The 72089-nt window shown below is 43.9% G+C and overlaps 1 protein-coding gene across 2 annotated transcripts; it reads left to right on the plus strand.

Annotated features, from left to right (window-relative positions):
• The first annotated feature begins 3090 nt into the window (after positions 1-3090).
• Positions 3091-31093, plus strand: GPAT3 (glycerol-3-phosphate acyltransferase 3). Of its 2 annotated transcripts, XM_075264885.1 has the most exons (13): positions 3091-3323; positions 3987-4053; positions 13294-13588; positions 15236-15310; positions 19174-19263; positions 20156-20249; positions 20372-20487; positions 21951-22006; positions 23912-23997; positions 25468-25596; positions 28291-28370; positions 29870-30019; positions 30121-31093. In XM_075264885.1, the coding sequence occupies exons 1-12, from the start codon at positions 3180-3182 to the stop codon at positions 29979-29981; spliced, it is 1344 nt and encodes a 447-aa protein (XP_075120986.1). In that variant the 5' UTR covers positions 3091-3179; the 3' UTR covers positions 29982-30019; positions 30121-31093. The 2 variants fall into 2 exon arrangements, with proteins under 2 accessions (XP_075120986.1, XP_075120978.1); XM_075264877.1 differs by having other exon boundaries at positions 29870-31093.
• Positions 31094-72089: the final 40996 nt, after the last annotated feature.

The following is a 72089-nucleotide window of genomic DNA, read 5'->3' on the forward strand; positions in this document are numbered from 1 at the left end:
GCACGGTCGTCTGCGGAATGAGTTTTTTTGTCTTTTTTTAGTGAATTTTGCGGTTGCGGATCCGCAAATTGTGGACCGCAAAAACACTACGGTCGTGCAAGACCAGTCTTAGCCCCCCCCCCCCCAGCATTATGATGTAAGTGTAGAGGAGGCAGTGGACGGCAGGCAAGACTGGAGAGTGGACAGGTAAGTCAGAATTATTGGCAGCTGCTTTTTCCAATAACACAATAGGTAGCTGTCGAATAAAAAAAAAAAAAAAAGTTTATTCCATGAGGCGGCACCTGTTACTTCATACACTTGAGTACTATATGGGTATGAAAAGGATGACAGATTTGCAGCTACAGTCCCCAGATCTCAACCCAAATGAATAGTTGTTGCTAGAATTCAAGAAGAAACTGTATTTATGCGTCAACCAGTATGTACATTGGGAATATTGGGAACATGTAGAAGAGACCTGGGATCAGATTTTGGTCAAGACATGGTTGTCTTGGACACGCGGAAAGATTCAGACAGTGTTGAAAGCAAAAGGTGGATTTACAAAATACTAAAAATACAAATTTAGATTTTTAGGAGCAAAACGGTAACAATGGAATTACATGAGAAGACTCTGCATAACTAATCATATGCTAAATAGCTGCAAGTCAAATTCATATAGTCAAGATCTATAAGTACCTGGATGTGCCAGGCTGGGCTGATAACATGGATGCACTGTACAGAAAGGGTCACAGGAGGCTCTACCTGCTCAGGAGTCTGACGACCTTTGGAGTGAGGGGGCCACTTCTAGGGCCTTTTTCAACTCTGTGGTAGAATCAGCCATCTTCTTTGGAGTGGCCATCTGGGGGAGTAGCATACCAGCCAGGGACAGAAATAGAAGTGACAGGCTGATCAGAAGGGTCAGCTCTGTCCTCGGGAGCCCCCTGGACAAAGTACAGGTGGTGAGTGACAGAAGGATACTGTCTGTGGTGAGCTCCATGCTGAAGAATAACTCCCACCCCATGTATGAGACCATGACAGCACTGGGCAGTACGGTCAGTCGACTGCTTCACCCTAAGTGTGAGAAGCAGCGCTATTAGAGATCCTTCCTCCCAACCGTGGTCAGGCTGTATAATTAACATCAGGCTAAGCGAAGATCACTCCGCACAGAGAACTAAATGATCTTGAAGTTTTTCTTTTTAGCTGTTACGATTCCTAGTATCTTTTCTATCTGCTATGAGCTTGTATGTATTTTTTTCTTGTTAAATTACTGTATTATCCAGGGGGGGTATTCCTTGGGTACTCCATTTGGGGAGTCCGCTTGGGGATCCCCCGAACAGAATACCGAACACATTAAAAAGTGCTGAGCAATGAAAGCACATGAACCCCTAGAATATAATGGGGTCTGTGTGTTTTCCGTGCGGTGTCCGCATGAGTCATGTGGACAGAAAAGCATTACTTTTCATTTTGCACGATTCATTGCTCACCGCTCTTTAACCCTTTCCTGACATCCACCATACTAGTACGGCGCATGCTGGGTGTGTAACTATGGCGACCATCCAGGATCCGGGCAGCCGCCATAGCCGCCGGGTGTCTACTGCTTTACGCAGTAGACAACCGATGCTAATGTCTCCCTTTCCTGACATCTGCCGTACTAGTAGGCGCATGCCGGGTGTGTAACTATGGCGACCGCCCGGGAGCTGGGTGGCTGCTATAGCCGCCAGGTGTCTACTGCTTTACGCAGTAGACAACCGGCGCTAATGTCTTCAATCTGTCCCCGGATCGATCGGAGGCATTAACTCGTCCGGCACCACGGTCAAAGCTGACCGAAGCGCCATTTTCCCGGCGGCGCGTGGGCACCGCCATTTTCCTGGTGATCGCCGGCACCCGGAGTAAGCGTCATGTTACTGTGAAGGCTCCCCGGCTTGTCATTACATTGCTTCTATAGCAGACTATGCTACATAGCCTGCAATAGAAGTGCCGATACTTTGTAATGCATTACATTCATGAGCAGACCCCCTGGGGTTCAAGACCCTTAGGGGTCTAATAAATGCAAAAAAATATTTAAAAAAAAGTAAAAAAAAAAATTAAAACATTTAAAAAGTATTAAAAATTCAAATCACCCCCCTTTCCCTAGAACACATATAAAAGTAGTTAAATACTGTGAAACACAGACATGTTAGATATCCCTGTGTACGAAATCGCCCGCTCTAAAAAATATTTTTCCTGTACGGTAAACGCCGTAGCGGGAAAAATAGTCAAAAGTGCCAAACCGCTGTTTTTTCACTGTTTTGATTCTGATAAAAATTTGAATAAATCACATCTGCGCCCGGCACTCCGTACTTCATGTTTCCGTTTCCTGCATAAAACAGAGCAGGAGACGGAAACCTGCAGGAGACTTTCTCACCCATTCATTTGAATGGGTGAGAAAGCTGTCCGTCCGTGAGCGGCGGTGAGCGTTTTATGCTCTCCGCCGCGAAACCGGGTTTTATAATCCAGACACAGAGTCGGACATGCAGTACTCTGTGTCCAGATTAAAAAAAACGGTTTCGCGGCGGAGAGCCTAAAACGCTCACGGCCGCTCACGGCCGGACCCGGTCTGTGGTTTCCGTCTTCTTGCATGCAGAAGACGGAAACCACAGAACGGACAGCTGAACGCAGGTGTGAACCTAGCGTCATATGGGTTTTAAAGCCGACCGCTCGCAAGCCGTCTCCTGTTCGGTTTCCCCTGACACTCCGGGGCGGACAACAGCGGCAGTGTGAACGCCACTTTATTGAAAAGCACCATTTTCTATGATTTTGCATGTCAGTGAAGCCAAAGTACTGTCAGTTAGTGATTTATGGTGGTTGTACAGTGATAAGACTGAAATCTTCCTTCCTGTGTGAACATACCCCGATAGTAGCCAGTAGTCCTCAGTGAAGCCTGACATACAGAGGCAGTGCATATCTATGTGGAGGATCTCAGCAGGAGCAGAATAGTTCACCTGGCGGTCAGGGCAAAGAGCAGCCCCGGCTTGTACTCTGTACAGGAGGGAGCAGAGGTCGGCAGCCAGGGCTGTGCCATAAAGGAGGGAGGAGGAGGAGCCGGCGGTGACTGGAGACTCGAGGAAGTCGGAGAGCTGCTCCACACAACATCGGAGTTTCCTGCCCTCAGCGGAGGAGGAGAGACAGATGACAGAGTGTGAGGCTGACAGCTCAGCTGAGCCATGGACGACTTCAGAAGCCTAGCAGGCAACATCTTCGCAGTATGGTTCAGCGTGGTTCTAGTCTTCATCATGTTACCCTCCATGTTTGGCATGTCGCTGGGCATATCCGAGGTCTATATGAAGATCCTGGTGAAAATGCTGGAGGTGAGCCGCGTTCAGACTGCTTGCACTCCCTGCGACTTTTGTTCCTCACACCTCAGTCATTGCAACATAGGCCATTGCTGCAAACTTAACACATGTGATGTGACTTGCAGAATTATCCTGAGTGTCTTCAGATCGTAGTCCAAGACTGTGACTAAAACGATCAGTTCTGACTAGTGGGACTTTAGTCTGAGTTGTAACAGGTGCAGGATTAAGCAGTGTCCATGTTTGTCCCGGGAGGAATTCCCTGATATCTCTCATCTACTTGTGGCTACCAGTTTTATATTTAGAAATGCATTCAGATCCTTGCAGAATTCTTAGGACCTATTCACACTGGGCAGTTGTCCTTTTGTGTTATCGGGAGCCACATGTAGTGACTGTGATTCAAGTGTCAACGTTGAGTATAGAGCAAGGTTGGTGCAAGTCTGCACAATGTTTAGCGCCATTCACCTGCTATTGTTACACTGAGATTCCAGCTAAAATCGGTGCAGGGAAAAGACCTGCAAGGAAGAATTTTCTCTGTCAGTTAGTTTCAGTATAAAACCATTGAGTTTTGATGGAATCTGCACGGTATTTCCTACAAAGACTGTAATGCAGATCCGGTCTCTTACCTGTTACATTGCTGACTAAATGACTGTATTTTTTTTTTATTTTTTTTACCTCCAGTGGGCAACTTTAAGAATTCAAAAAGGTTTTGAAGAACAAAAAAAACTTCGAATGGTTGCATCTAACGGTAAGACCTGAAACTGACTAGATTATCAATTCATTTTAGAATTGTGATGCCAAGTGTGAAGAGCTCATAAACCAATACTGAATGAATACAATGCATATATATGAAAATACCTCTCCATCCCAGGCTGCAGCATTTCTACTGTTGAAGGACTTTTCTGAGCAAAGAAATTGTATCTTCTGTCTACTGGATAGGAGATAAATATTTGATTGCTGGAGTCTGATTGCTAGAAACCTCAGAAATCACGATTCCAAGTGTCCTCTGTAAATAGAGTGTTGGTGCATTCTCAGACGCTTCTCCTTTTACTTCTATGAGCATGTGCAGCAGTGTTTCATTCATATTGGCCCTTGGAGGGGGTACCCCATTCTTCTGATTGGGTCCTAGAGATCAGATCCTTATCTGCTATCTTGTAGATGGGGAATAAGGGAATATTGGGGAAAAACTGATAGAGTTTCTTTCTCAAACTGGGAGATAACGCCCCCTTGTGGGCGATGAAGGCCTACAGGGGGGCATTAAAGGGCCCAGAGAAAAATGGGGGGGGGGTGTTGAAGTGGTTTAGGGTGCGATGGCTGATTTGTATTTTTCTAATATTTTAAACTGAAATCAAAACCTACCAATTACCCTACATCAATTATTTCGTTCTTATTCCTGCCCTGTTTGATTGTATAAAATAATTTGACAACGCTACTGACTAAAAAGATAAATCATTTGCATGTTACCGAACGTGGTGGCTTACGGCTGTTTTTGAGTAAATTCGAAACTTTTTAAATATCATCATATTCACCCTTCACATTGCAATAGATTTAAAATTAAAATTGAAAAGTTTGTTTTAATTTGAATAAAAGCTTTTCTAAATATTATTTATAAAGTTGCATTTTATTACTCTCATTAGAACAGTCTCATTTAAAATGTAAGTGTGAACTTGGAAACAGGATAAGACTCATATAGCTGCTATAATTAAAGTAATGATTGTGATTTTTTTTTTTTTTTTTTAAATGTAGATAGTGAGCCCCATATAGGGATCACAATGTACATTTTTTTTTTCTTTTTTCTATCAGTATGTCTTTGTAGAATGACTGACATACAATGAAATCCACACAAACACAGGGAGAACATACAAACTCCTTGCAGATGTTGTTCCTGGCGGGATTCGAACCCAGGACTCCAGCGCTGCAAGGCTGCAGTGCTAACCACTGAGCCACCGTGTTGCCCCATGATTGTGATTTTTAAGATGTGGAAAAGTTACAAAATTTAGAGGGCGCTAGAAAATAAGTGATTCTCAAAGTGGGCGGTAGGTGAAATAAGTTTGAGAACCTCTGCTCTACATTCTCTGGGTTAAGTACCTGTACCTGTGGTAATGTACTTAAATCTCATGAGGTGAAAGGGTAGGCACAAATTCTGTGAGGAATATTTGCTCTGTCTGTACACAGCAAATTATTAAAGCATTGGGTAGCATTGATTATTTGGGTAGAGGGTATTTGACTAAAAAATAAAATAAAAAAAACACTTAAAATCTCCCTGGCTGCAGCGCACTCCCCACTAATATCTTCAGTGCTGGACCGAACGTCACCTGAGCCGGGGCTTGCGTTGCGACGCATAAAGACGCAGGCCTTGGCCCATGTGACTTCAACAAGTGGGCGGAAAGCCTGCTGGAGCTAGGAGAGATAGGTAACACTTTGTTTGTTTTGTTCCCTCACCTCTCCTAGCCCTTCAATCACTGTTCTCGGGAAGTAGGGGACGGATCTGAAAATGCCCCCCTTCCCACAGTATAAGTATCCAATAGTGTCCTTTCAGTCACATAATAAAGTATATATAAAACATAACTTGGTTAAAATCCTCCAAATTGGAAGTGGTATTGTAAAGACGTCCAACCATCAACTAAAATCAGGCAAGGTGCTGTCACTAAGGTAAGTATTCCCCAGAGAGAGTAAAAGGATGACAACCTATCCTCCAGGTAAGTCCTCAGTTATAGCGTGTCCGACCACCCAATACTATTGACTATACATCAGCAATGATTTGGGGTTGATCCATGTACCCCAATATCAGACTGTCAAGTACATATATAAATGGGATACCGTCATATACTAAATAAGTCTCACTAGTATCCACAATATAATTTCACTTTGAGCTGAATAGTCAAATATTAAATGTCCCAATGCCACTATAGTAAATAAATAAATGAATTCCCCGTGGCTCGGTCAGTGCTAGATTATGTAGCAAGATCGTGTATCTGGATAGTGCAACAAATAATACGCTCAACCCCTTGTCATTAAATTGTTAGTGGAGCCCATTGGCCAATATATTAACCCCAGCTCCTCTCCTATCTCCTATGACAAGTTGCTGAACTGTTACAGCGATAAAACTAGCTGACTAATTGCTCTCTTTGCTATCTCAACGCGTTTCCCCTGAATTGACAGGTTCGTCACGAGCTAAGCACTGACTATCTTTTATGTTAGATAGTATCTTGTGTGGCAAAAATCTCAGAGACAAAATATCCGGCCGGTATCCGTCGATGTAAGACTCCGCAACTGAGTCTACACAGTCTTAAATAGACTCTTACTCCTGACACAAGTCTAGCCACGCCCCCTCACGTGATCGGGCCAGGAGCCAATCACGGTCACGCATAGCAGTCCGGCCTTCCATGCGTCATTACAGAGGCGTGTACTTGCTTCCGATACCAAAACAAAACAATGATCATGCCTGCTGCTCCGCTACATACAAGGCAAGTGTCATACCGGTGGGACAAAGTTACAGACATCAGTATATGTCATCTCTTTCTGTGTCACAACCGGGAGCCAGTCATTCCAATACTCAACTATATTGGCCTCTGTTAGGTGTAATCAATTTTAATTGAGAATTTTTCAGACAAGAAATAACAAACATAGAAATAAAAAGGTCAAACAAGTGATGAGGGTATAACAATCCCAAAAGGAAACAGGGAGGCCACACAGGGCCTCAATGTAAAGTAGGCACTAGGGGGAAACTTCTTTAGGCAAAACATAGTCCTCATGGAGACCACAAAAACCTAACAATTCAAATAAAGACCAAACAAGAAAAGGGAGTGGGAAAAAAAAAAGGGAAAGAGAGATAGACAAAGTAAGACCCACATACTAGGAACAATGGGGGGGGGGGAGAGACACTGGACACACAAGTAGGAAGGGGGAGAGACAAGGGTAACGTACAGTCACAGGCAGACAGACATCGGAGAGCAGGGAGCAGACATAAGGAGATCAGGCGAACAGGGCGGAGAAGTCGGAGGCCTCCTGGAACACCACCCATGGCCGCCAGAGGGTTTTGAACTTGGAGGAGTCGGGCAGATCCATCGCCACCAGATACTCCATTCTACGAATAAGGAGAAACTCCTGTAACCATTCCAACAGAGAGGGAGGGGTGCCAGTGGCGGGGGATAACCGTTCTGGTGGCCATGAGGAAGTGGCACAGGAGATCGCCCTTAACACTAGAACGTTTGCCAGGGATAAGGGAGAGGAGAGTGACTTGCGGGAAGGGGCTCAGAGAGCGGCCAGAGACCTTCTCCTACAGTAAGAACACGGACGTCCAAAAGGGCTGAATCTCTCCACAATCCCACCAAATATGTAAGAGAGTACCCTCCGCAGCGCCAACACCGGTCAGAGACCGCAGGGTAAATTTTATGGAGGAGAGTGGGGCAGTGATACCATCAGGTCAGCAATTTAAAATTTTTCTCCTGAGCGCTACAGGGTAAGGGCAGCTTGTGCGAGAGGAGAAAACAGCGATCCCAATCAGCGGCAGAGAGCCCTGTTCCTAAGTCAGACTCCCAGGCTATATTGGCCTCTGTTAATACATCAGAAGCAGAGCATGATATACCTAATTAAATGCATGACCATGATCATGTTTAGCTTTTAGAGTGGACAAAACGTGTTCTGGAGATATGTTTAATGCAGCAATTCCTGAATCCTCATCAGTCACAACAGCACATCTACCAAATGTGAACTGATGTATGTATTTATGTGATGTATCACAAGGGGAGGCTACTTGAAATTGACCATAGGTTGACTAAGTGTTCCCTATAGCCTATAGAACCCTATAGTTCCCTATATAAAAAAAAGTCCTCAGCGGTTGTTGCCAGGCCCCCTAATGTCCTGGGTCCTGCGACTGCTGCTACCCCGGTAGTTACATAGTAACACCCCTGAGGTCGCTCATCTTTTGGCAGAATGCTAGTCGTAATGAATCTGCCCTATTATCTATGGATTTGTGTCTTCCCTGCTAGCTGATGTTAATGAGATTATGGGACTGTCTTTTGTGTATAAGCGGCCTCTAGAGTCTACTGCAATGCCACAATAGCCAATCCTTTATTATGCAAGATATTAGCTGTGTGTGTGTGTGTGTGTGTGTGTGTGTACACTCACCGGCCACTTTATTAGGTACACCATGCTAGTAACGGGTTGGACCCCCTTTTGTCTTCAGAACTGCCTCAATTCTTCGTGGCATAGATTCAACAAGGTGCTGGAAGCATTCCTCCGAGATTTTGGTCCATATTGACATGATGGCATCACACAGTTGCCGCAGATTTGTCGGCTGCACATCCATGATGCGAATCTCCCGTTCCACCACATCCCAAAGATGCTCTATTGGATTGAGATCTGGTGACTGTGGAGGCCATTGGAGTACAGTGAACTCATTGTCATGTTCAAGAAACCAGTCTGAGATGATTCCAGCTTTATGACATGGCGCATTATCCTGCTGAAAGTAGCCATCAGATGTTGGGTACATTGTGGTCATAAAGGGATGGACATGGTCAGCAACAATACTCAGGTAGGCTTTGGCATTGCAACGATGCTCAATTGGTACCAAGGGGCCCAAAGAGTGCCAAGAAAATATTCCCCACACCATGACACCACCACCACCAGCCTGAACCGTTGATACAAGGCAGGATGGATCCATGCTTTCATGTTGTTGACGCCAAATTCTGACCCTACCATCCGAATGTCGCAGCAGAAATCGAGACTCATCAGACCAGGCAACGTTTTTCCAATCTTCAATTGTCCAATTTCGATGAGCTTGTGCAAATTGTAGCCTCAGTTTCCTGTTCTTAGCTGAAAGGAGTGGCACCCGGTGTGGTCTTCTGCTGCTGTAGCCCATCTGCCTCAAAGTTCGACGTACTGTGCGTTCAGAGATGCTCTTCTGGCTACCTTGGTTGTAACGGGTGGCTATTTGAGTCACTGTTGCCTTTCTATCAGCTCGAACCAGTCTGGCCATTCTCCTCTGACCTCTGGCATCAACAACGCATTTCCGCCCACAGAACTGCCGCTCACTGGATGTTTTTTCTTTTTCGGACCATTCTCTGTAAACCCTAGAGATGGTTGTGCGTGAAAATCCCAGTAGATCAGCAGTTTCTGAAATACTAAGACCAGCCCTTCTGGCACCAACAACCATGCCACGTTCAAAGGCACTCAAATCACCTTTCTTCCCCTTACTGATGCTCTGTTTGAACTGCAGGAGATTGTCTTGACCATGTCTACATGCCTAAATGCACTGAGTTGCCGCCATGTGATTGGCTGATTAGAAATTAAGTGTTAACAAGCAGTTGGACAGGTGTACCTAATAAAGTGGCCGGTGAGTGTATATGTATGTGTGTGTGTGTATGTATATGTATATATATATATATATATATATATATATATATATATATATATATATATATATATATATAATTATAATGAGACCATCTCCTCCAAAATGCCTCTCAAACTAATAATGTTCGCAGTACACTAGTGTTTGAGTCTCAGTATAAGTCTCCATCCCCCATTCCAAATTAAATGAGTGGACAGAAAAGTCCTACTGGTCCTATACTATAAATATACAAATTCATGCACTTTAAAAGTAACAATAAATAAAAAATTGCGATCATACATATTAATATGTACGATGTGCAACGTAATATAATGATAGGCTATATCACTGTTATGCCAACATAGCAATAATACAAAAAACAAACAAACTTGAAATCAACTTTGTAAGGAGTTATGGACAAAACAATAGACACTATAATACAAAAATGGTCCTATGTAAATCATGACCCAGGTAGTCAACAAAACGGACATAAACATAAACCTGTGTACTATAATGTATAATAACCAATATGCTATCAAATCAATTATAGCTCCTAGCCTTGGTTGGATGTAAACTTCTCATCCCACGCGTATCGCCCTAATAAGAACCTCCTCAGGGGATCATGACACGTGTGCTATGCCATGGACGCATTTGTATAGTACAACATGGTGTAATGCGCCAGGTCTTTCTGGGGGAAATGTTCTCTCCGGTTTGGTTTTTGTTACATTTACGCTATATTACCCATATTTGGTGAGGTCAGTACCATCACGAAGATACTAAATTTATATAGTTGTCATAATAGGGAAGGGTTCAGTGAGTGCCTGCTATTAACGTGCTTCATGTTAGGACAGGTTTCTTAATAGTTTGCAGTGACTGGTTTCTACTGTATCTTTTACACTGGTTTCTACTGTATCTTTTACTATTTCCTGCTTAGACTATGAACAAATCCCAGTTGTAAGATTTAAGAGCATTACTCCAAATTGTAGAACTATATTGTATTCTAGCAGGTAACAGACTGTAGATTATACAAGTGTTCTAGATGGTAACAGCAGGGCAGATTACTGTTTTGTGCTTTACACTAGTCTACACACAAGCAACTGTTTTTCTTTGTTCTGAACAAATGGGAATATGTGGGAGAGAAGTAAATTAAAGTGTCTGGCATAAATGCAAAAAACGGTCGCTGTAATCCCAGTCCCTGGTTTAGGGTGCAGCAGAGCATTGTACCATGACATAGTTGGCACATAAGAGCAAAAGCAGATATGTTGGACACTGAAGTCAGTATTGCTGCCATCATATGAGATTCTTGGACTCTGTCCAGTTCACACGTCTCAAGGGCATTTGTTGTGTTCTTATTAGAAATAAGGCAGCAATCCATAGTCTTTCTTTCATGTGCTAATAAAAATAGTGTGTAGTAGAGAAAAAAAAAAATCCCAATATGCTCGAGGAAGTTGCCTGTTAAACCAGTTATTGCCTGACATATACTGTTAATTTTTTGCTGCAGTTCTGAACAAATCCCACAGAACCCTGGCGGGAAAGGTGGCTATTGAGATACAGTATATAATATGCAGCCGTATAGAAATCAAATATACTGAATTATTCACAACAGAACACAACTATTAATAAAAGTGTGCTAGCAGTGTGGCATATTATGGCAGAAAATTGGCAAACGTGCTGTACAAGTACGTCTAAATAAATTAGAATATCTTTGAAAAGTTAATTTATTTCAGTCATTCTATTCAAAGAGTGAGACTCCTAAACTTTATAGATTTATTACTGTGGTCTATTCCAAGTGATTATTTCTTTCAATGTTAATGATTATGGCTTATACTAATGAAAACCCAAAAGTTTACCATCTCAGAAAATTAGAATATTGTGAAAAAAGGTCAATTTTGTAGATTTCTTTTTTTAAATTAATTACATTTTTTTTTTTTTTGGACACGAAGTAATTTATAAGGTGGGTCGGGGGTGTTTATCTTGGGGTATGTTCACACTGAATTTTTTGGCAGCGGAATTTGATGTGGAATCCGCCTCAAAATCCACTGCCAAAAACTTCAATGGGAGCCGATCGCTTCTTTTTTCTGTTAGCTAGTAGTGTAAAAAAGAAGCAACATTCCCTATCTTGACGTGGATTCTGCAGATGACTGAGCCGCGACATCCGCAGCACGAGACTCCCTCTCGATTAGGTCCATTCATTCGAGCCTAATCTGGAGAGGAATGCTGCAAAGGGATGCCAATGAACTGCATCGGCATTCCGTCGCGGCTAGCCACGCGGTATGTTCACACACAGAATCCATTTTCCGCCATGTGAACATACCCTTAGATCTGAGATATCCGGGACAACTCCTTTCAACATACATTTCCCACCTGACAGACTCTCTTTTAAAGGGGCCATGATACTCATTTAAGTCCTGCATCCTTTTCATAGTTTAGATGACACGTTATCAACATACAATAGTAGCGGATATATAAGGTAGTTCATCTATGGTAGAACTGAAAATTTATTTTTTTTGAGCAGTATTATTGGATTTTAAAGTGGCTTTATCAGCAAAATTTTGCTGTAGGAGTCCCACATTTACCTGAATAGCCTTTAAAAAGGCTATTCAGGCACCGGTAATCTTATTTTAAACCTCCCCCCGTTTTAAAATAAAACCATAAAAACATATATGTAAATCATAACTTAGCGTGCACGCTGGGCAGTCGAGCACTGTCCGACGTCCTCTTCTGGCACGCCTTCCTCTTTCTTCTTCCACCGACGTCCTCCTGTCCTGGCTCTACCCTGCCTTGATCTTCTGTTCTTCGGGCGGGTTGTGTTCAAATACTGCACACGCGCTGGCACCATTTTTGTTGTAGTTCTAAGCACCTCTTAGAACTACGCGAGTGTACTGCGCATGCTCAGTATGCTCACGAACTTCTTCATTCCGGAATAAAAGAAGATGAAGGCGTGGAAGAGCCAGGACTGGAGGACGTCGCTGTAAGAAGAAAGAAGAGGTAGGCGTGCCAGAAGATGACGTCGGACAGTGCATGACCGCCCAGCGTGCATGCTAAAGGATGACTTACATATATATATTTTTATGGTTTTATTTTAAAACGGGGGGGGGGGTTAAAATAAGATTACTGGTGCCTGGGTAGCCTTAAAGGCTATTCACGCATATGTGGGGCTCATACAGCATAATTTTGCTGATAGAGCCCTTTTAAATGTCTATTTAAACAATGCACATGTCCAGGATTTAGAGCAGCCCATGAGGTTGCCCAGGAAGGTGTAAGATTAAAAAATAAAAAAAAAATGTTTACATGTCTCCTGTGGTGCATTGTATGCCACCGGTGCCCTTGCAATTTTGTGCTGGTTCTGTGTTGCCGGAAGTTTTGGGGCTCATGTGGCTACTGAAGTTGCTGGTAAGGAACCAATGTTTTATGTTACCGATCCCTCTCCAGAAATAGCTGAGGTCACTGAGCCTCAGGACTTCTGTGGCCAATAAGCCAAGACCCAGCATAGGGTAGTAGTATCAACAGTCTTCCATATCCACAAAGTTCAATTTTGCTTCAACTTTTCTTTAGCAAAAACCAGGCTAAATGTGAAAAGGTTTTTCCATGTTTTGCGAGTTGACTTTAAAACAACCATCTATATAATTTTCTGTTTGTTTTTTCTTCAAAAAGTTATCATTCAGCGAGATGAGTTACCAATGGAGGAAGAGATTGTGGGCCTGAGGCAAAGCAGAAGCCAATGCTTACAGCGTGGCGATTTTGAGTTGTCGGATGTGTTCTACTTCTCCAAAAAGGGGTTTGAAGCTATTGTGGAAGATGAAGTTACTCAAAGATTCTCCTCAGAAGAGCTAATATCATGGAATCTTCTGACTAGGACAAACTACAACTTCCAGTATCTCAGTCTCCGTGTGACACTTATTTGGGTGCTTGGTGTTTTTGTACGTTACTGCATTCTGCTACCACTACGGTAAGAAATGGTTTGTTCTATCTTGCTTATCTTATTATCTTCTCCTTTTAGTCGAGTAAGGGTCAATTTTGAAATAATTAACCATCACTATTTTTGCGAGGGATCTTGTACCCCAACAAGCTAGATGAACTCTTGTTCCACTAGTGACTCTTATTTGCCTGTCACCTTTTTATTGTCATGTGTTCCAAAAGAGGGGGTTCATAGGAACCTTCTCAGACTCATTTCCCATAGTACAATAAAAAAGGGCTATAAATTTGTGAACTTCAAACATGCAATTAATTATCCTGTGCCTTTATAATATTTATACAGAATCTTTTTGAAGCGTAAGACTAGGGCTCCACGTGGCATAAACGCAGCGGTTTGCCCATGGCGAATCCCATCTCCCTCTGCGTTATAATAAACCCTTCAAACAGGCAGCGATTTCCAAAATTGTTGTGGTTTTGGAAATCGAAGTATGTCATTTATACCTACGTAAACGCCGGTGGTTTCCCTATAGGTGTAATTAAAGCTGAAAGTCCACAGAGGAAAACTCTGTGGATTTTGTTAAAAGCGCTGCGGGAAGAACCGCAATGTATTGCTGTCGTGATTTTTCCCAAAGTGCTTTTTTGCTGTGGAATACCACGTGGGGCCTTTAGTCTAAAGCAGACCTCTTGAAATTCAGAATATCATCTGCCACACAGCCCAGAAATACATTGCATGATCTGTTGCTACATGGTTTACTTTCCTACTTTCTACCCTTCCTTCTATCTTTGTGAAATTCAACATTATATTGCTGTTCTGAATTGTCAGATTTCTGGACTCAAATCTGTATAAAACTGTAATGAGTTTCTATGGTGGGGAAAATCAGAATCAAACTTGCCACAGTCTTGATACATCTGACAGGGCTAGACAAGATGTATCTAGAATGCTAATTTCTCCTGTAAAATATCACTGTTATATTCCTGCAACTCTATAAAGACTTGGCATTGGGCTTGGGTCAGGGCTCGTTCACATCTGCGTTGTGGTCTCCGTTCTGCAGGTTTCCGTTTCCTGCATAAAACAGAGCAGGAGACGGAAACCTGCAGGAGTCTCTCTCACCCATTCATTTGAATGGGTGAGAAAGCTGTCCAGCCGTGAGCGGCAGTGAGCGTTTTGCGCTCTCCGCCGCGAAACCGGGTTTTATAATCCGGACACAGTCGGACATGCAGTACTCTGTGTCCGGATTAAAAAATCCGATTTCGCGGCGGACAGCCTAAAACGCTCACCGCCGCTCACGGCCGGACCCGGTCTGTGCTTTCCGACTTCTGGCATGCAGAAGACGGAAAGCTCAGAACGGACAGATGAACGCAGGTGTGAACCTAGCGTCATATGTGAGGAAAAAATTTCAAATAATGACCAAAATGTACATCATTAGTGGGGGGCACAAGGGAATCCCCTCCAGGTATGTCCTGTATATATGCGTAAGGACCAGCCACAAGCTGACTTATTTGTTGTTATTGTTATGTAAAATATGGTTTCCTATGCGCTATTTGCTTAGCCTTTTTGTATGGAGCTGCATTCTTGTCTAACGCATTGCTATTGTAGCATTTGTTAACCAGAGAATGTGGTTTGTTTTGTTTTCCGAATATTTGCTATTTAAAAAAAAAGTCACCTGGTTTACTCTTTCAGGGTTACCTTGGCTACCATTGGGATCAGCTGGCTGGTCGTGGGAGCCACACTTGTTGGCCAGCTGCCAAATGGCAGGTAAACAACTCTTCCAAAGAGAGAACAGTCTGTATATGTAACAGTGTAATGTTAAAGGGGTGGTGACATTAACGACACTTATCCCCTATCTATTTACTGCTATGGGGCTGTGGGCACACTGGAGCGCCATTCACAAGGAACTTTAGGGGGACGTATGGTCCTCTTCTCCTGACCACTAGGGGATCTGGTAGCTGGACCCCAATATTCTGACACTTATTTCCTATCCTATGTCTAGGAGATAACTGTCCTTAACAGCACAACACCTTTAAGTCCAAAATGCCATTCTAAAATCGTTAGTAACACAAAATGAATATTTTCATGCATTTCAGAGGAATTAACTGTTATTATGTATACACATGGGAATGGCTCATGTATTTTTAGTTTTTCTCTTTTACGTACCTTGTTTGTAGAATTGCTATATTGCCTTGTCTATGCCCCCGAAAATACAATAGACTTGTCATTAAATGGCTGTTCCCATCTGGACCTTTATGGATAAATCAATAATGTGACAAAAATACCCAATAGATGAGTATGTTCTTTTATAATCTTTGTTTTTCCAATTTGCCTATAGAGTTATCCACCGGTGATTTTTGGATTACTTATACAATAAAATAAGGAAAAAAATGCTGGCAATCCTGCTTTTTTCCATGAGTTTTCTTAAATATATTGCTTTAGCAATGGTGATTTGTTTTCCACATATGTGAAAGCATTCCTTCCATTGTCTACACAGCGTTTCCATAGAGCTGGACCTGCGTGAATAGACAGGACAGATGAGCTAATTACAGTTTGCAGATAAAGCCTTGTCTGTTATCTCTCTACATAAATGCACAGATAACACTGAGTTCTTTAGAAGCATGTGTATATTATTTCATCTGCATTTATATAAGATTTCTAGTAACCATAATAAGTGGCTTTTAGAGATGAGCGAACAGTGTTCTATCGAACACATGTTCGATCGGATATCAGGGTGTTCGCCATGTTCGAATCGAATCGAACACCGCGTGGTAAAGTGCGCCAAAATTCGATTCCCCTCCCACCTTCCCTGGCGCCTTTTTTGCACCAATAACAGCGCAGGGGAGGTGGGACAGGAACTACGACACCGGGGGCATTGAAAAAAATTGGAAAAAGTTATTGGCTGCCGAAATCAGGTGACCTCCATTTTAGACGAATAGTGGATTTCAAATCCGGGTCATATGAGAATGTGAACTTTGTGACTAAGAGACAGGGATAGCTGTACAGGCAGGGATAGCTAGGGATAACCTTTATTTAGGGGGGAATGTTATTAAAAATAACTTTTTGGGGCTCTATCGGGTGTGTAATTGTGATTTTTGTGAGATAAACTTTTTCCCATAGGGATGCATTGGCCAGCGCTGATTGGCCGAATTCCGTACTCTGGCCAATCAGCGCTGGCCAATGCATTCTATTAGCTTGATGAAGCAGAGTGTGCACAAGGGTTCAAGCGCACCCTCGGCTCTGATGTAGCAGAGCCGAGGCTGCACAAGGGTTCAAGCGCACCCTCGGCTCTGATGTAGGAGAGCCGAGGGTGCACTTGAACCCTTGTGCACCCTCAGCTCTGCTACATCAGAGCCGAGGGTGCGCTTGAACCCTTGTGCACACTCTGCTTCATCAAGCTAATAGAATGCATTGGCCAGCGCTGATTGGCCAGAGTACGGAATTCGGCCAATCAGCGCTGGCTCTGCTGGAGGAGGCGGAGTCTAAGATCGCTCCACACCAGTCTCCATTCAGGTCCGACCTTAGACTCCGCCTCCTCCAGCAGAGCCAGCGCTGATTGGCCGAATTCCGTACTCTGGCCAATCAGCACTGGCTAATGCATTGTATTGGCGTGATGAAGCAGTGCTGAATGTGTGTGCTTAGCACACACATTCAGCTCTACTTCATCGGGCTAATAGAATGCATTGGCCAGCGCTGATTGGCCGAATTCCGTACTCTGGCCAATCAGCACTGGCTAATGCATTGTATTGGCGTGATGAAGCAGTGCTGAATGAGTGTGCTTAGCACACACATTCAGCTCTACTTCATCGGGCTAATAGAATGCATTGGCCAATCAGCGCTGGCCAATGCATTCTATTAGCGTGAACTGAGTTTGCACAGGGGTTCTAGTGCACCCTCGGCTCTGCTACATCAGATTGCTACATCTGATGTAGCAGTGCCGAGTGTGCATCAGATGTGTAGTTGAGCAAAACTGACTCAGCACTGCTAAGTCTCTGCATTCGCATAGGAATGCATTGGCCAGCCTTCGGCCAATCAGCGCTGGCTCTGCCGGAGGAGGCGGAGTCTAAGGTCGGACCTGAATGGAGACTGGTGTGGAGCGATCTTAGACTCCGCCTCCTCCAGCAGAGCCAGCGCTGATTGGTCGAGTTCCGTACTCTGGCCAATCAGCACTGGCCAATGCATTTCTATGGGGAAAAGTTAGCTTGCGAAAATCGCAAACTGACAGGGATTTCCATGAAATAAAGTGACTTTTATGCCCCCAGACATGCTTCCCCTGCTGTCCCAGTGTCATTCCAGGGTGTTGGTGTCATTTCCTGGGGTGTCATAGTGGACTTGGTGACCCTCCAGACACGAATTTGGGTTTCCCCCTTAACGAGTTTATGTTCCCCATAGACTATAATGGGGTTCGAAACCCATTCGAACACTCGAACAGTGAGCGGCTGTTCGAATCGAATTTCGAACCTCGAACATTTTAGTGTTCGCTCATCTCTAGTGGCTTTGACTGTTTGATAAGGAATTCAGGAAGTGAGAAGAGGAGACAGCAGGCTAAGCTGCTGAAACAGCGATATGGGTAAAGCCCATTTAATGTTTGCAGGACAAGTTTTACTTTGTAATCGTACCATTTAATATTCTGTGCGATGTACTGGAAAGCTGGAAAAAAAATCAGAATGGGGTGCAATTGGTGCAAAATTGCCTATGTGTGAAGGGCTTTGTTTTTATGGTATTCACTGTGCAGCCAAAACGACTTGTCACCTGTATTCTATGGGTGGGTGTGATTGCAGTGATTTTTTTTCTTTTTAACCCCTCAAAAAATTCACAAAGAAAGAAAATGTACAGGGATGCATATGGCCAAGGTTATACCATTTTAGGGAATGTCTGATGTATTGATCACTTTGATCCAAATTTTCATGAGTGGTGAAAATCGTGGTTTGGCTCTTTTGTTTTAACACCCCTCATTGTTCTCCTGGAGCTCTGCAGCTTTTGTTTACAGCTTGATGCATCAGGTCTTCCCCAAACATCACAAGCATATGCCAGAGTGATAGAGCAGGGAGCTAAAGGCTTCCTGCTTCACCATTCTATTCAATTTTACTATAATTTGCACCATTTGCATGGTATAAATGACGGCTCAAATCTACGACACCAAGGAACTGGCATAGATTTTAGCCTAGATGCAGGGACACCCAGAGGATGACCTTAGTTCATGATGTGGTGTATGCTGTCATGAATTGAGCATAACCTGGACTAGTACATAGGACATCAGAGCCAGTGTAGAATACTCTGGTCTTTGTGAACCCCCTCAAGACTTCTTCAGTATGACAAGCTCTCTTAAGGGCTTTTCTCTGGGTCTTAAATTTTCCTTTGGCTAAGTCATCAATGGCAAACAAGTGGGGACTGACTCTCACACTCCTACCAATCATCTGCCTGCTGCACATTGGAACCAGGTACTGTTCAGTACACTGTGTACTCTTCTTTGCATCTGAATGATACACTTAGGCCAGACCGGGTGGTCAATTGACTGGCAATCAGCTGATTTGATGGGGGAACCCCTTTTAATCGCCTATAACAGTGGAAGCTTGTATACAGTATGTTGAATCTTTACTATTTGCCTTCATTTTGTAACACTATTACAGGGTAAAAAACTGGTTCAGTGAAAATGTCCATTTGGTCTGTTGTCGTATTTGTGCCCGAGCGCTCTCCAGTGCCATTCAGTACCACAATAAGTAAGTCGAAACAATGGAGTTTCTAAAATTCATGACCTCAGGTTAATGTCACATGAAATATGTTTGTGTGGTGGTGGTCGTGGTTTTTTTTTTGAGCCAGAGCCAATTAAAAAGGAATTTGAAGTATTAATATAAAATTGCTAGAATACGGCAGTGGCAGTATAATCGGAGATTAAGTAAGGATATGGAAAGAGTAAGGATATGTTCAAACTGAGAAATTTGGAACAGAATTCTGCTTCTGAAATCCTGTAGCTGAATTTTTCAGCTTCTAAAATTCTGACATGTAAACAACATTAAGAAAATTGGCCAAAGTGGGAGACGAGTTTATAATCTGAGGATATAGTGGTGAAACAAGAGTTAAAAGTGCTTGTTTTGTACAGTGGCCACTGTTATACTCAGTTATAACAGTGAATGTATATAAATGTTACATTTTGTTGTATAATATAAAATCAATAATTGTTTAAACACTTTGCATTCATAAGTTGACTTACATTAAATATTGCAAACATTAGAAATGCTAGGTACCCATCATATATATTATAGTAGATACACATACATGTGGGTTCTTATTCAATACCATAGGTGACCGTTACACATGTGAGAACTAAATCTATATGAATGGGATGGCACAGAATGTGACCTGTGACTGCCATGCCTAGAATTGAGGCTCATTGCTGCTTATGAAGCTACTTTTGAAGCCTCTATCACAGACAGTGATAAGTCATAGATGGAAAAAGTGTTTTTACAGATCCAAAAGAACATTGTGGCTTAGAGTTAATAAGAAAGCCAAGGCATGTGGGAACATTAGTATTAAGTAATGTGAAACAAGTTCATTTTGTTAAATTAGAATTTATTTATTTATTTTTTACTATTTGGTATTTTATTTTCACAGAGAAAACCGGCCTAAAAAGGGGGGAATTTGTGTGGCCAATCACACATCACCAATTGATATAATTATTTTAGCTAATGATGGTTGTTATGCAATGGTAAGTACTTCATTATTTAAGCCACATTCTGTTTTAGGAAAAAAGTGTGTGATCTAGTTTTTGCTACACATGTCAGGAATTGTTTTTGACTACTTATTGTCATGTTGCATGTGCTCATTCAGGTTGGACAGGTTCATGGAGGACTTATGGGTGTCATCCAGAGAGCTATGGCAAGGGCATGTCCACATGTCTGGTTTGAACGTTCTGAGATGCGTGATCGCCACCTTGTGACAAAAAGGTATATTGCCTTGTTTTCATTTTTACATGTGTACTGGATAGAGATGAGCGAGTAGTGAAATATTCGAGATTCGATATTCGTTTCGATTAGAGCCTCAATATTCGACTACTCGATCGAATATCGAATCCCATTATAGTCTATGGGAAAAAATGCTTGTTTCAGGGTAAACCACTATTCGACTAAAGGAGAGTCACCAAGTCCACGAGTATCAGGAGGAGAGTGTTTAGGAGGAGTGAAGTGCAGTTGAGGAGGAGCTCTGTGCAGTTAAAGCACACGGCACCCATAGACTATGGGCCGGTTCACATTAGCGCTTGCTTCCTGTCCTGAAGGAGTCTGCAGGAGGACTCCCCCCCCCCCCCCCCCCCCCAAACGGAATATCAGAGCAACTGCAGTTAAGCACACGGACCCCATAGACTATATTGAATAATTCATGCGGGCAGTGCGCTGCAAGCACACGGAGACCATTATATGCTATGGGGTCTGTGTGCTTAACTGTCAGCAACTTTTAGTTGCGCTGATATTCCGTTCGGGGAGGTCCTCCTGTGGACTCCTTCCGGACAGGAGGCAAGCGCTAATGTGAACTGGCCCTTACTCATCCTGCAGAACCAGTATTGATTGGGCGAATGCTATACACTGTATAGTATTCGGCCAATCAACGCTGGTTCTGCAGCAGGCTCGTCTTTGCTAGTCGGGAGAGCTGGCAGCTTGCTGTTATGCGGGAGCTGACTTTTTCTCATAGAAATGCATTGACCAGCGTTGACTGGCCGAATGCTATACAGTGTACAGCATTCGGCTAATCAACGCTGGTTCTGCCGGAGGCTCCTCTGTGACAAGGCGGAGTCTAAGATCGGACCACAATGAAGACTGCTGTGGTCCGATCTTAGACTCCGCCTCATCACAGAGGAGCGTCCAGCAGAACCAGCGTTGATTAGCCGAATGCTGTACACTGTATAGCATTCGGCCAATCGACGCTGGTTCTGAATTGAATCTTTACTGCGACTAGTTAGTAGTATTCGATCGAGTATGAGTATTTTGAATACATACTCAATCGAATACTACTTGCTCATCTGTAGTACTGGATACTAGTGAGAAAATGGCAAGGAGTACTAATAATCTAAAAATTATTAACAAGCACTTCCACCCAAAATAAGAAGTTTGATAAACACAAAGGTATTGGGGAAAATAAACAATTCTTGACTAGGTCCCACTGTAATATAATATCAGTTTTACTTACCAATTCTGACTTGTCTATTTTAGTAAATAATGTTTATCTCCATAAATTAATAGTTTTAATGGATACATTGAAAACTGAGTTGCTATCCCCCTTATCAAAGGATTGTGTCATTACACACAATTTGATACTATCCATTCTGTGCGGTGTTTTATTCCTACAGTATTGCTATATTGCACAGTGGGTAGTCAACTTAGCTTAGTTTATGATCTACTCTTAAATCTTTAAATAGGCTCCGAGAACATGTGTTTGATAAGGAAAAACTACCCATTTTGATTTTCCCAGAAGGTAAGGCTGATGTCTTAGTTACAATTATGTTTATATACTGTGATGCTGCTATTGTTGCTCGTTGAACATGTTCTTGTGTATACGGGGGCAGGCAGTGCAGGAAGTCTATAGCCAATAGTTGCAGAGCAGTGATGTCTTGTAAGGAAGTAGAAGAAAAAGAATAAAGTAAAGAATAAACATGCACCTTGGAAGATAACAGCAAAATCTGAAATAAAACAAACAAACAAAAAAAACACCTTTACTTTTAAAGTTTTTTCTCAACAAGGATTGTCATCTAAACTAGGCTAAGGCCCCATCGGATGACCCGCTGGAAAAAAACCTGGCATTAACGCATCACAATTCTTTCTGCAGCGCTTTAAACATAAAGTTTGCGGAGTTACGTTGGGTTCACACAAGCGTTCAGCAGTCCGTTCTCAGGTTTCCGTTTTTTGCATGCAGAAGACGAAAACCTGTCATGCCGAGTCTGGCCGTGAGCGCCGGTGAGCGTTTTATGCTCTCCACAGCTAAACCGTTTTTTTTTTAAACCAGACACAGAATACTGCATGTCTGACTGTGTCCGTTTAAAAACAAAAAACCGGTTTCTCTGCAGAGAGCTTAAAACGCTCACCGGCGCTCACGGCCGGACACTTTTCAATCCCATTCAAATGAATGGGTTTAAAAAGATGCCGGCAGGTTTCCGTCTCCTGCTCAGTTTTGTGCAGGAAACGGAAACCTGCAGAACGGACTCCCGGGCGCAGATGTGAACGAGCCCTTATCCTCCGCGGACTTTGTTATATCTGTCAAGAAACCGCTGGCATTTCCTTAGAAATAATTGACAGCTGCGATTTCCAAAACTGCAGCTTGTCTGTGCTGCAGTTTTTACCGCAAAGTGGGCAGTTACTTTGCAGTTACTGTAAAACGCCGTGGCATTTTCACGGCGGGCAAATCACGGCGTTCCCAACCCGTGGGCCCCTGGCCTTAAACTATTCAACATGGGTATGGTTTGGGAGCGTGTATCAGCTGAGAATATGTAAGGCCTGCCTCCCACATTTCCTGTTTGTTTTCTGTTTACAATATTCAGAATGGGTCTGGCAGGTAAGTGATAAAATATACTTTTTGGTTCTATACTTACATACTCACAGCTGATACACTGTATAATGTGCAGTAACAACATGGTGGAAGGGATTACATGAAATCTCATTCATATGCTATGGTTTTAAACCATAAGGCTACCGTGTTTCCCCGAAAATAAGACAGTGTCTTATATTAAATTGTCGCCCTAAATATAGGACATGTCTTATTTTCGGGGGGTGTCTTATTATAACCAGCAGTCATGCCGGCACTTCCTTAGCGGAGAGTCAGCATGACTGCCGGTTGTAGGTAGTGTAGGGGAGGGTGGGAAGGTATCATACTTACTTACCTTTCCCATCTTCCTATTATCACTGGTGCTGCTGTGTTGTCCCGGCAGTGGTGGGCGGGGCTTAGTGATGCTCTGGAGGCGGGTCTTAGTGGAGCTTTTGTGGGCGCGGCTTAGCGATCCCCACTTCACTGACACAGCAGCCGTGCACTGTGCTCCGTGTGCACAGCAAAGCCAGCTGCTGTCTCTTCTGTATGCCGGCTGCTGCCTCTGGGATGAGCTGGGAGAGCTCTTCCTACAGCAGCAGGGACAGTGGACACAACAGCAGAGGCAGCAGCCGCTTTGCTGTGCACACAGAGCAAGGCTGCTGTGTCAGTGAAGTGGGGATCGCTAAACCCCGCCCATGAAAGGTCCGCTAAGCCCCGCCTCCAAAGGCCCACCCACCACTGCCGGCATGCCTTATTTTCGGGGGGTGCCTTATATTAGGCAAATTCAAAATGTTCACAAAATATGATGGCAATAAACTAAATAAAAAAAAAAACAACCTATTTCTTCCCTTGCTGATGCAGGTACCTGTATTAATAACACATCTGTCATGATGTTTAAAAAAGGAAGTTTTGAAATTGGTGGGACCATATATCCTGTTGCGATAAAAGTAAGAAAATCTTTACTTCCATATGGTATACACTTATACATTTTGTGGACACTGCTTCTGAAGCTGCTCAGTCTCCTCTTCATGGTGCAGACTGTGCCATTCCTAGGAGGAGAGGTGATGAAACCTTTGAAGGAGGATGTATTGTGAAGTAAGGAATGGTACTGCCAGCGGCAGAGAGGATGGGGTGGGGGTGCGTCGGTATGTGAAGACAACCCCCTGCACAGGCCTGCTAATTTGCATATTGGATACAACTTTTTTTTCTAACTACTAATCTGTTAAACATAACAAAAGTATATTATTTAACATGGTAGTAGGCTCTGTTTATATATATATATATATATATATATATATATATATATATATATATATAATTTCCTCATCTTGTTACTAACACCCTCGCCTCCCTCCAGTCCACCTTAAACTGTGCTGCTCGCTTAATCCACCTCACGCCCGATCTTCATCGGCTGCTCCCCTCTGCCAGTCCCTCCACTGGCTACCTATAGCCCAGCGAATTGAGTTCAAGCTACTAACGCTACTATACAAAGCCATCCACAACCTGTCCCCTTCATATATCTCTGAACTACTCTCCCGCTACCTGCCCACACGTAACCTCAGATCCTCCAATGACCTCCTACTCCGCTCCTCTCTCATCTGCTCCTCACACAACCGTCTCCAAGATTTCTCCCGTGCATCCCCCATACTCTGGAACTCCTTACCACGACACATAAGACTGATCCCCACAATCACAGGATTCAAGAAGGCCCTGAAGACTCACCTATTCAGGAAGGCCTACAACCTCCAATAACACTATCACCGCACCACCATCTATACAGTCTCCCCCTCTCCTTCTATCTCTACCCCCCTTCCCTCATAGATTGTAAGCCCTCGCGGGCAGGGCCCTCTACCCCACTGTGCCAGTCGGTCATTGTTAGTATTATATCTACCTGTATATTCTGTGTATTGTATGTAACCCCCAAATTGTATGTAACCCCAAATGTAAAGCACCATGGAATTAATGGTGCTATATAAATAATAATAATAATTTTATAATTTGTGTTTACCACTTTATCCCCTTGAGAGTCATGCAAAAACGCTGAGGAGGGGGTAGGGGCTTATGTAGGGGGGGATAATGCCATAAAATAAATAAGCATTACATATCTGTTTATTCTCCTGATACTTTGGTCTTCCAGTACCTGTAAAAATGGGAGAATAAATATGGTAGGTAAATTTTAGAAAATTATATATATATATATATATATATATATATATATATATATATATATATATATAATTTTTTTTTTTTTCTTTGCAGCCTTTTTTAGCAAAAAAAAGTGTTTGTCATGTTATGGGTAGAATCAAAGCATTTCTGCAACAAAATCTGATGCAAATTTCCAGCGGGAATGCTGCAGAGCTACCTTTTAAAATAAAAATAGATGTTTCCAAATTCTCTTCATTTTGGTGTATTTACAGTATGATCCCCAGTTTGGTGATGCATTTTGGAACAGCAGTAAATACACAATGGTGAAGTACTTGTTGAGAATGATGACAAGCTGGGCCATCAAGTGCAACGTCTGGTACCTTCCTCCAATGACGAGACAGGTATCGTATACCGTAGTGTTGCTTATGACTTCTTACAGCTTTGTTTCAAATGGGAATGTGTATTTGTAGCTTATACTCTGTACAGGGCTGTGTATGGATTGATATTGGTGGCCAAGAGATTGTGAGAGTTGTGCGAGAGCATTGCATGTTTTGGGATGTGATAGAACAACCATTTTTGCTGTTAAGATAATGGTTGAATAGAATTAACTCTATGTAAAAATAGAGCTGTGTTACTCTGACTGCCATTTTAAATTCCCTTCACTCTTTCGATTTCCATCTTTGCTTCGTATTCCTAATTAGTGCTGTAGGAGAATTTAGAGTAAATAATGCCTTTTATTTAAAGGGAGCCTGTCCATAGGTGGTACCCTTCTAAACCCTTCCTATCATGGTGTAACCCTAAAACCTTAGTAAACTTTATTGATTCTCTTTAGCACTGCAGACCATGTTCCCTTGATTGATGTGGATGACTCGCCCAATGTCATCCAAAACCAATCCAGGAGAAAACAGGACCATGCGCAGCAGGTTTTCCCTTTACATGCGCAGAGAAATCCTATTAATTCTGTACATGTGCAGCAGTCCCCATCATTAAAAAAGTGAGTGACCCCAGAAGTGAGGAGACTGGTGCATGTGCAAAATGGCAAAGATTCCTTTGCCCACAAAACCAGGGAAAACCTACGGAGTGTACATTTGCTTGTGGAATGATATTGGAGGGGTTTATATCAGTAAAGGGAACAGGCTATCTAAGGCTAAGGCTCCACTTTGTGGATAACAGGTTTTTTTTTTTTTGTTTTGTTTTTTGAGCCAAAGCCAGGAGTGGAGTGAACAGAAGGTAGAAGTATAAGCGATTGTTATATATTTCTCATTCTTTTTGTAGCCATTCTTGGCTTTTGCTCAAAAAGCCGCAGCAAAATCTGCAAAAAAAAAGTTGCATTTCTGGAACATGGGGCCTTAGCGATTCTTCCCGCAGCACTTTGAACAGAAAGTTCACTGAGTTTTCATCCGCAAACTTCCTGTTACAATTGACGTGCGGCGATTTCCAAAAATGGGCCCGGTTTCGGAAATTGCAGCATGTCCGCACTGCGGTTTGAAAAGCACAGTAGGCATGGGATTCGCACGAATCCCATCCACTTTGCAGATACTGTAAAACACTATGATTTTTCCCGCTGCGTTTCCGGCCCATGGGGCCCCAGCTTTGGGGGGCATTCACACGATGTAATGCAGCGTTGATTCTGACACCATAATTTGTGTCGGTCAGCACTGCAAAACAGAATCCCATTGACTTCAATGGGTTCCGTTTAGCGCGCGTAACACATTGAAATCAATAGGAGGCTTTTTAACCCATTGATTTGAATGTCTTAAGCACGCTAAACGGAACCCATTGAAGTCAATGGGATTCTGTTTTGCAGTGCTGACTGACGAGTTATTGTGTCAGAGTCAACACTGCGTTACATTGTGTGAATGCACCCTTAGGGTGAGTTCACATGGAGGAAAGTGGAGCGCAGTCTGGCACGTATACACGTGTCAGCAGATTGCGCTCGCAAAAACATACCATTCATTTCAATGGGAGTTAGGATCGTATACGCCGCGTTATCATGCGGCTGTGATTTTGCGGCCGCAAAATAACGCAGCGTATACGATCCTAACTCCCATGGAAATGAATGGGATGTTTTTGCAAGCGCAATCTGCTGACACTTGTATACGTGCCAGATTGCGCTCCACTTTCCTCCGTGTGAACTCACCCTTAGGCTGATTTAAAATGGCAAATTCAGGCAAGAAGATTCTGTCTCAGCAGGATTTTTACTGGCCTGTACTTTACTTAGCTTAATTAAGAGAAGAGAAGATAATCCTTTAATAGTCCCACAGTGGGGAAATTTCAGCATGTTACAGCAGCATAGTAATACAGATACAGGATAATACACAGTAATATAATACAGACGTAGACACACATATGCTGAGAAGAGAAGATATACTAGGAGTCCATAGCAGCTAAGGAACAGAAGAATAAAGAAGGAAGACTTCATAATCATAATCATTAGTTCTCTGTGCGGAGTGATCTTCGCTTGGTCTGATGTAGATTATACAGCCTGATAGGTTGGAAGGAAGGACTTGCGATAGCGCTCCTTCTCACACTTGGGGTGAAGCAGACGGTCACTTACAGTGCTGCCAAGTGCCATCAAGGTCCCATACATGGGGTGGGATTTGTTCTCCTGCATGGAGGTCACCATGGACACTATCCTACTGTCACCCACCACCCGTACTGGGTCCAGGCGGCTCCCCAGGACAGAGCTGGCCCTTCTGATCAGCCTGTCAAGTCTATTTCTGTCCCTGGTTGATATACTGCTCCCCCAGCAGACCGAAAAAGATGGCTGAAGCAACCACAGAGTTGAAAGGGCCCTAAGAAGTGACCCCTGGACTCCGAAGCCCCTCAGCCTCCTGAGCAGGTAGAGCCTCCTGCGGCCCTTTCTGTGCAGCGCCTCCAGGTGATCAGCCCAGTCTAGCTTGTTATTGAGGAGCACACCCAGATACTTATAGGTCCTGACTATCTCAATGCATGTCCCTTGGATCTCCACCGGGGTCTGAGCACTTCTCTGTTCACTAAAGTCCACCACCATCTCCTGGCAATTCAGATTACAAATTTACCTGCATGCAAAGTAAAGCCATTGGTTAATTTTTTTTTTTTTTTTTTTTTTTCAGGAGGATGAAGATGCAGTTCAGTTTGCCAACAGAGTTAAATCTGCCATTGCTAAGCAAGGTGGACTAATTGAACTACCGTGGTAAGTAGACAACACTTACTACTGTAAGTTAAACTGGGACTTCTGTCACACTGAAAGGATCTGGGAAGCAGAGATTGGAGCAGTTGCCTGCTGTGGTTCTCATTAAAGTTTGATCTGCAGCAATCTGTTGTATAGAACGAATGCTATGGTCACTGGTAAACTTCTTTACTTGAGTTGGGCTGATTTGGGATGAGTTAGAAAAATAATAATAATAATAATTTAAAAATAGTGTATGTATGTGTGTATATATATATATATATATATATATATATATATATATATATATATATATATATATATTAATACATAGTTTAGCTACAGTTTACATCTTGTTACTTTTTTTGGCATTTAAATCGTATCTAAGGGCCCCTTCACACGGCGTAAGCGCGCCACTCATTTAGACACGTATACACGTGTCTGAGCACGGTGCTTCAATACAGAGCCCATTGATTTCAATGGGAAGCGCGCGTATATCGGTATATACGCACGCTTCCCATTGAAATCAATGGGCTCTGTTTTGAAGTGCTCGGACACGTGTATACATTAAATGAGCGGCGCGCTTACGCCGTGTGAAGGGGCCCTAACTGATCCTGTTGTTCTGCTTCTAACCCTTTCTCCTTCTGCTCACTATTCTTTCCACCACTCTCAATAGATCCCTGTAGATATGTGACGCTGAGATATGTGACCTACAGTCTCTCTCCAGACTAAAGTATTAGTCGTTTTCAGAGTGAGCATTTGTTTACCATAAAAAGAGGGAGCATTGAAACATTCTGATAAGAGTAGAAGAAACTATATGTAATATATCTTGTCAAACCAAATAATCTGTTCTATTAACTTATGCAGAGTTGTTTGAAAAATGGAAGTTCTATTGTAAAGGCTATGATAGCAAAAAAAAAACACCATACCTATCCAAATGATTCATCAGACGGCAATGCGTCTGTTTTTCCAGCAGCACTTTAGATAAAGTTTGCAGAAGTTTCCACTGCAGACTTTGTTTCAATTATACATATGTGGAAACCGCTGGCATTTCAGTAGGTATAATTGACCTGCTGCCATTTCCAAAAAATTGTGCCTGTTTTGGAAATCGCCGACTATCCACGCTGAGGTTTTTACCGCAAAGTAGACATGGGATTTTCTGGAATCCCATCCACTTTGCTGTAACTGTAAAACGTCATGATTTTTTTATGGCATTTCGCCGTGGGCAAATCACTGCGTTTATGCCATGTGGGGCACTCACCTTAAAAACAATTATATGAATAAATAAAATTCTACTGACCCTTTAAAACAGATTTCTGGGGTCCATCTATCTGGTCTTCCAGTACTCAGAGGTTGGCATGTGTCACTCAACCTCTTTAAAATACTACAAAGATGTCAAAATCCAAAGCACTGTGTATTTACACGTCACGGAGTACGGAAAAAGAAAGCCTTCAAAAATGCATTCCATGCCATGTGCCAAACTCTTCAGAAATCAATAGAATCCTATTTCTTTGTGTTTGTAGGGATGGGGGTCTAAAACGAGATAAAGTGAAAAATTCATTCAAGGAGGAGCAGCAGAAGAACTACAGTAAAATAATTGTAGGTGCAAATAATGAATTTCAGAAGAAGGAGTGATCAAGACCATATCCGAATACGTTTTATAGACTCCAATGGTACTGCTGGTCTATTTTTCTACTTCATCTCCAATTTCTAGGATTACCCGTCATCCTATTAGATATTTTCTCCTTTTTTTTTTTTTTTTTTTCTTGAACAGAGGACTCTACAAATAAAAAGTGCAACAATTCAAGTGAAATCAACCGTGATATGGTACCAATGGTTTATTAAATAATATGTTGGGTGATGTTGAGTAGGGGAAATTATATTGATGAAAATATTTTTTATAAGCTTTCTCAACACTTTTGGTTAAGAATATCAGGAATATGATGGGTGATAGCTTTACTAGATACAAGGCCAAGACAGGCTTATTCATGTGCACTGTATATTCACCATTTTCAAAGCTCTGGTACCAATGACTTAAAAATGAATTGTAATGAGATATAATAGTATCACTGTTTGTTGTAAAATGATATTTTTATTTACTTGTTAATGTTTGGTTGTATGTTTTATTGTTGTAGAGTTTAGGCCTCCAGTAACTAGGAGTTACCACTATGTGTTTAAAGGGAACCTATCACACTGAGAATGCAATGCAGGGCAAGCAGGATATTCTACAGCAAGAGTAGTTTTGTGGGAAAAGATTCAGTATAAATTGTCGTCTGTTTATTCTGGGTTTAGAAGTCTAGTGGGTGGTCCTTATTTTGGGTTTAGAAGTCTAGCGGGCGGTCCTATCAGTGATTGATACAGATTTACACACTGATACAGGGAGAAAGATCACTGGCTAGGACTGCCCACTTGACAACTAAATCAAGAATAAGTAGAGATAGATTACGAACTGTTTGAAATCTTTTGACACATAATTCTATGTATGTTCTTAGCTACTCTTGTTCTATCATATGCTGCATGCCGTTTCTTAGATTTTCTCTGTGACCTGTGCAGAAGTCCTTATTCAATGAAGGGGAGTAGCTACACTGTGACCACTACCTATTATGAATGATGAATCCTATGTCGACTGTATGTATAGACAATGACTGTCATTGTGTTCCCCCATGTACTGATAATAAGTTGACTGCTGCAAAAAATCTCCAACAGAATAAGTGTCAGCCTGTTTTAAAGGGCGGAATAGCCAAAATGACAACTGTAAGTTTATCATAAATTCTTGTTAAATATTTTTAACATAATACTTGATTAAAAAAAAAAAAAAATCTGACCACACTTTCATGTGCATGATGTTTTATGGGTTGTGGCTGCATACAGAGTGATTGCAGGGTTTAGCAGCCTTGAAATCACTGGGGGCAAATCCCCTGTGATCTACAGTAGGATCACATACACTTTCACCCACTGAGATCTGCCATATGTGTTATTGCTGCGGGGGTTACAGACCACCTCTCAACCTTTACAATGTTCAATGTGGTCCTGGCCTTAGACACTATTCACTCACATCTGATGTCCATGTTAATCACAGCCCGCACATGATTCTCCTGAAGGTTCATTCACACGGAGTTTTTTTGGTGAGGAAAAATAATTTCCTAATTCCTGAAGTGGATTTTTTCCTAGCCAGTGTATGGATCCAGTGGTTTTTCCATGTAGTTTTTGCTAATACCTTGTAGATTTTCCGTCTCCCATTGACTGCGTTGTGCTTTTTTTTTTTTTTTCTGCTAGCAGAACCCATAGAACTCTATGGGGAGGTGTTTTTTTTCACCTGGCTTGAGTGCCAAAATGCTCGCCAAAAAACTTTTTTTTTTTTTTTTAAATTCTTTATTTATAAACATTTTACAAGTAAGCAAAACACAGGGCAAAACAAGAACAGGGTAGGCCCAGAGCTAACGGGCCCGCAAACCAAGCCACACACAAGGACCCAGCAAAACAGGACAAAGGGAGAAAAGAGTCGGAAGGGTGGAAATGAGAAAGGGGTAGAGGGGGGAGAGAGGGACAACCCCAAAATCTGAAAGGCGGGAAGGAGAGGCAACCAACCACGAGGCCAGGAGGCTAATAACGAGTAGAAATCCAAGAGAATACGTCCTAAGGGGTCAGAACCAGAGTAATCTCCTCAAGTAACAAACGAGAACTATCAAACCCGGGGAATCGGGCAAAGAGAAGAGGTAGTGAAAATGAGAACTAGAACTTCCCCGGGTTTGAGCCCCAAGTTGCAACTACACCTCACATCAGGATGTCTGAGAGGGCCAAAGGCCAGGGGTCCATAGGAAGAAAAAGAAGGGGACGAAAAAACAAAAGACAAAGTACAGGAGCAGGGAGAAGTGAGACGGGGAGAACAAACAAGCGAAACCGCTCCAGGCTAGTCCGGAGCGGACAACAAAAAGAACAGTGGGCGAAAACCCACTAAAGCAAGTCTCGAGGACGCACCGCAGTGCGCCCTCAGAGAGCCGCCAATCCTAACTAAATGGGGGAGAGGCCGTAAACCATGACACACAACCCGCACCCCAAGCAGTAACAAGAAACACCAACGAAGAACCGGGCAAATAGCCAGGAGTGGGAGGAGAAGGAGCGTCAGACACCACTGGGAGCCGCAGCTGGTCGGGACCAGCCACAGCCACCAGCAGGGCAAAAGACTTAAGGCAACAGACAAAGTGAAAAACCGTAAACATAACAAAGGGTCAGGGACCAACAGAGTAAACAAAGTTCACACAAAAAGGCTGGCACCAGAGGAACCTAAGACAGCATCCGCGAGGAATCAGCAGGCCAATCCAGCCGACGTGGCAGAGAAGAGGAGGAAGAGCAGTCCGCAACCTGGGCAGCCGGGAGAGGATAGTCCAGCCAGTCTGGAAGACGTAGATCCGGCAGATCCAGAAAATGGGCCAGCGCTGCCGCCTGATCCGGAGAATGAAGAGCAAACATGGCACCATTATGGCGTATCTGGAGGTGGAAGGGATGACCCCATCTATAAGAGGCCCCAGCATCCAGGATCAGTTGAAGAACCGGTTTAAGGAGACTTCTCATGGCTAGGGTGTGACGGGAGACATCAGGAAGAAGCCGAATCTGGAACCCCTTAAAAGGAACCGGCCACGACGCCAAGCAGCTTGCAATATGTCCTCTTTCTCCCAGTAGAAATGCACCCTGCAAAGAACATCACGATGCTCCGATGCAGACGCCTTACATACACCCAGAAGACGGTGAATCCGGTCAATATTAATCGCAGTGTCCAGCGGCCAGTCCAGGACAGCATTGAAGACAGTGGTGGCAACCTCACAGAGCTCGGCAGGCTGAACAGAGTCCGGAATGCCCCACAGCTTAATGTTGTTCCTGTGCCCTTTGTTCTCCTGATCATCCGCCTGTAGCAGGACATGTCGGTTGAACAGGTGCTGGGAAGTAAGGGATTGCTCGACCACAGTCAGATGGAGGTCCAAATCGGTCATCACCTGCTGTTGAGCGGAGACCTGCGTTGACAGAGACTGGATATTGGACCGAAATTCCGCCACAATTTTCTCCTGCCGCTCCCCCACTCTGCGAATCAAGGCCTCCAAGTCCATTTTAGTGGGTAAAGCATGAAGAAGCTGCCAAACGTCAGAAAGTTTAGGGCACTTAGAGCGGGGCAACTGCAAGGCTGCGTCCTCCCGTGGAGAATCAGAAGAGTCCGAAGCTGACGGGGAGCAGAGGGCAGTGGGGGTCAATGAGTAATCAGGGTCCAAGTTAGAGGCGACAGCCACAGCAGAGTAAGAGGTGGAGGTCATCTGATCAAGGCCCTGGGGTGGGCCTGTGAGCCGTGCAGGTGGTATCATGGAGGGGAACTGTGCCACGTCCTTAGGAGACCCAGCTGAAGGAGGGGGCAGTCCAAGATGGGAGACCTTGGCACCCAGGACAGGTTGCAACAGGGGAGACTGGAGGTCAGGCTGACCAAAAGTAGCAGGCAGTACCCCAACTGCCGAGGGGGGCTGCTGAGGTCCACGAAGGAGAGGAGCCCGGCCAATATGAGCGCCTGAGAACTCAGACCCAGAAGATGAGGGAGGCAGGTGCTGCAGGGGAGCTGCTGGAGCCGAGGCCGGAACAAAAGCTGCAGGGGGAGGGGGGAGAGCCTGCTCCCCAGTGCGATCACCAACCTGATGGGCTGGGGGGGATATCTGCACCGTCTGGGGCCATGCGTGCTGCAGTCCTGGAGATGACTGGGTGTCCGGTGACTCGGAGGAGAGACAGGAGGCTCTGGCAGCAGGTGGGAGCGCTGCAGAGTGGGGTCGGCACGTGCCGGCGCCATCTTGAATCCACCGACCACAGGCGTGGAGGAGGCCGCAGGCAGCAAAAATCGAGCCAGCGGCGGTTCCACTCTGGAGGAAGCAGCTTCCTTACGCCCCAGAAGCTTCACCATAGTAGGAGGGACCCAGAGGAAGGTAGGCACCCGGAGAAAAGTCTGTGAAACTGCTCAGGGATATGGGACCTGTGTGAATCTGCTTCTTCACGCCACCATGCCTAGGCCATGCCCCCTGCTCACCAAAAAACTTTTTTGTGAATGGACCCTAAGTCTCAAGTTATGTGCCATCCCATTGTTGATCAGTCCATGAAAAACAGTTCTTCTTTTTTTTTTTTTTCCTCATGATGGCATACTGTGCAGTCTGATTTTCAAGGATCCATAGACCATTCATGTGAATGAGGCCTTAGTCTTTTTACATAGACCTTTGTATAACCTCTGTAGTGCTAGACTTGCTGTTACAAGACAGAACTCTCATTGTAATAAGCCATGCACTAGCAGTATACATGCCAGGTTTCTGACAGTTACTCGCACTGTGTTTTTCTTACGACTAGCACAGTGCATGATCATTGCCTTAGGGCTTGTTCACATCTGCGGCCCGGTCTCCGTACTTAGGTTTCCGTTTCCTGCCTAAAACACAGGCAGGATACGGAAACCTGCAGGAGACTTTCTCACCCATTCATTTGAATGGGTGAGAAAGCTGTCCGGCCGTGCGCGGCGGTGAGCGTTTTGCGCTCTCCGCCGCGAAACCGGGTTTTATAATCCGGACACAGAGTCGGACATGCAGTACTCTGTGTCCGGATAAAAAAAATCCGGTTTCGCGGCGGAGAGCGCAAAACGCTCACCGCCGCGCACGGCCGGACCCGGTCTGTGGTTTCCGTCTTCTGGCATGCAGAAGACGGAAACCACAGAACGGAGACCCCAGACGCAGGTGTGAACCCAGCGTCATGGGTACTTTTATTACCATGTTATTTTGGTAAAAAGTGTACTTGACTGTGGAATGCTGAGGAAACTCTGATCTAACAGAAGATATGTAAATCTCCGTTTGGTACATATGAGAGCAGAGGTATAAAAAACATACATAGGAAGTATAATAATTTCATGCATTTTTTTGGAGCATGTTAAAGCAATCCCTTTTTTTGTTTTATTGTTCTTTTTTCCAAATATATTTACCTTCATATAGTATTTGGAAAAATAGCACAAATAAATGTACAAATGTTACAATATAAAACATTGGTACCAAAAATGCCTATGAAAAATGCTTCAAATTCCTGGTTTGTGCTGATGAAGTTGTTTTGGTGTGTGTGTGTATCCTTTATTGAAAAATCAAGATTAAAATCATCGGGATGTTTTTAGACAAAGATAAAAATTCCCATACTGGAGAAAAGCGTTCTGGGCTGACACGTTTCAAAAGCAGTTCTTTCTTAGTTGAAGCCTGATGCAACTATGAATGGTAAAACTATAAGTAGCTGATGTAAGCAATTTAAAAACAGGTGTTGCAACTTGTGTAATTGCATTGTAAGATTATGTATACACCCATATAACACATAAACAACAAAAAGATACAAATAAAGCTTACCTATACAAATACACACAAAAGCTTATACCAGTTACGGGAATGAAACATCAGAAATAATGTACGATAATTCAAATGACAGCCATGATAAATGAACAGGGACACCAACTACTTTACTTTTAAAGCTATTGACCATATTAGAAAACCCCTGCGAGGAGACAACAGAGAACATCAACTATGAATTCAAGAAGCATTTTGGATTTTTAAATTAGACACACACAACATCCCAATGGACTCAATAAAAGGAATGATCCCTCTTACATTTATTAGTCTTAATTTGTTAGTTTATTTAATTTTACAATATTATACCAAATTATTATGTAGACACTTCACAATACTAGGTTGTTCCGGTAACCTATAGATTCTCAAATACTAGAATTTTATATTCTGAGTTGGATTAGCATATTTATATGCATACACACACCTTTGGCTTCATTGGCTTGAATATATTGTTGATAAATTTTCATGTCCTTCAGTGCTTTCTTATATCAATGTACTTACCTGCTTTTCTGGGTCCGCTCCATCATGGATTTTTTTCCGTGTGCACGGGCCATGATTGGTTGCCTCTTGTGCATCCTGTTCTTTACAACGGGTTTAACAGCTCAGGCATGCGCGCTATTCCTTATCATACATGTAATGGCCATCTTTCTTGAGGGCATAGTTCAACGGTAATCCCTTGAGGGAACACGTGCATATCCTGGATTGGTACTGATATAATCATTGCTTCTATGTTGGACATGATTGATCTCCCATTTGATTTTTGTTTTTTGTTCTGTTGGTCTTGTACGTTCTCTTGGCATTTTCCAGTGGGTAGTGGCCTCGGCATGCGCATTAGTTCCCATGACACATGGGACAGCGATCTTTTTTGAGGGCACAATACAATATTAATCTCTGTATTGGGCATGCGCATTGCCTGAACCGTTATAACTAGAGATAAGCGAGTGGTGACAAATTCGATATTCGTTTCGAGCAGACCCTCGATATTCGACTATTTGACCTAATATCAAATCCCATTAGTCTATGGGGAAAAAAATGCTCATTTCAGGGGAAACCACAATTCGACTAAGGAGAGTCACCAAGTCCACAATGACACCCCAGGAAATGATGCCAACACCTCTGGAATGCAACTGGGACAGCAGGGGAAGCATGCCTGGGTGCATCTAACACGCCCAAGTACCTGTATTATCCCAATATCACAGCCTATCAACTAGACACTTTCCAAACTCAATATAACCTCTATGAAAGTTGAAAAATACTTGGAAACCTTCTTTCTTCCACATTAGTATGGACACAAATTTAAAGCTAAAGAAACATTAGCATGCACCCCTTTAAATCACGTTGCCCATGACAACCACAGATGGCATAGGCAATGGGAAATCCAACAGTACCCACCCTTAACTGTCATTGTGCATGTGTGTGTGTGATGTGGTAAGACCTTCAAAATTTCACTTTTCTGGTCTTTAACGTTAGCCCTTCGAAATTAAGTTAGAGTCCCTTGATCTGAGTTACCAGCAGAGATTGAAGCCCTTTAAGTGAGTTGCACGTTGCACCAGCAAAGTGTTTTTGGCCCTTTGGGTGAGTTGAGCCTTTAACCAGCAGAGATTTGTTGGCCTTTTGGGTGAGTTTAGCCTTGCAGCAGCAGAGTGTTGGCCCCTTTAAAATTGTTAGCACCTAAAACGGTTGTTTCAAAACCATCACTCTCATTATGTTGGATTGATGCAGTGGATTGGAGTGAGGACCCAGACATTGACCTTGATTGTGATTGGGAAATTGATAACATTTTGACATCAAGTCCTGGGGGTAACTTTTATTTAGAGGACCGCAAAGGTGGAGAATTGGCTGCAACCACTACTAGCGGTAATGGTCCTCTAATATGGGACTCTACATTACCTCTACAGGGTTCTGATCAGGTGTTAATAGTCCAAACAACATGCTCCAGTACTTTAGATGTAGATCAGAAACCACTTTCCCTTCCGACACCAGATTTAACCAAGCTTCATCATCATCATCATCATCATCATCATCATCATCATCATCATCCTGCTGAGATGGAGCCACTAAAGGAAACCTTGCCTTCCAAGGCATGTTCTGGAGCTGCGACTGAGCCAAATCTAAACACAGAGTCGTTTGGAACTGAATAAAAATCAAAGTGTCAAAAGACTTTAGAGACTGTTGAAAGTAATGGGATCCACCATGAAGAGTTCATCACAAGGCTGACAGACCCAACTCCAAATGCTGCAGCACAAGTGTAACCCCCCTCACAGGAGTTACTAATGGTTATTTGGCCATAGAAGTGCCTTACATGTTATGATAGTTTGTATATGTTGTTATGTTTATTCTGTATTCATTTGTGTAATGTTGTTAAGCTATTGTTCTCTGGTTTCACTAGTCCTAGTGAGCTGTGGTCTCCATAGCAACACACACTATAGTGGGTGGATCTGTAGCTGGAACAGGAAATAGTCAAAACAGGGAGAGGAAGTAGTATTCTGTAAGCAGCCAGGGAAGGAGCAAGGAGAAGTGTGTCAGTGGCCATCTTGTGTTTAAGACACTGAGTGCTGTGAGGATTGCCACAGCAGCAGCAGGACAGAGAAGCTGTGACAGCGCCCTCCATCACTATCAGTAAGAGGACAGGATTATATCAGGCTAAGCAGAGCTATAACCCTGCCAGCCTGCATCTACCTCTACAAGGTATGAGCCCCTGCAGTAAACCAGCTGGACCTGCAGACATCTTAGACTCTCTGCTAATACATGGGAAGGTGTCAGCCATCTACAAGCCACTGTGCCACAGCTCACTGCTACAGGACAAGTGACCAGCAGATGCCTGTTACAATAAAGCAGTGAGCACTTCTACTGATCCTGGCCTGGACATTGCCTTCTTTGTAGCTAAGCCCTGGGCAAATGCTCTTTGTTGGAGTAGAGCACTGGCACCCACATCACCATCTCAGCCCAGGGACCAGCGGGTGTCTCAATACTCCAACTGGCGTCACATCTAACTGACTCTGCCTATTACCCTGTGCACCTCTCCTGGGAGTTCTGGTGCCTATAAGGCCACCGTGACAGTCCAGCCTCCTGCACGGTTCTCCAGGGGTGGTCGCACAAGCAACCAGCAGTCAGACTAAGATTGTCTCTTCTTCAAGTAAGACACAAGATTCTTTGGAACCAGAACAGGAAAACCCAGTGATTGCCATTGCTGCAGTGCCTAGGCCATCTTTCAGAGCAGTTCATTCAGAGATTGACGCTGAGTGGTGAGGAACACCCCCTCTCCTCCTGATAGTACTTGTCCATAGACATCACTGGGCGGTAAAGAACGCTCCCTCTCACAGTACAGCGCAATAGGCGCTACAGTAAGGAGGGGTGTTCCTGACAGACTGTCAGAAATGCCCTCCTAACATTGAAGAGCTACGCTACCGGCACTGATAGCTCTTCTGCGAGGGACACAGAACGGGAAAGCCGACAGTGCGCTGAATTTAGTGCACTGTCTGCTTTCTAGCAGTGTATTACACCGCCTGTGCCCTGAGGACGTGAAAGGTCTTCTTTACTATTTCAACATTCATAGATATAACAGTAAAATGAATTGATACAAAGCAGTACTCTGAATCCTAATGGTTCTTGGTCTCTAGTTATTTATCACACTATATGCTGTTTCATTAACTTGTGTCCTTTTTCGGGTATGCTGTGAATATGCCAGTACGAAGTTTAAACAGGTATAACTAGCAAATAAATATTATTTGTGATGATCAAAGCTGCTCAGATCTGCTAACTGCACTGTACATATCTTGCACCATTGTGTCAATCACATAATCTATAGGAATGCAGGACCAAATCCAAACCGGTTGGTATACAGTTCAGAAATCCAATGGAACCAGCGCCAGTCACACCATAGGGTACAATAAACAAATTCCTTTATTCGGTTTTCAAATCCATAAAACACCACGCGTTACGTGTGAAAAACCAGGGGAAGAAAGTGGGCATGCATCCATCTTGTACACTTGACAAAGGAGCTTGTCTCCGTAACGCGTGGTGTTTTTATTGATTTGAAAACCAAATACCTACCATCGAGGTGCGTGAAAGGTGGTTTTTACGGCCACATTTTGTACATCTACGGCTGAGTTTAGGAATGGCAACAATCATCTTTCTTTTATAAACCGCTAGTCCGATACTCTCCTGATGAACTCCAGTTATAGTGAGGGAAACACATAGAGAGCAAACTTATGTGGTTAGATATTGGAGTACTTATTAGCTATTCACCACTAGCATACGGGTGGGCAGATTGCAATATTGTATCTAATGCCCATTTTGTCCTGTTACGGCTATTGGTTATGTACAGTGTTGGCCAAAAGTATTGGCACCCCTGCAAGTCTGTCAGTTAATACTCATTTTCTTCCAGAAAATTATTACAAGCACAAACTCTTTGGTATTAATATCTTCATTTATTTTGCTTGCAATGAAAAAACACAAAAGAGAATGAAAAAAAGTCAAATCATTGATCATTTTACACAAAACTCCAAAAATGGGCTGGACAAAAGTATTGGCACCCTCAGCCTAATACTTGGTAGCACAACCTTTAGACAAAATAACTGCGAACAACCGCTTCCGGTAACCATCAATGAGTTTCTTACAATGCTCTGCTGGAATTTTAGACCATTCTTCTTTGGCAAACTGCTCCAGGTCCCTGAGATGTGAAGGGTGCCTTCTCCAAACTGCCATTTTGAGATCTCTCCACAGGTGTTCTATGGGATTCAGGTCTGGACTCATTGCTGGCCACTTTAGAAGTCTCCAGTGCTTTCTCTCAAACCGTTTTCTAGTGCTTTTTGAAGTGTGTTTTGGGTCATTGTCCTGCTGGAAGACCCATGACCTCTGAGGGAGACCCAGCTTTCTCACACTGGTCCCTACATTATGCTGCAAAATTTGTTGGTAGTCTTCAGACTTCATAATGCCATGCACACGGTCAAGCAGTCCAGTGCCAGAGGCAGCAAAGTAACCCCAAAACATCAGGTAACCTCCGCCATGTTTGACTGTAGGGACCGTGTTCTTTTCTTTGAAGGCCTCTTTTTTCCTGTAAACTCTATGTTGATGCCTTTTCCCAAAAAGCTCTACTTTTATCTCATCTGACCAGAGAACATTCTTTCAAAACGTTTTTGGCTTTCTCAGGTAAGTTTTGGCAAACTCCAGCCTGGCTTTTTTATGTCTCTGGGTAAGAAGTGGGGTCTTCCTGGGTATCCTACCATACAGTCCCTTTTCATTCAGACACCGACGGATAGTACGGGTTGACACTGTTGTACCCTCGGACTGCAGGGCAGCTTGAACTTGTTTGGATGTTAGTTGAGGTTCTTTATCCACCATCTGCACAATCTTGCGTTGAAATCTCTCGTCAATTTTTCTTTTCCGTCCACATCTAGGGAGGTTAGCCACAGTGCCATGGGCTTTAAACTTCTTGATGACACTGCGCATGGTAGACACAGGAACATTCAGGTCTTTGGAGATGGACTTGTAGCCTTGAGATTGCTCATGCTTCCTCACAGTTTTGCTTCTCAAGTCCTCAGACAGTTCTTTGGTCTTCTTTCTTTTCTTCATGCTCAATGTGGTACACATAAGGACACAGAACAGAGGTTGAGTCAACTGCAATCTATTTCAACTGGCTGCAAGTGTGATTGTTATTGCCACCACCTGTTAGGTGCCTTAGGTCCTCCTCCCACTTCCTGTTTCACTAATACTTCCTGAGACAGGAGGGGGGGGGGGACACTTTAAAGTCCTGTATCTCAGGACTCGTTTGGCCTATGAAGATAATTTTAGATTCATTTTAAAGATGGGAATCTCATATTTAAAATGATGCCAAGATCATCCTACTAGTCATTAGATTTTTAGCAAATTGCTGTTAAAACCGCTGTTGGGAATTGAGATCTTCAATGAGATCTCAATCCCCAATAGCATCTTCAACAGTGAATCACTTTGGCACAGTAAGGGTGAACATGAAGACCTTCATATCATTTTAAAGATGAGGTTCACATCTTTAAAATGAATCTAAAATGATCTTCACAGCCCAAACGAGACCAGAGATATGGGCATTAGAAGTAAGGATGTAGCAGCTACGTCCTCGGCTAGGCAAGTGACACCCTCGGAGGACGTAGAGCTACGTCCTTGGCAGTGAAACAGTTAAATTGAGGCAGCTAGAAGGTAACATTAAGCTAGGGCAGCTGGTGGGGAACATTAAATTGTGGGGGCAGCTTGAGGGGGCACTAGGAGAGGGACTTTATACTGTGGGGCAGTTGGAGGGAAACATAATGGGGGGGCATGCAATATTAGGGTGACTGTAGGAGTATTATACTGTGTGGGACCACAAGGAGAAATTGATGGGAATGGGAGGAGTCAACACATGTGGGTGGAGCAAAATTTGCTGCAGCAAACTATGGGCGCCTCACATTCTGTCCCTGTGTTTTGAAATTTTGGAGGTATGCCCTAGTGCACACTGTGCGGTTCCTGACTCTCCAGGTTGTTGTGTTCCTTTTTGTTGCTCCTTTCGCCTATAGGTATACCAGGTTCACCTGACAGCTACACTAAGCCAATTCCTGACTGACTCTGACCACTTGGTCTGCTATATGTTCTGGCTGAGCAATGTTATGGATGTATCTGTCTGAGCTCTATATAATATGTATGTGGCTGACTTAGGAACGTACGTATTGTTCAGTTTCTGTAGCCTCCAGGCTTTTCTGTAGCCTCCATGGCTAGATTCCTGTGTGAAGTTTATTATTATGTAATGTATGAAAAATCATTGTCATCCTTAAAAGCTGAATGCTAGATAATGCTTGAAACTGGTATAATGTTAAATGATAAGATGGCGCCTGCAACCAACATGGGTGCAAGAAAAACAAATGCGTGGCTTGTTGCCAGAAGACAACTCCCCAAGGTTAACATGCAGGAGCTGGAGCAGCTGGCTATATATGGCACTGCTTAAACTGTTTCTGTTTGATTGAGATGTACCATACCAATCAGGAATGAATATGAAAACTTACGTTATTGTTATATCACTTCCTTTCTCTGATACTATTTAACCCTGTGTTTTCAATAAAAAGTGTGTCAGCACAGATTCTTTGGTTGAGAAAAGAACGAATACCAACACATAGACTGGTGTAATTTCTTTACCGCCTGGTTCTCAGCCTAATTAATTAGGACAACAACAATTACCCGAAATTATTGGTCAATTAGTCATAAATGCAACTATGACCTTATCACCTGTATGTGCAAAAATTTGTATAAGCAACTGTTTAACAAGGAGCTATAATAGGGAATATTATATAAACTGGATAACATGACTGTTGAAGTTAAATCTACTTAACTAAACATTTGTACTTGCTTTTCAATTGTCATGGCTTTACAGATTTGCCTTCCAGGGTCCTGGGAAAGATGGGTAACATACAAAGTAAAGCTGTAATAGGATCTGCTGAGAATTAAATATACCGAAATAGCCTTCCTTGCTCTGTAATTGTTTCATAAAGATGACCTGTCATGAAGTAGAAAATGCTGAATAATTCTTGTTGTTCCCCTGGACAAGTTGTTTTTATTTTTAAAATTCGTCCACCCATTTAAAACATATGACCTCTGCAAGATTATATGTAAATTAGCTCTGATTCTCCATGTGGGTGGGAACCTAATGGTTTTTCTATGAGAAAATAAAAGGTTCCCACCCACATGGAGAAACAACTAGTTTACATATAATCTTCCAGGGGTCATATCTTTTGGATGGATTTTTAAAAAGAAAAGAATCAAATGACCATGGTCCAGTTGGCTGAACAGCTCCAGCCTCACCACTGTGCCCCCTGTGTGAGCTGGCCCAGGGAGCTGTAGGTGTGATGTAATAATGTTACTCACATCACGCCTGCAGCTTCCTGTATACTCTAGAAGCAGTGGCGTAACTAGGAATGGCGGGGCCCCGTGGCGAACTTTTGACATGAGGCCCCCCCGACACCGAAGATCTTGACCGAGTCCCTCCTACACATTCCTGCGCGCTCTATTATGACCAATAATGGCCCCTGCACACAGTATTATGTCCCATAGTGACCCCTGCACACAGTATTATGTCCCATAGTGGCCCCTGCACACAGTATTATGCCCCATAGTGGCCCCTGCACACAGTATTATGTCCCATAGTGGCCCCTGCACACAGTATTATGTCCCATAGTGGCCCCTGCACACAGTATTATGTCCCATAGTGGCCCCTGCACACAGTATTATGTCCCATAGTGGCCCCTGCACACAGTATTATGTCCCATAGTGGCCCCTGCACACAGTATTATACCCAATAGTGGCCCCTGCACACAGTATTATGTCCCATAGTGACCCCTGCACACAGTATTATGTCCCATAGTGGCCCCTGCACACAGTATTATGTCCCATAGTGGCCCCTGCACACAGTATTATGTCCCATAGTGGCCCCTGCACACAGTATTATGTCCATTAGTGGCCCCTGCACACAGTATTATGTCCCATAGTGGCCCCTGCACACAGTATTATGTCCCATAGTGGCCCCTGCACACAGTATTATACCCAATAGTGGCCCCTGCACACAGTATTATGTCCCATAGTGGCCCCTTCACACAGTATTATGTCCCTTAGTGGCCCCTACAGGACTAAATACTGTCACGTCACCCGCTGACCGCTATACCAGGACAAAATGTGGATAAAAAATCTGGTCCTGTGCATTACAATTTAGTAACTCCATGTGCCTCATATTAATAGCAGTTAACCCCATCATCTCCCTCACATTAACTCCTGTGTGCCTCACCATAAGAGTTACTGATATGTGAGAGACATGGAGGTAATAATAAAGGATCTTCATTACTATTACCCCCATATGTCTCACATATCAGTAACTCTTATGGTGAGGCACACAGGGGTTAATTTGAGTGACATGATGGGGTTAACTGCTATTAATATGAGGCACATGGAGTTACTAAAACACAAGTAATCCCCCCATATGCCTGATAGTAATAAGTAACCCCAGTACGTACCTGTGTAGCTTTAGTTTCATTTTCCTGGAGCAGCTTCTTCCTCTTCTTCTCTTGCTGGACGGCAGGGATAAGCCCCGCCTCCTCCTCTCATTGGTGGGCAGAGGACAGCAGAGAAAGGGAGGGGGGAGAGAAGGAGATCTTCCTGAAGCGCTGACAGGAGCCAGACCTGCAGCTCCTGTGTCTCAGCCGTTGCTGCAGCTTCGGGGCCCCCTGTTGGTGGAAAGTATTCCACCAACAGGGGGCCCCGATCATTATACTCGGGGGTCCGAAAAGACCTCCGAGAATAATGATAGCAGCGGTAGCAGCTGTCACCGGGCCCCTAATGCCCCGGGCCCTGTGGCAGCTGCTACCGCTGCTATGGTGGTAGTTACGCCACTGTCTAGAAGTAAAGCAGTGGAGCAAGGAGAGGTGAGTATCAGTGATTTTATGATGGGGAATATGCAGAATCCGTTTTCCAGGATGTAATTAGGAAAACAATGCCTCTGCTTGCTGCCTCTAGGACAGCCCCCTTAAACATCAGTACATGACTTTTTCAGATAGCCTAATACCATGATGTGAGGTTATTGCCAAATAGTAAACAAGGAAAAATAGTAATCTGTGAGGTAGGTGCAACCTGAATTAGAATTCTCAAACAAAAATAGGTGAATGCACTAAAACTCAACTTTTATTAGTCATCATTAAAAAGTGGCATAATTGACTACCACCAAAGTGTAGGGGAATTAAAATGGAGTAGAGCGACGTTGGTGCTCCTGTACGCTGCACTGAATGATATATAGCTATTCGCACAGCCTATTCTGGTTTATCCCTTTTCCCCACCTCCAGTTAGTATAACCAGTAGGGCTGAAAGAGCTGAGGTAAGTATAGAGGGTGCAATAAACTCCACTAGTCTCAATTGAAAGTCTATAACCTATTACCCTTCCTCTCACTCTCACTTACTCATTAATAGGGAGACCTCAAGCATATGAGTCGCCCCGGCTCGGCCTATGTAGATTCACGGTGCGAGCAGGCCCGACACCGGGGGCGGCAGCGCCTTGAAAAAGGGGAGTTTTAAGCAAAAATGGATGAAAGAAAAATAAAGAAAAATAAGTTTGTCGTGACGCCAGTTGGGGTTTCGGCTTGAGGTGAAGCCGGGCACTGTAGATTGGGCCTCTGGGAATAGGTGGTGATGCAGTGCCAGATGTTATACCCTCCCCAACCAGGGCAGGTCCCAGGGCCAGATGATATAGGTGAAGAAGGGATGTTTCCGGGAGGAGTAACAGAGGATCGATGAAAGAACACAGTCCAGACAGGGGTTAACCAAACACTTACAGTTTACTTCTGTAGTCAGCAGGAGATAACAGATGTTACAGGAGGAGTCACCTTGCTCCAGTATAGTGAGATGCTAGTCCTCCCTTTTACCACTAGTATGATTCAGCCTTCCACTGCTGCTCAAACTCTCTAATAGATTTCCTCTGGTCCTGGGTTCCAGGAGCTCAAAGGTACAACTGGGTAGATCCCCCTTCTGGACAGCAGGTAACGCGAGTTCTTTGGGATGCTGGATACACTCACCCCAACTCTGTATGTTACTGAACCTCCAGGAATCTTGCATTCACTAGGCCTCGGTCCAGTGAGTCTCTCAATTTTCTAAGTGTTTCTCACACTAGTTAGGAATTGATGGTCCTATGACTGCAGCTCCGTGCCTGTGAGGTCTCATCTCACCTCTGCAGGTCCACGGCCTCCTGTGCTATCACACCATGAGGCTTGCAGCACACACTGCACCTCCACATACCTCTCCTCTCTCCTGCACACTCTGATCTGGAACTGAAAAGAGAGACCCTCTTCCAGTCTGTAGCTCCACCCCTTTTCTTAAAGAGATAATGGCTGTGGAACTTTGTGTGTGCTAACAGGTTGACTGGATCTCACTATACCTTCACAGTACACAGTGTAGATCACATAAGATGACATTTGTAGTGACCCACTCTGTGGGGCACTACATTCCCCCCTTGTTAAAAGTAGCACCTCTCGGGCTACCCTTCCGGTGAACTAAGAAGAGGGTTAGTAGACAGTAACACGAACATCATAGTGTTTGAAGGACATTACATACAAGTGTAAACTTCATATGTAAGTAAATTCCCTAAGGAGAAAAGTGCAACTTACTGAAGATCAATTTAAACTTTGAAACAAACAAAAACGTTCTGTAACCCATTAGTCTCTGGTTATGTACTCCTTACAACCCAGCAACATTCACAGATGCTTTCCTTGCGGATTACAGCCCCAAACCGCTCAGTCCACCTCCTTAACTCCGAGTGAAGCTGCGGAGTATTTTGGAATATTCAAAATTCTTCACTGCACAGGCTGTTTTGATGGCTCCTATCCGACAGGCCGCCATATTTGAAACATCCCCCAACCCCTGAGAGCGTTGGTGCACCTGCATAAATTGCATTCCATGCACTTGAAGAGGTTGGTAGGCAAATGCAAGTTTTAAAAGTTTCAATACCACAAGAAAGTTATTGTGGTAGGAACCCTGAAAAACTAAACATGTTAAACACTGGCTCAGTTCCTTTAGTCCATTCTCTCTTGGTAGCGCCATGCTCAGGAGAGTAAGTATTAATGCACAGTTCATATTTCTGACTCACCCATTAGTGCAATCCGTTAGGGAGCCGGCACTGCAATTAAACCTTTAACGTTGCATAAACTCAATTCAATATATACAAATACACCACAACTATCTGTAAACATATTGGGTTAGTATGCCTCTACTTATTGTCCCTGTAACGTATGGGGAGTTGTCCCTGTGTATTGCGCTGAGATCTACGCAAAAATGGGATTCCTGGCAGTCTTCTCCTACTCACTGGAGTCATCAGGGGAACGGTAGGCATACTTTCACTAGCAATCGGGCTTACTGGAATTTGCTCTGGTACATCATCCACTTGTTTAATAGCCCACAAGGCCTCTTGCAGATTGAGGGCAAAATCTCTCACAGTATCCTGCGGTTTTTGCCTACAGCTGAAAAACCGCATCTTTATCTCTGATGTGGTGCGGGTGTCAAAGGTGATCCTGAGTTTGGTAAAAATGTCCTTTACAGTTCTTTTATCACTCAATGGCCAGGATTTCACTTCCCTTTGTGCTGCACCACCAAGTTGACTTATTAATATTGTGACCTTTTGCTCCTCTGTCATAGGGTAAAGGTCAAACAGGCTACTCAGCTTTTCTTTAAAGTCTCTGAGGCTATGGGACTCGCCTGTATACTGGGGCAGCCAGGATGCACCTGGAATGTACGGCATTGTTAAGGGTAATATAGGTGCCATAGTTACTTGGGTGTGACCACGGTTAGAGTCTATGGGGGGATCAGAGGGGCCTGGGGCTGGAGATGAGGATCTACTTGCTTGAGACATCACCCCCCCTTGTTAACCCCAGCAAGGCCACACTCACCGCACTTGATACTGTGAAGCGTTGATCCGGATGGATGGATGGATTGAGGATTTATCACTGCAGTTGGGGATGATGCAATCTGTATCTTTCACTGCTCCTTGCACAGGCATGTCACATGTTCTGCACTCAGTGTGGCTTGCAAGGAAGAGACACCAACCCTGCAGTTCAGTGTAACTTGAATCATGCAACTGCTGTTCATTGCTATTGTGGAAAGCAGGGAAAGTTTCGAAAAATGCAAGGTCTTTTTCAACAAAAATAAAAGTTTTGCGCACTTTCGCAATCCTGTTCGTGACGCCAAAAAGGTGAGTCGCCCCGGCTCGGCCTATGTAGATTCACGGTGCGAGCAGGCCCGACACCAGGGGCGGCAGCGCCTTGAAAAAGGGGAGTTTTAAGCAAAAATGGATGAAAGAAAAATAAAGAAAATTATAAGTTTGTCGTGACGCCAGTTGGGGTTTCGGCTTGAGGTGAAGCCGGGCACTGTAGATAGGGCCTCTGGGAATAGATGGTGACGCAGTGCCAGATGTTATACCCTCCCCAACCAGGGCAGGTCCCAGGGCCAGATGATATAGGTGAAGAAGGGATGTTTCCAGGAGGAGTAACAGAGGAGCGATGAAAGAACACAGTCCAGACAGGGGTTAACCAAACACTTACAGTTTACTTCTGTAGTCAGCAGGAGATAACAGATGTTACAGGAGGAGTCACCTTGCTCCAGTATAGTGAGATGCTAGTCCTCCCTTTTACCACTAGTATGATTCAGCCTTCCACTGCTGCTCAAACTCTCTAATAGGTTTCCTCTGGTCCTGGGTTCCAGGAGCTCAAAGGTACAACTGGGTAGATCCCCCTTCTGGACAGCAGGTAACGCGAGTTCTTTGGGATGCTGGATACACTCACCCCAACTCTGTATGTTACTGAGCCTCCAGGAATCTTGCATTCACTAGGCCTCGGTCCAGTGAGTCTCTCAATTTTCTAAGTGTTTTTCACACTAGTTAGGAATTGATGGTCCTATAACTGCAGCTCCGTGCCTGTGAGGTCTCATCTCACCTCTGCAGGTCCACGGCCTCCTGTGCTATCACACCATGAGGCTTGCAGCACACACTGCACCTCCACATACCTCTCCTCTCTCCTGCACACTCTGATCTGGAACTGAAAAGAGAGACCCTCTTCCAGTCTGTAGCTCCACCCCTTTTCTTAAAGAGATAATGGCTGTGGAACTTTGTGTATGCTAACAGGTTGACTGGATCTCACTATACCTTCACAGTACACAGTGTAGATTACATAAGATGACATTTGTAGTGACCCACTCTGTGGGGCGCTACACATACACCCGGTCTAAACATCCATGTAATGTCAGGAGGTATGGCTGCATTGTTAGAACATGGAGGCTTGCTGCAATCATCCCAATCCAGCAGGGGGAGCCAGTTCTCAGCTAGAGACAATAGAGTGACCTGGGAAAGTAGAAGCTGGGGGCACAGGAAGTGGAGGAGACACAGTGTTTCCAGGGGAAGAAGACTACAGTGCTGGAGAGCAGAAGCAGTGTCTGCCAACAAAAAGCAAGAGTGCTGTCATATAGTGACCAGAGCCAAGCAGAACAGCCCAGTGAAGCACAGAAGTGCTGAAGCAAACACTGAAGAAGGAGAGCAATACAGAGCAGTGCAAGTAACTGTAGTGCAGAGCACATGTGATAGAAGTGCAGAAAAGACACAGAAGTGTGCAGCCAGCTTCCCCACTGCAATAAGGAGAAAGGTACTACCTTGGAAAGAGACAGAGCATGAGCCCCAGAGGAATCCAGTGCCCTCCAGCAGGATCAGTAAGCAAAGCCCATTGAGAGACTGTAACAAGTGACACAGTGCCACTAAAGCTGTAGCTATACCCCTCCTTTACATACCCACGTTCTTATAGAGATTATGTCCCTCCAGTATATGATTTACCTGTTGCAATAGTTCAAGAGCCTGTTGCTGTGTTCAAGACTCATAACAAGTAAAGCCATTCCTGTTTTATTCCGTTGTCTGAGTGAGTTTGTTGCCAGTCACCTGCACCTCTTACACGTGGCGTAGTCGGCAGGATGGAAACAAATATGGTGACAGAAGGGGCAACATCCTCAGTGAGTGGGACACAGCCTATAATTCCAGTGGGGGCGCTACTGAGCCATCTGCCCAAGTTTAATGGATCTAATGTGTTACTAGAGGACTGGAAAGAGAGGCTGGAGGGAGCTGCACGTCTATGTAATATTGCCTCACATCTGAAAGCAGAGCTTGCCTTGAACACATTAGAAGGGGAAGCCAGAAAGACAGTACTGCTGCAGCCGGCGAGGTCAAGACAGACGTTTGAACAGATCTCAAGCATCCTGGAAGATGTATATGGGGATACGACATCTGAAGCTATGCTGAGGAAGAGATTCTTCACCAGATACCAGGGGGAAGATGAAACACTACCCCAATATGCAAATGGCTTGCAAGAGCTTATGGCCACATTACAAAGAAAAGAAGGACAGGCAGTCACATCCATCACTAATACAGAAGTGGTCCTGCGAGAGCAGTTTCTCCTTGGCCTGAGGAGCCAACCATTACGGAGGATCCTACGTGAGAGATTCAAGTCGGAGCCCCACTCAACCTTACACCAGGCGCTAAAGGAAGCCATTGTCTTGGAAAAAGAGGAACTGGGTACTATGAATCCAATAGCCCACCAAGCAGAGGTGACACCATCCAAGGAGAAGGGTATGGAGGCCCGGCTGTCATCATTAGAAGAGGTGATTAGAGAACTGAAACAGGCACTGACTGTGAGAGAGGAGAGAGTGGCACCTCAGACCCATGATAGAGGGCAGTCCTACCCTGTTCCCAAACAGTCCTACAGAGGGGCCCGACCTGCAAGAAGATGCTGGACATGTAACCAAGAGGGACACTTAGCAAGGAACTGCCCCAACCGTGGCCTTAGCCGCAACCAGAGGGATTTAAACTAGCCCCACCTGCGATTGAGGGGCAAATCGCAGGAGGAAGCACAGAATTGCGCCCCTTTCTTGAAGCTATGGACTTAGTGGGAGAGAGCCCAGTCGTTACAGCCAAGTTCAATGGAATAGAACTGTCCTGTCTACTGGACACGGGGTCACAAGTGACAACAATGGCCAGGGAAATCTTTGAGGCTCACTTTCCCTCCTCCCTACACCGGGACAGTGCAGACTGGGTGAATCTGAAAGCTGCCAATAGTCTTCCTATTCCAACAGTTGGAGTCATGCAGGTCGACATTGAGCTTTGGGGCCGGACCATGAAGAAGAAAGGAGTGGTGGTGGTACAGAGAGCAATGGACTCAGAAGTCCCTGTGATACTAGGAATGAATGTATTGCGAGAACTAGATGGACTGATGGCTCGAGAGTTGGGTCCCAAATATTGGAAGAATGTCCCAAACTTGAAACCACCACAAGTGGCCCTACAGAGATCACTCAAACAGTGTCGGATGCAAGCGACCTTATCCAGCTTAGCAGGAAAAGTGGGATGTGTGAGAGTACCCTGTTCAACTACCTTGGAAGTGCCAGCTGGCCATGAGGTGTTGCTGCCCCTGCCAGTGGGCACCAGTCACAGATTGCTTGGGGCTACAGTCATGATAGAGCCTGTGCTACAGAGAGAAGGGATAGCTGTGGGACGAACTTTGTGCACAGTCCAGGATGGCCAAGTACTGATGAGATTAATGAACATTAATAACCACAGTGTTGTTCTGGCACCCAGGGAACTGGTGGCAGATGTGTTTCCCATCCAGGAGGTTCAAGCTCTACAGGAACCTAGCTGGCACATCAAGTCGACTGACATGACTACTACCACTCTCACCTTGTGTCAAGTAATGACTGAATCTGTCGGGACGACAGGAGCACAGCTCCTGAAAGAGGTACATTTGGAAGGTGCCGAGATGTCTAAAGAGGAAAGGGAGCAGTTGGCCAGGGTCCTGGGGTCTCACCTAAGTGCTTTCTCCCGTCATGAAGGAGACTTTGGAATGACACACACAGTGGAACATGAAATTCCTACTGGAGATGCTCGACCAGTGAGGGAACGCTACCGACAAATACCACCAGCACTGTACCAAGAGGTCAAGACCCTGCTAAAGCAAATGCAGGAAGGTTGCATTGTCCAGCCTAGCAAGAGCCCGTGGGCCTCACCCATTGTACTTGTAAAGAAAAAGGATGGGACTCTGCGATTCTGTGTGGACTACAGACGCTTGAATGCATGTACAGTTCGGGATGCATACCCACTCCCTCGTATAGAAGACTCCTTGGCGGCCCTGGGCCGTGCCAAATTCTTCTCTACTCTGGACCTGGCAAGTGGATACTGGCAGGTGCCAGTGGCAGCAAAAGACAGAGAAAAGACAGCGTTTGTTACGCCCATGGGGCTGTATGAGTTTCTCCGGATGCCCTTTGGACTGAACAATGCCCCAGCTACTTTCCAGAGACTAATGGAGTTGTGTTTGGGTGACTTGAACTATGAATGCCTGCTGATCTACCTAGATGATATAATCATCTTCTCATCCAGCTTTGCAGAACACTTAGAGCGGCTGGATGTGGTCCTCAGCCGCTTAGAGAAGCATGGGTTGAAGTTGAGACCCAGTAAATGCCATTTGTTCCAGAAGAGCATTGAGTATCTAGGCCATGTAGTGACAAGGGAAGGAGTCCAGCCCATGAATTCAAAGATTCACGCTGTACAACAATGGCCTGTACCCAGTAGCGTCAGTGAACTGCGGGCCTTCCTGGGCCTGGTAGGGTATTACCGGCGATTCATCAAGGATTTTGCCCAGGTAGCAGCACCCTTATACACCCTCCTCCATGGATGCCCAAATGGAGAAGCAAAGAGGAAGATTTTCAATTGGAATGAGGAGGCAGAACTGGCTTTTAGGGAGCTCAAAAAGTTATTGACCAGTGCTCCCATTCTGGCCTATGCAGATTTCACAAGGCCCTTTGTGTTGCAAACAGATGGAAGCCTGAAGGGACTGGGAGCTGTACTGGCCCAAGAACAAGAAGGCCAAGAGCGAGTGATAGCCTATGCCAGTAGAAGTCTGCGGGAGAGTGAGAAGAACCCTGACAATTACAGCTCATTCAAACTTGAACTGTTGGCAGTGGTGTGGGCAGTGACTGAAAAGTTTGCAGACATCCTGACTGGAGCAGAGTTTGTACTGATGACTGATAATAACCCACTGGTTTACCTGAATACTGCCAAACTAGGAGCCTTAGAGCAGCGGTGGGAAGCTCGCCTCAGTAAATTTAACTTTAAGACGCAGTACAGGCCAGGACGGAGTAATGCTAATGCAGACGCCTTGTCTCGTAACCCGTTGGAGAATTCCAGTGGTCCCACAGATGAAGAGCGAGAGGAGGTCGAGACCCCCGATTTCGGTAAAGCGCCTCCACCACTGAAGAGTGCTCCAGTCCAGGAGAGGGAACCTGCAGTTGAGGTCACTGCTGGAGGGTCCATGGAAGAGTGGAAGGACTGTCAGCAGCGAAACTCACAGATTGCCAGAGTAAGAGAATGGCTCCTTAACGATTACCAGCCAGCATACAGTGTGCGGGAGACCTTGACACCATTTGAGAGGAAGTTGTGGCAGCAGAGAGACCGTCTGACCTTCCGTGAGGGAGTCCTATGCAGAAGAGTACAGCTCCCTACAGAGATTGGTCCCACCTGGCAAGTAGTAGTGCCGGATAGTGAAATAAGGAGAATAACAGAGTGGATGCATGAAAGGAAAGGGCATTTTGGACCGGCCAAGACTTATGCATGGTTGCAGAGATTCTACTATCATCCCAATTTACAAAGAGTGGCCCACGACATTTGCAGAAACTGCCGAAACTGCAACCTAGCAAGAGCTGGGGATCAACAGGCCCCAATTGGCATTATACAGACTGGTTACCCACTACAGCTTCTGATGATGGACTATCTGTCGGTAGGAGAGTCCCTGCGTGGATACAAGTATCTGCTAGTCATGGTGGACCACTTTACTAAGTTTGCAGTAGCAGTCCCGACCCGGGACCAAACTGCAGAATCGGCAGCACAAAGCCTGTGGAAGAATTTCATCCTGCCTTATGGCTGTCCTACGCAACTGCACTCTGACCAAGGGGCTTGCTTTGAAGGCAGAGTGATTGAAGAGCTATGTCGGCTGTACCAGATTCGAAAAACACGCACAACACCCTACCATCCACAGGGAAATGGTGCATGTGAGCGCTTGAACAGAACACTACTACAGCTGTTGCGAACATTGGAGGAACAGAAAAAGGAGAGATGGCCAGACTTTATTGCAGAATTAGTGTGGGTGTACAACAACACAGTGCATTCAGCCACCGGTTATTCACCCTTTTTGCTGATGTTCGGGAGAAATGGAAGGTGCCCTCTGAATATGATGATGCCTGTCAGTGAAGAAGGTGAGGGGTGGACCCCTGAGACTTGGATGGGAGACCATCGGAAGAAGGTACAAGAGATGTATGACCTGGTTGCCCAACGGCTGGGCCCCCGCACATTATCTGCAAACAAGAAATTGAGGGAATTGCCGTTGCAGGTGGGAGATCGGGTAATGGTACGAAATTGGACTGCCAGAAGGGCTGGGAAGTTGCATTGGCGGTGGGAGACCACTCCTTACGAAGTACTCCAGCAACCCAATCCAAGCATTCCAGTGTTCAAGGTGAAACCTGAAGGTGCAAATGGACCTGTGCGCACAGTGCACCGAAATATGCTCAGGCCATGTACTTTTCTGAGAAGGGCTCCTGAGCCCATACCAGAGAGCCCCAACATGACAGCAAGGCCGTCTGGGGAAGAGGAATGGTGGGTACCACCTCTACCAGAACCAATCTCCTTGGAAAGAAGGGAAGAACCAGTTGTTCAACAAGAGGAGAACAATGGTTCACCTGTGGAGCAGCCAGTTGAGCTACGACATTCTCAGCGTTCTAACTTTGGAAGGATGCCTGCCCGTTATAATGACTGTGTCCGGGGTACTCAGGTTGCCGGGACGGCCACCCTCAAATCGGGGAGAGAAGGTGTAATGTCAGGAGGTATGGCTGCATTGTTAGAACATGGAGGCTTGCTGCAATCATCCCAATCCAGCAGGGGGAGCCAGTTCTCAGCTAGAGACAATAGAGTGACCTGGGAAAGTAGAAGCTGGGGGCACAGGAAGTGGAGGAGACACAGTGTTTCCAGGGGAAGAAGACTACAGTGCTGGAGAGCAGAAGCAGTGTCTGCCAACAAAAAGCAAGAGTGCTGTCATATAGTGACCAGAGCCAAGCAGAACAGCCCAGTGAAGCACAGAAGTGCTGAAGCAAACACTGAAGAAGGAGAGCAATACAGAGCAGTGCAAGTAACTGTAGTGCAGAGCACATGTGATAGAAGTGCAGAAAAGACACAGAAGTGTGCAGCCAGCTTCCCCACTGCAATAAGGAGAAAGGTACTACCTTGGAAAGAGACAGAGCATGAGCCCCAGAGGAATCCAGTGCCCTCCAGCAGGATCAGTAAGCAAAGCCCATTGAGAGACTGTAACAAGTGACACAGTGCCACTAAAGCTGTAGCTATACCCCTCCTTTACATACCCACGTTCTTATAGAGACTATGTCCCTCCAGTATATGATTTACCTGTTGCAATAGTTCAAGAGCCTGTTGCTGTGTTCAAGACTCATAACAAGTAAAGCCATTCCTGTTTTATTCCGTTGTCTGAGTGAGTTTGTTGCCAGTCACCTGCACCTCTTACATCCACACACTAATAGGGGCCAACAGTAGCACCCCTTTAGAAGAACGCCCTACTCCACACATACACGAATGAACATTAATTCGCATTGCTAATGGGTCAGCCTGATGGTCCGTTTCGCCGACCAAAGTCGGTTCATCTATATGAGCAAATTAAAGATGCTTATAGTATCACATAGCATAACTGCCAATAGCCAGCTGTAATGTATAGCCGCGCTGGCGGCTTATAATAGCCTGCTTAATATAGTTCACGAGCCCCGCCCCTCCAAATGATGTCAGAATGGGCGTGCCAAATCACATGGCAAACGTCCACACGACGTCAACACTCACGTCAATGTAGGGGGTGCGGCACATGCTGCAGGTCTTACCCACTGCCAGACAGAGAATAACAAAAACTAGGAACACCGCCCCAGAGGGCGTGTCCTAGCAATGGGTATGGCGTCATAGTAACTCCAGGTAGAACATCGCGGAAAGTGATCGACAAAGTCAATAACCAGGCAGATGATTGCGTAAAACCAGGTAAGACAAGAAGAAGGTCCATAGTGAATAAAAAGACCAATACCCAAATAAATGGGTTAATTATGATGCACACAAATGGCAAAGTATGCCTGTACATACACCACTCAAAGAAAGCAATTGTAGGAGATCAGTTAATTCGGTCCCCTAGGTTGCACAGTGTCAAGGAGGAAGGTCCAGCGGGCTTCCCTCTGTAGGACCTTTCGGTCATAATCAGCCCCCCTGACCGGCTTGGTGACCAATTCAATACCTTGAAATTGTAAATTAGAGACATCCCCATTATGATGCTCCCAAAGATGTCTTGAAATTGGTGTAAGCTCCCTACGTAAGTTATCATTAACATGCTCCCTTATCCTCCTGCAGAACTCCCTGGTGGTCTTACCCACATATTGGAGTCCGCAGGAGCAGGTGGCCAAATGTACCACAGCAGTGGTCTTACAGTTGATAAATTGGCATATGTAAAAGATCTTGCCAGTATTAGCACACCTGAACTTATTCCCCTTCAAAATATGACCACAGGCTTTACAGGATCCAAACTGGAAGGTACCGGTGGTTATCCGAGAAAGTTGTTCCAACCATGTAGGTTCAGCCCTCATCGGGCCTAGATTGCTATGGACCAACTTATCTTATCTATTACCTCCTAAACGTAATACTAGGATGTGGTCCAACCAAGTTGCCAATGGATGGATCAGTACTCAGAATACTCCAAGCGTCTTTCAAAATCTTTTTGACACTCTCAGCTGCCTGGTCATATGTGGCTATAATCTGGATCTGTGGGGATTCCTGCACTGATTGGTTGGAAACCCGGGGGTTCAGTAGAGATGTACGCTCTACACTAAAGGCATGATGGTAAGCTTTTTTCAAAACCTTATTTGGGTATCCACGTCTCCTAAACCTAACCTGCAGATCCTTAGCCATTGCCCTAAAGTCAGAAACCTCAGAGCAGTTCCTGCGTATCCTAAGATACTGTCCCTTAGCGATCCCAGCCCAAAGCGACAATGGATGACAACTATTCCCAGGGGTGAACCTTCCCCTTTCGCCGCCCGAGCTAACTGCAGAAAGCCGCCCCCCCCCCCCCGCCGGAGGAGGGGGCGGATCGGGGGCGTGACCGGGTGGATCGGGGGTGTGGCCGGGTGGATCGGAGGCGTGGCCGAGTGAAGGGGCGGGGCTTAGCCCCGTTCGCTGGCAGAGAGTTGGCCCGGAGACTGCCTGCTCTCTGCCTGAGCGTGAGGGGAGGCTGCCGGAGCAGCGCTGTTCCAGTGGCCTCCCCAAACCACCGCTCGGTGATAAGCCAGTCCAGGACAGCTTGTCCTGGACTGGCTTAGGTTAGCAAAAATGCCGCCCTCCCTGAGGCCCTGGCATAGTGCCGCCTGAAGCGCTCGCTTCAGGTCGCCTCATGGGAGGTGCGGCACTGACTATTCCACAGGAGCAACAAATTCGTTGATGTAGATTTCCTGTGGACAGTCGTCCATAACTAGCCTGACCATCTCTTACTGATAGTTAAGTCCAAGAAAGTAATTTTATCCGAGTTGATCTCAGCCGTGAAGAAGAGGCCCAGATCATTTTTATTCAGCGCCTGGACCATGGAGAGAAACTCCCCCCCCCCTCGGGTCCGTCCCAAAGAATCAATATATCATCAATTAAACGGACCCAGAGGAGGATATACTAGGTCCATCTCCCCATAGCCTCAGAAAACACGACTTCCCTCTCCCACCAGCCCAGGTAGAGGTTTGCAAAACCGGGGGCACAAGGGCTCCCCATAGTAACCCTCCTGAGCTGGTGGAAGAGGTGACCGTCGAATGTGAAACAATTTCGTTCTAACACAAAATGTTGGACAGACATGTAATTCCCCCTAGTGGCAAGAAAGCTCTCAATAGCCTCATATCCCTTACCATGGGGTATAGAGCCATATAACGATTCAACGTCCAGGCTGGCCAGTTTGACATCAGGGGACACCTGGATGCCCTCCAAGTGACGGAGGACATCCATGGTGTCCCTAACGTAAGATGGAAGACTGACCACAAAGGGACATAATATGTCATCGACATAGAGGCTGGCTCCCTGTGTCACAGAGCCAATACCGGCCACTATGGGATGTTCCTTAAGGGGACTCAGCCCCTTGTGGATTTTGGGTAGGGCATAAAATGTTGCCTGAACTACATTAAGCGGGTTGTTATCAGTCGCCAGCTATACATTACAACTGGCTATTGGCGGTTATATGCTATGATTTATTGCTTGATGCTATGTGATACTATAAGCATCTTTAATTTGCTCATATAGCCTCTGATGAACCGACTTCGGTCGGCGAAACAGACCGTCAGGCTGAGCCAATAGCAATACGAATTTATGTTCATTCGTGTATGTGTGGAGTAGGGCGTTCTTCTAAAGGGGTGCTACTGTCGGCTCCTATTAGTGTGTGGATGCTTAGACCGGCTAAGACCGGGTATATGCCTGAGGTCTCCCTATTAATGAGTAAGTGAGAGTGAGAGGAAGGGTAATAGGTTATAGACTTTCAATTGAGACTAGTGGAGTTTATTGCACCCTCTATACTTACCTCAGCTCTTTCAGCCCTACTGGTTATACTAACTGGAGGTGGGGAAAAGGGATAGACCAGAATAGGCTGTGCGAATAGCTATATATCATTCAGTGCAGCGTACAGGAGCACCAACGTCGCTCTACTCCATTTTAATTCCCCTACACTTTGGTGGTAGTCAATTATGCCACTTTTTTATAACTTTTAATGATGACTAATAAAAGTTGAGTTTTAGTGCATTCACCTATTTTTGTTTGAGGTTATTGCCAAACCAGTATATCTATTCCAAAAGGAACAGAGTCCCAGCTGTGGACAGTGCTGTTCTGATCTGTTGAATCTCATCAGCACAGCGTAGTGAAACTAGTTTGGCTAGGTGAGAGACTCTAGACCAGGGGCAGGGATTAAGAAAACTCCTTAAGGAGAGCACCTTTGCATTCATATGGAGACTTACAAGCCATTTTCGTTCCACTGGGGGATTCTGGGGAATATGCAAATCTGTTTTCCAGGATGTAATTAGGAAAAAACAATGCCTCTGCTATGCTGCCTCTAGGACAGCCCCCTTAAACATTAGGCATGAATTTTTAAGATAGCCTAAAAGTTTGGGGGGGATGGGGGGCAGATGAAGAGAGGGTAATTTAACTGGGGGCAGAGGTAGGGGCAATTAGACTGGTGCCAGATGAAGGGGGATATTAAATTGGTGGCAGATGAAGGAGGACAATAGACTGGGGACAGATGAAGGGGGAAATTAAACTGACGGCAAATGAAGGGGGGCAATTAAGCTGATGGAATTTGAAAGGGGACATTAAATTGGTGGCAGATAAAGGGCGGGCCATTAAGCCAATGGTAGCTGAAGAGTGACAATAAGCTGGGGCAGATGGAGGTGTACATTAAGCTGGTAGCAGTTGAAGGGGGCAATAAAACTGGGGCAGATGAAGGAGGCATTAAACTGGGGTCAGATGGAGGAGTGGACATTAAACTGGGGTGGGGCAGATGGAAGGTGACATTAAACTGGGGGCAACTGGAGTAGGACATTAAACAATGGGCGCAAACAGAGAAAAAATGCAGCCCACTTACTTATGAATCTTCATCCAACATTCTTACTGGGAATTCTATGTAGTCTTGTAGACTTGAGGACGGAGGAAGCCCGGAAATCAACCCCACCGGCTATGGGTCACGTAGCAAGAAAATCCAATGGAAATAAAAGATTCCAGCTTACATCCACGGTCCTTATAAAACGTAGCGTTTATTCCAAAATTAAAAAACACACATGTTCACAAGCAATATTGTCTCGTAGGTATATCCATCCCTTACATAGACTCGCTGACGCGTTTCGAAGACATAAAGTCTTCTTAGTCGTAGCCTGTTTTGTTTTTACCTTACGTGGCTATAAATACCTTCCGGTATAATCATCGCCATCTGTGATGCCTGAAAACTATCGTTAAAACCAACGTTAACCCTTTATGGGTATAAAACCACATACGTGTCGAAATGATAATACCTCAGAAAATTTGCCATACATAGCTGTATACTCATAATAGTACAGACTTAAACCTCGTTGTTAATTTTTATATGAAAAAGTTTGGATAATTACGGGTTTGTTTGTTAGTACCATTGCATGCACAAAATACATAAATTTTCTTACATTTTATAGTGAACAGCAGAATAATACATCCAATCAGGATATTTCGATTTTACTATGTGTCACCCATGTTCCAAACCTGAGTGACAATTTTTTGCCGGATATCCATACCCGATTGAACCTACTATTTTTGAAGTGCACTGTGCTGGAGGAAAATAAAGAGTAAGTCCTACATTGTAACAATGTTATAGAATGCTATTATCATATAAAGACTCTGATAACGGAGAGTAAACACTCACCGAATAATGGAACTGGAGTGACACGCAGATCTGAAGTAACGCGCCCTTACTATGTATGGATGCTATTCAATTCCCTATGCACTATGTTCAGAATTTTAGACACTGCGCATGCGCATTAGAACCCATTTAGGCGCATGCGTCTAAAATTGACCAGCCCAACCATTCTCTTCGGTCCTTAATGGACGGGGATCAAGATGGAGAACTAGATTTGGATATACAGGTTAAAAGCAGTAATCCACAGTATTATCCATTGGCAGCTGGAGTAACAGCTTTAGATCAATTCCAAACCAACATTGAAAAAGATCTTACTGATCTATATCGGGACCCTAAAAGAAGGAATAGAAACAACAAAAAGAACAACTTGACTGATAGTGAGAGAGCTAGTTTATATAAGCTTAAGGAGGATAAGTCTGTTACTATAAGGATGGCGGATAAAGGGGGTCTGATTGTGGTTTTGGATACCAAAGATTACGTGGAATCTGTGTATAACATCATTCACGACACCAAAACATATAGGCAGATACCATGTGATCCGACCACGGAATTTTCATCAGTACTAGACAGACTACTTATGGAGGGGGTTGCAGTGGGTATGTTTATGGAAAGGGAAGCAAACTTTTTGAAAAATCAATTCCCAATAGTACCCATATTTTATGGACTCCCCAAAATCCATAAAGGTGTGCTCCCTCCTCCACTCAGACCTATCATCTCAGGAATCAACTCCCTAAATGAGAAAATATGTCAATGGGTGGACCAAATTCTTCAACCCCTGGCCACCAGATGTCCCGGATACCTCAGAGACACCAAAGAGGTTCTGAGGGTTTTTGATTCGTTTGAGTGGAGGAGGGGGCACACTTGGCTTTCTTGCGACATTGTCGCGTTATACTCGTCTATTCCCCACGATGTTGCCATTCGTGCAGTAATCCATCACCTGAAGGAATACTCGAGTTTGCCCCCTATTCAATGTCAATATATAGTGGATGTGATAGAATACCTATTGAGTCACAACTATTTTCTCTTCAATGGCCAATATTATATTCAAACCTGTGGGGCACCCATGGGGGCCAAGTTCTCCCCATCCCTAGCAAATTTGGTGGTCTCCTGGTAGGAGGAAGAATTCATTCTGTGCAGCAATAATCCATACAGAAGGTATATTGAATGGTATGGGAGATTCATTGACGATACGCTCATAGTATGGACAGGTGATAATGAAATCATTTCTGATTTCATTAGGTACATAAATGACAATCCATATGGTCTCAAATTCACACATGAAACTAAACCAGAAAGTATTAACTTTCTGGACATCACACTTACAGGAGTGGTATCAGAGAGTAGAGTTATCACCAGTACCTATCGCAAGAAAATGTCGGGAAATACTTTACTGCATGCAAGCAGCTCCCACCCCAAACATACAATACGTTCTTTGCCTGTAGGAGAATACACTAGGGTAAAGAGAGCTTGCACAGAGAATAAAACATATGAGACACAAGCCCAGGAGATTACCAAACGATTAAGAGATCGGGGTTACACCAAATGGATGACAGATAGGGGTAAAAACATTGTCTCCAAGAAAGAGAGGATGACCCTCTTACATCAAAATAAAGTGAAAAAAACAGGAAAGGGAGTATATTTTACAACCAAATTCAGTAATGAATATGGAGACATTGTAAATATCATCAAAAATAATCTCTCCATTTTAAATCAAGATGACACATTGAGATCTATCTTATCGGAGGGCTGCAATTTTGTGGCCAAGCGAGGGCAATCCCTAGGCAGTTATTTGTCCCCTAGCATGTATATGGAAAAGAGTAACACTAAGGACACATGGTTGTCACTCAAAGGCTTCCATAGATGTGGACTCAGCAGGTGTCAAATCTGCCAATATGCTAGGAAGGGTACTACATTTATGGATGCATCAGGAATGAAAAAATATGACATAAAAAGCTTCTGTAATTGTACAACAGAGTATGCTATCTACATGATCACATGTGATGCATGCAATCTTAGTTATGTGGGATGCACATCTAGGTCCACGAAAATTAGAATTTCGGAACACTTACAAAGTATACGTAATCCAAATTCTAACAAAAAAACAGGAGTGTCTAAACACTTCATATCAGAACATTCTAGGAACTTATCCTCCTTTTCTTTCAAAGTCATAGAAAAAGTCATGAGACCCCTGAGAGGGGGTAATTGGGCCACAAATTGAAAATCCGCGAGGCCTTCTGGATCTTGAAATTAAATGTTAGATTTCCACATGGACTCAATCGCAGAAATGATCTTGACTATATATATTAATACTCACCAATATAGATGTGGGACAGGTCGTTAGTAGCTTTGGATGAGTGCAGACTCTGTTCTTCTTCTCTTCTACATAACATCGCGTATCAGCTAACCATTTGAGTCCACAACACGCATGTGCACTAATAAGTGTTAGATCCGGGCATCCTTTTCGGAGTGTATGCGTCCGATATAGTGCCCTCACGCATGCGCATAATTGACATTCAGGGTAGCACGGAGAATGGTTGGGCTGGTCAATTTTAGACGCATGCGCCTAAATGGGTTCTAATGCGCATGCGCAGTGTCTAAAATTCTGAACATAGTGCATAGGGAATTGAATAGCATCCATACATAGTAAGGGCGCGTTACTTCAGATCTGCGTGTCACTCCAGTTCCATTATTCGGTGAGTGTTTACTCTCCGTTATCAGAGTCTTTATATGATAATAGCATTCTATAACATTGTTACAATGTAGGACTTACTCTTTATTTTCCTCCAGCACAGTGCACTTCAAAAATAGTAGGTTCAATCGGGTATGGATATCCGGCAAAAAATTGTCACTCAGGTTTGGAACATGGGTGACACATAGTAAAATCGAAATATCCTGATTGGATGTATTATTCTGCTGTTCACTATAAAATGTAAGAAAATTTATGTATTTTGTGCATGCAATGGTACTAACAAACAAACCCGTAATTATCCAAACTTTTTCATATAAAAATTAACAACGAGGTTTAAGTCTGTACTATTATGAGTATACAGCTATGTATGGCAAATTTTCTGAGGTATTATCATTTCGACACGTATGTGGTTTTATACCCATAAAGGGTTAACGTTGGTTTTAACGATAGTTTTCAGGCATCACAGATGGCGATGATTATACCGGAAGGTATTTATAGCCACGTAAGGTAAAAACAAAACAGGCTACGACTAAGAAGACTTTATGTCTTCGAAACGCGTCAGCGAGTCTATGTAAGGGATGGATATACCTACGAGACGATATTGCTTGTGAACATGTGTGTTTTTTAATTTTGGAATAAACGCTACGTTTTATAAGGACCGTGGATGTAAGCTGGAATCTTTTATTTCCATTGGATTTTCCTATTAAACAATGGGGGTAGCTGGAGGGTGACATGTCTGTCTCTAGTTTAATGTCCCCCTCCAGCTACTCCAACGGTTTAATGTCCCCCTATAGTTACCCCATGTTTAAATTGAGGTATGAGGAGAGGGACTTCATACTGTGGGGCAATTAGAGGGGAATATAATGTGGGGCATAGAATGGTGATCATGGGAACATTATACTTTGTGGGGCATAAAGAATGGGTAAGAAACTTGCTGCAGTGCGTCAAACATTTTGTCACTCTTTCTGTCCTTTGAAAGCTGGGAGATATGTCCTTATGAAAAACAAGTCATGGGTTTTGGAAGGCAGGGAGTCGAAAACAAAAATTTAAAACTGTCACTAGTGGGAAGGAGTTAAAAATTCTCCACAGGACAGACCTGACCATGGAGACCTCCTGATATTACTGCAGGTATCACTCAGCCCAAAACCTGTTTTTTCCTCAGTGCCTGTATCAGTGACACTCCCTGGACCTGTACCGGCTACCACCTTATCCTCATATATCTATCTATGTGGCCTCTGCTCCGAGACTCTCTGCCTGATTTCACACTACATCAACCAATGTCTCTCCTGCACGCTGCGCAGTGCGGCCCTCACGACAACAAAAAAGCAATGCCTCCTCAGTGGGCTTAACTATGGCCTGTAGTTCGCCTTAGGCAGTGTGTTCCATCCATAACTCCCCCGAGCATCCTTCATACCAGTTACCTGGCCTTCCTTGGAGGAACTATACGCAACACCCTCTAGGTACAAACAAAAAATTATTTGGAACAACCTGTATCCTCTTTCCTCAGGCCACTGCCATTTGACCTCTTCATGGCATATATTTTCCTCCCATTCCATTTATATAACATATATATCCATCTATATATATTTCTGACTCCCAGCAGCAAGGTGCCTGTGTAATACACCTGCAACAGGCAGCAAACGTTACTGTGCATCACCTCATTCTGGGCCACCAATATGCAACCATAGGGGTTGGTGAGATCCGATCCTATGTACTTCTACTTAAAGGATCCAGAAACTTTACATATTGAGGCTAATTTGGATTTAACTCCTAGTGCTCTATAAATTATTGGCCTGTCACCCCATATAATAACATTGAAAGTCACTGTGGACATAACCTACTGCACTATTGCCATCTAGTGGCTAAATGTTGTAAATACAACTCATCTGTCAGGACTGTCGCTTTCTATTCTACCCAACAAAGCATATACAACCTCAAGATAATACACTACTTTTACCAACTTTTACCAATTACTAGTTAGGGCTTCAAATAATGAGTGTATTCCAAAAGAAAGGTAAAATGCCTAAAACCTCAGTCTCTCAAGTCTCAATCCCTGCCTTATTCTGATGAAATTCTGCACTTGCACTCCTACAGGATTAGGACTCTCTGAGCCTCCCAAACGTCCCTAATGGCTGGGGGTGATGTTTGACTCCCTTTTAAAAGGGTTGTTCAAGAAAAACTGTTTTTTTCATGGAGGCTGGAGAAGGTGAACAATAAGAAACAAAAAACCATACTCACTTGTCCCTGGCGCCCCGGTGTAGCAGCCCGTTGTCCGGTCCCATGGCACGCCGTGGCTTATTCTGGCAGAAAACCTCATTTCTAATCTGTTAGTTTGATACATAAGGATGTGGATCCTGTTTTTCCATTGTTATGTTCTAAGCCATAACTTTTTAGTTTTAGTGTTGACATAGTCTTGTAAGGGTTAATTTTACTTTTTACTTTTCTATTACACCATTTTAATAAATATTTAGCTTATTGAGAACATTTTAACTCTTTCTTAGCAGGATTGCAAAAAAAGTACATTTTGCCATCCTGCTCTATGCAGTCTGCAATAGAAGTGCTGACATTTTGCAATGCATTAGCTTTGTAATTCATTGCATTAGTGACCAGAAGCCCTGGGGTTCAATAAAAGCAAGAAAAAAGTAGAAAAAAAATTAAAAATTAAAACCTCTTTTCCTAGAACACTTAAATAATGTGTTGCATATGCACATTAGGTTTCTGGGTGTACGAAAATCCCTTTCTACAAATTTCTAAAAATATTTTTCCCATACAGTGAATGCTGTAGCATGAAAAATAAATCCAAAGTGCTATTTTTTCGCAGTTTTGCCTCTGCTAAGAATTTGAAAAAGTTCAAAAGTTTGCCACAAGCCACCTGGGAGACACCAAACATGTGGAAGAAGGTGCTCTGGTCAGATGAAACCAAAATCGAACTATTTGGCCACATTGCAAAACGATATGTTTGGCGTAAAAGCAACACAGCTCATCACCCTGAACTCCCCACTGTCAAACATGGTGGTGGCAGCATCATGGTTTGGGCCTGGTATTCTTCAGCAGGGACAGGGAAGATGGTTAAAATTGATGGGAAGATGGATGGAGCCAAATACAGGACCATTCTGGAAGAAAACCTGTTGGAATCTGCAAAACACCTGAGACTGGTATGGAGCTTTATCTTCCAACAAGACAATGATCCAAAACATAAAGCAAAATCTACAATGGAATGGTCCACAAATAAACGTATTGAGGTGTTAGAATGGCCAAGTCAAAGTCCAGACCTGAATCCAATCGAGAATCTGTGGAAAGAGCTGAAAACTGCTGATCACAAACGCTCTCCATCCAACCTCACTGAGCTCCAGCTGTTTTGCAAGGAAGAATGGGCAAGAATTTCAGTCTCTCGATGTGCAAAACTGATAGAGACAAACCCCAAGTGACTTGCAGCTGTAATTGCAGCAAAAGGTGGCGCTACAAAGTATTAACTCAAGGGGACCGAATAATTTTGCATACTCAATTTTTCAGTTTTTTCATTGTTAAAAAAGTTTAAATCCAATAAATTTCGTTCCATTTCACAATTGTGTCCCACTTGTTGATTCTTCCCCCCAAATTTAAATTTTATATCTTTATGTTTGAAGCCTAAAATGTGGCAAAAGGTTGAAAAGTTCAAGGGGCCGAATACTTTCACAAGGCACTGTATATTTATTATTGTATAATTATTTATCTACCCTTTCTCTCCCATTTCTGCGCTTTCTGTCCCCTTTTTTCCAGGAATAGAAGTTAAAAATAAAAAAAAATTAAAGTTTTTTTTTTTTTTTTTGCATAATATATGGGATCTCTGTTCTCTTTTGTAAAAACTTCTACGACAGATCTCCTATCTCTCTATGTGGTTCTAATATGACATAAGTTAGTTGTGTCAGAGATAGTGGAGGTTTGCCACTGTGGTATGGATCTATGGTATAGACAAAGGTGGGGCATTAGTTAGGTGTGCACCAGTCCTGGTAATTTTTGCAGTCACATTAAAGTTTTTTTTATATGCTAGAGCAACATGCAGTAGCTGAGCAGGACATGATACATCCTTTGCTAGATAATATGGTGGTTATAGCCATGGTCATATTTTTACCTTGCTTCAAGTGGTTTTAATGAAAATATATGTTGCGTATAGAATTTGGTGATTGTAGGAAACTAATAATTGGCTCTTTGTCATAAGGGCGCAGATTGGTTGTTACTTATGTAAATTGCACTAGAGTAGATGTGTTTATTTGCACTTGAGAAAGGTTCCTGTGAGGACCGATACATGGTGTATCCATCCATACAAGTTGCTGGCAGACCGGATTGTTTTATAAACATATATATATATATATATATATATATATATATATATATATTGCACCTTGGAATTAAAGGTTCTCTAAAAGAAATAATAATAATACTATCTTAGATGGCTCACCCTAAATACCATATAAGCAATAATATTAGTTATAATTTATACCAGCTCCAGAATAATCCAGAGCCATGTAAGTAATAAGGACTGACAAGCAGCTGTCAGTGAGTACAAAATGATACTATTATAGGACACCACTGAGAATTCACATAGTATATGCCATAGTAATGGGACCAGCTGCATTATATGATGCCATAGTAACATATAATAATAGTAATCCATTTAATTATCCGGATAGAGACTGTAAATGCTCCTAAATCGCTAGTTACGCATGAAGAGTAAGAAATGCAATAATCTAGTGCAGTATTTTTCTGGTACTTTTATCGACATGTGGTGGACACTCAGAGGTTAGACTACAACATGGGAGTCAGTATATCACTGTATATACATGGATATAAAACTATAAAAATCTGTGTATCCTACTGAGCAAGGGGCACCCGGACCACCCACATCCCTACCATGTGCTGAGCCCTCCATGAACACCTTTCAGAGCTATAGATATGAGCTAGATATAATATATACTTCTGAAGGCTTTGAGAAAACATCTAGGTAAGGCTCCACGCAAAAAATGTCTATTGGTACTAATAATTGGTTAGTAAATGTACCTATATACTTTTTACTGTGTTTTGAGTGAATTCTGGGTGTCTTTGGGGGCCCCTAGTGTCTTCTGCTTTTGTTTACATCCTTCTGCTTCCCGCTGTGTAACTTCCTAACGAGTTACCTCTACTGCGCATGCGTAGACATGCAATAGTGGTGATTTCCTGGCAGCAGTGAGTGCACTCTGCTAGGAGAAGAGCACGCACCCTGTCAGCACAGGAGGAGGACCCATTTTGCCGGAAGAAGCCGTGGATGGGTAAGTATGAGTGAAGTGGATGGGGGAGAAGTAGCGACGATCTGTTTCCATAAATGGGGAAACGGATCATAACCGGATTATCAGAAAATGTCACTGAAGTAGTTACATGACTGCTCCAGGGATATGAGTAAATATACATTTTTTTTATTAATAATGCTATTTAGAAAGTGAGAGGGGGGAGGGTGTTTAGATTAGTGTAGAGTTTTTAAAACATCCCGGACAACCCCTTTAACATTTTTCTTCCTTAGCCCCTACCTAGGGGTTTGAACCTGTGATTATTAGTTACACTGTAACTATCAAACATTGTAAGTATTCGGGCCTACCACAGGAAAGCCTTAATATTTATATACCCATCACAGACCTAGGAGCCTTCTTAAGGATCCCGATTGTCATAGAAAATGGATGGCTCTCATGATCTCTCTGCACAGGAGTTGTTCTGGCATCTGAAGGGCATCACACAGTTGGGGGACAGTCCAATGGGGGTAGGAGGCCAAAGCACTGCTTAATGCCCACAACCAGAGAGGACACATTACAGGCATTACCACCTTGTTTTTTCTGTGTAAAACTCCTGAATGGGTGTCTTATTTAAAGACCCTACATCTGCTATACTATTACGGCAGATGTCGGGAAGGGGTTAAAGGGAATGCGTCATGAGAAAATGACATGTTGCTTAAATGAAGTTTAAACAATAGGATGTGTTCATGGACATAATAAGGCTCCAAAAAATGTGCATGAGACTTCTGCTGTACTGACACCTGAGTGGTTCTAGAGGACAGGCTTCAGGCTTCAAGAGCCCTATCTGTTTATAGGACCAAACTGCATTTGTTGCATGACAGCGGCAATGACAATGTCAGAGACTCTCTCACTTTAACTGCTGAACCACCTTAAACATTGACACAGATGTACTTTGATAACTCTAAAGGATCAGCTGATAGATACTGATGCAAACACTCAACTTTTATTTCATGTAATATCCCAAGTGGAGAAATAAACCAGTTTTGTTACTTGTAAGCAATTAAGCTGGCCGTCCCTAGCTTCAGAGTCTACTAAACAAAGTCTGTTAAGAGGGACAGTATAAGGGCTTGCCAGAACATCTGGTACAGCTTGTGCTTTTCATTTGACTCCCAGTGTCTGAGGTCGGCACTCAGTCACTGTTCTCAAGTGAGTCTTTAAGTTAAATCTTTAAAGAGGACCTTTCATGTGCTCGGGCATATACGGTTTTATATACCGTTAGAAAGCCGACTGTGCACTGAATTCAGTGCACTGTCAGCTTTCCCATTATGTGCTCTGGAGCAAAACCTATTGGTGCCATTACCGATAGCTCTTCACTGTCAGAAGGGCGTTCCTGACAGTCTAGCTGCAAATGCCCCTCCTGACAGTACTGTAGGATGAGGCCAACTTAATTATTGGGCATGTGGATACTCAATCTATTGGTAATAAGTTTAGCAAATAGTGTCAGACAATACTGTATTGAAGGCTTGGAGCAGGAAGGGGGTGAGTTATGCATTACACTTTGTCATCATCTCTTTGTGTACCTTCATACATTGTTGCTACCTATCCTGATTTTCTTTCTCTAATCCATTTTTTACTCCCTGTACTAGTCTATCTCTTTTCTTTTCCACCTACCATTTTCCTTGAAGTTATATCTTTCATGCCCTTAATTAATATAATTATTTCTTCTCATACAGTTGATCATTAGCTCACACTTCACCACCATATCCATTTTCCTTCTGTTTCATTATTTCACTCTTCTTGTTCGTTTTAGCTCCCATTATTTCCCAGCTGTATATATGCTTTTCCAGTTAGTCTCAACAATTTATCATTTTATTAATACTCATCCATTTTCCTCTTCCCAGTCCTATTTCTTCCTTGGTGCCATTGAGTCCCTATTGCGCAGGCGTCATGGTATCTGATGTAACGGCAAACTTCTCTTATATACCTAACTGAATTGGTGATTATGAACAATATCAATAACAATAGTGCCCTCTGCAGCTAATGTCTCAAGGCCTCGGCATATCTAAGCTGCAAGGTTTTAGTGCATGATGGGCTTATGCTGTGTTCACACATCAGTATGCCATCCGTCCGTTTGAATTCAGTTTGACACTTCAAAACGGACTGATGCACATACTGATTGTATACTGACAGCTTTTTATGCTAATAACAAACGTTCTCTGTCCGCTAGAGGACAGATAAGGGGATTAAAAGTAGCAATTGTAAACAAAGTAAAGATAAGGAGATATAATAAATGTCCGTGTCCTCATTATCTCTACTTTGTTTACAATTGCTACTTTTAATCCCCTTATCTGTCCTCTAGGGGACGGAGAACGTTTGTTATCAGCATAAAAAGGTGTCAGTATACAATCAGTATGTGCATCAGTCCGTTTTGAAGTGTCAAACTGAATTCAAACGGACGGATGGCATACTGATGTGTGAACATACCCTTAGTCAGTTTCAATATGAGTATCAGCAGCATGGTCCAGAAGCATATTGAAGATACCTGTGAGAGTAGGAATGAGATCAGCTGTTGGCATGGCTTCTGGAAGGCCCCTGAACCTGATATTGTTGCAACATTTGTGATTTTCTATTTCATTGACATGGGCTGTCAGTTTGCTGTGTTAGATGGCAACGGTAGCAGAAGACTTCTGCAAGGCTTGGCTAGAAGAGTTTACAGAGGTCTGGAAAAGTTCAAGGCTATTAACCTGCTGCTGTAAAGTTGCTATATCCATTTTGACCTCCTTAAGATCATGGCTCCAGGCTTTCTTCAGGTCAGAGGCAAGGTCATACATATCTTTCTTGCTAGGAAGGAGCTCCAGTAGAGCTTGTAGTTCAGCATGACCTTTCAGGGTATACACTCATTCAGCTAGCGGGGGCAGTTGCAACATATCAGTGTAATCAGAGATCTTCCGCAGAGTGGGGTTGGATGTCTCTGGAGAGAGCCTGTAGTATGTTGGAGGCAGAATGATGTCTTCCTCTGATGATAGGTTATTGTCTGGGAGAGGTCTAGTAAGCCTGTTGCGGGGTCTTCTTAGGGATGTGGACTGGAACAGGCATTTTTTTAGTGGGTGGGCTAGACCCTGTGTCCCTCCCTCTATAAAACCCAGGGGACTGTTGTTTGGAGTTCTGAGGAGGAGTGGTGGAGAAGGTCTGTGGCTGAGGAAGGGTAATAGTGGCTCTAACTGGGCTTGAACAGGACTCAGATCAGGTGGTCTGAGCTGTGGGGATGTGTTTGAAAGATGGCCATCGTGCCACAACTGCAGGCGAGAGGATAGGCACATCTGCCCACATAGGGCGATTCGGACTCACCAATGGGTCTGAAGCAGTCTGGCTGGAATGAGGAGCACTCTCCAGATCGG

This window comes from Leptodactylus fuscus, chromosome 1 (genome assembly GCF_031893055.1).
Source record: "Leptodactylus fuscus isolate aLepFus1 chromosome 1, aLepFus1.hap2, whole genome shotgun sequence".
Lineage (NCBI taxonomy): Eukaryota > Metazoa > Chordata > Amphibia > Anura > Leptodactylidae > Leptodactylus > Leptodactylus fuscus.

Excerpts from the sequence above, each read along its gene's own strand:
- GPAT3 (XM_075264877.1), top strand. The coding sequence starts at position 3,180 with ATGGACGACTTCAGAAGCCTAGCAGGCAACATCTTCGCAGTATGGTTC. Across the intron at positions 20,250-20,371 it reads ATGATGGTTGTTATGCAATG|GTTGGACAGGTTCATGGAGG; the intron begins GTAAGTACTTCA and ends GTGCTCATTCAG. Across the intron at positions 28,371-29,869 it reads GGACTAATTGAACTACCGTG|GGATGGGGGTCTAAAACGAG; the intron begins GTAAGTAGACAA and ends TTGTGTTTGTAG.